Here is a 72,089-nt window from a genome sequence, read left to right on the forward strand (position 1 = left end):
ACTACACAATGATTATCCATTACCAGGAAAACATAAGACTTGTTCAATTATGAAGGATAACCAGTTTAAGCATGAACAGTACGTTATAAGGGACACAACGATCACAAGTGTAGGACTCACTTGCAAGCTATGACCCAACAACAACGCATAGATATCGTCACCACACCTATACGTCGTACTCAATCAACTAAACACGTAGCAAATAGGACAACAACACCTAATCCCTCAAGCTAAGGTTAACCATAACACTTTCCTCGATTCCACGGCTAAAATCAAGCCTCAATTACCGCTTTACCTCTCGGTTCCACCTGCAATCCACTTGTATCTAGTCATAATTAAATTAATAAAATCAATAAATACTAAAGAACTCAATTCCCATGCTTAATTATTGGTTTTCCAACATTTTCACCAAAAAGTCAAAAACCGACCCCGGGCCCGCATGGTCAAAACTCGAAGTTCGGATCAAAACCCGATTGCCCATTCACCCCGAGCCTGGATATGCAATTGGTTTTAGAATCCGACCTCAATTTGAGGTTGAAATTCCCAAATTTCACCCAAAAAACCCAATGTCCCATGAAAATCCTTAGATTTGGTGATGAAATCTTGTAAAAAGATGAAATAGATTGAAAGAACTGAGTTAGAAATTGTTTACCTGTGATTTGGGGAAGAACTACTCTTTAAAAAATTGCCTCTTGAAGATTAGGGTTTGAAAATTTAAGAAATGAATTGAAAATCATGTCTAAGTCCCTTTTTGCACAGCTGTAGATGTCGCATTTGTGACAGGATGCGAAGCTCACAAATGCGAGACAGGCGTCACAAATGCGAACCTGCCGCATCTCTGCTACTGTCGCATATGCCAACCCTTGATCGCATTTGCGATAATCCCACTCCCCCTGAATACTTCGCATTTGCAAAGGGTTGTTCACAATTGCGAACATGAACTGTCCTAGATTCCTTCTCATTTGCGATGGAAGCCTCGTAAATGCGACATTGACAGTGATAACAAATGCGAAATGCAACACAAGTGGAGCATACCAGCTATTTTTCCAAGTTCCAAATCAATCTATAGCCTATTTAAAACTCACCCGAGCCTTCGAGGATCTTAACAAACTATGCACACAAGTCTTACCACATTATACGAACATGCTCGTGAGATCAAATTGCCATAATAACACCTATAACTATGAATTCAACACCAAAACACATGAAATTTTTAAGATAGTTTCAAACTTCCTATTTCCTCAACCAAAGGTCTGAATCACGTCAAATCACTTCTGTTTTTCACCAAATTTCACAGATAAGGTTTAAATATTATAGCGGACTTGTACGGGGCTCCAAAACCAAAATACGGGCTCGATACCAATAAGTTCACACATTATTCAATTTCCATAAACTATTATATTTCCAGTTGAAACATTTTCTTTGAAAATTCATTTCTTGTGCTAGGGACCTCGGAATTCAATTTTGGGCATACGCCCAAGTCCTATATTTTATTACAGACCTTCCGGTACCGTCTGATCACAGGTCCGGGTCCATTTACTCAAAAAGGTAACCAAAGTTAACTTAAATCAATTTTAACGGCAAAAGTCAATATTTTTCTCAAATTTTCATTTAAGGCTTTTCAGAAGCACGCCTGAACTGTGTACACAAATCGAGGAGAAAGAAAATGAGGTTTTCAAGGCTTCGGAACACAGAATCGGATTCTAAAATGAATGATGACCCTTTGGGTCATTCTCCACCTTTAAAATAACCGTTCGTCCTCGAACGGACATAAAAAAGTACATGAGTCGGTGAAAAGATGGGGATATCTACTCCTCATATCAGACTCGGACTACCAAGTAGCTGCCTCAACTGGATGACCTTTCCACTATACACAAACCGAAGAGTAACTCTTAAATCTCAACTGACGAACATGTCGGTCTAGAATGGCCACCAGCTCCTCCTCGTAAGTCAAATCCTTGTCCAACTGGACAGTGCTAAAATTTAATATGTGGGAAGGATCGCTCTGATACTTCTGAAGCATGGACACATGAAACACTAGATGCATAGCTGATAAACCTGGCGGCAATGCAAGCCTATATACCACCTCCCCCACACGATCGAGGATCTCAAAAGGTCCGATGAACCTAGGGCTTAACTTGCCCTTATTCCCAAATCTCATCACGCCCTTCATGGGCGACACCCGAAGCAACACTCTCTCTCTGACCATGAATACCACATCACTAACCTTACGGTCAGCATAACTCTTTTGCATGGACGTGCTATACGGAGTCTATCCTAAATGATCTTAACCTTATCTAAGGCATTCTAAACTAAATCTGTACCCAACAACCGAAGCTCTCCCAACTTAAACCATCCAACCGCTGACCGACACTGTCTACCATACAATGCCTCATAGAGAGCCATCTGGATGCTCGACTGATAACTGTTATTGTAGTAAAACTCAGCTAATGGCAAGAACTGATCCAAAGAACCTCCAAAGTCAATAATACATGCTTGGAGCATATCCTCCAAAATCTGAATAGTACACTCGAACTATCCTTCCGTTTGTGGATGAAATGATGGGCTCACCTCGACACACGTACCTAACTCATACTGTACTGCCCTCCAGAAATGTGAGGAAAACTGTGTACCTCGGTCAGAAATGATAGACACTGGTACATCATGGAGACAAATAATCTCACGGATATAAATCTCTACCAACCGCTCAGAAAAATAGGAAACTACCACAGGGATGAAATGTGCTGACTTTGTCAGCCTATCCATAATAACCCATATTGTGTCGAACTTTCTCTAAGTCCGTGGGAGTCCAACAATGAAGTCCATAGTAATACGCTCCCACTTCCACTCAGGAATCTCAATCTGCTAAAGAAAACCACCATGTCTCTGATGCTCGTACATTACCTGCTGACAATTCAAATATCAAGCTACATATGCAACAATATCCTTCTTCATCCTCCTCCACCAATAATGTTGCCGCAAGTCTTGATAATCTGGTGGTGCCCGGATAAATAGAGTACCAGGAACTATAGGCCTTGTCTAGAATAAACTCACGAAGTCCATCCACATTAGGCACACAGACTCGAACCGGCATCCTCAAAACTCTATCATCTCCAAATGTAACCTACTTAATACTACTGTGCCACACTGTGTCCCTAAGGACAAGTAAATAAGGGTCATCATATTGTCGATCTCTGATATGCTCAAATAATGAAGATCGAGCGACCGTACAAACTAGAACATGCCTGGATCAAAAACATCCAACCTCACGAACTGATTGGCCAAGTACTAAACATCCAAAGAAAGCAATCTCTCACTGACTGGAATGTATACAAGCCTTCCCATACTAGCCGACTTCCTACTCAAAGCATCGGCCACTACATTGGCCTTCCCGAGATGATACAAGTTTGTGATATCATAGTCATTCAGTAGCTCCAACGACCACCGCTGCCTCAAATTGAGCTCCTTCTGCTTGAACAAGTATTGCAAATTCTTGTGATTCATGAACACCTCACACGACACGCCATATAGATAATGCCTCCAATTCTTCAGCGCGTGGACAATGGCTGCTAGTTCCAAATTATGAACTGGATAATTCTTCTTGTGAATCTTCAACTGCCACGAAGCATATGCAATAACCTTGCCATTTTGTATCAACACCGCACCAAGCCTAATACGAGATTCATCACAATACACTGTATATGGCCCTGAACCCGTGGGCAACACCAATACCGATGCGTAGTTAAAGTTGTCTTGAGCTTCTGAAAGCTCGCCTCATACTCGCCCGACCACCTAAACAGGTCACCATTCTAGGTCAATCTAGTCATCGGCGCTGTTATGGATAAAAACCCCTCCACAAACCGACAGTAGTAGCCTGCCAAACCCAAGAAACTCCAGATCTCTATAGCTAATGCAGGTCTAGGTCAGTCCTTGACTGCTTCAATCTTCTTAGGATCCACCTAAATACCCTCTACTAATACAACGTGACCCAAGAATGCAACTGAACTCAACCAAAATTCACACTTCGAAAACTTAGTGTATAACTAGTTGTCTCTTAGAGTCTAAAGAATGACTCGAAGATGCTGCTCATGCTCCTCTCGACTGCGAGAGTAGATCAAGATAACATCAATGAATACAATCACAAATGAATCCAGATAGGGCTTGAACACTAGGTTTATCATACCATGAAGGCTTCTGGGGTATTTGTCAACCCAAATGACATCATTAGAAACTCATAGTTCTCGTACCGAGTACGAAAAGCGGTCTTAGGGACATAGGATGCCCTAATCCTCAACTGATGGTAGCCAGACCTCAAATCAATCTTCGAAAACACCTTGGCACCCTGAAGCTGATCAAATAAATCATCAATCCTCGGTAATGGATACTTGTTCTTGATGATGACTTTGTTCAACTGCCGATAGTCTATGCACATCCTCATTGACCCATCCTTCCTCTTAACAAACAACACCGGCGCACCCCAGGGCAAGACACTAGGTCTAATGAAGCCCTTATCAAGAAAATTTTGCAACTGATCCTTCAATTCTTTCAACTCTGGTGGGGCCACGCGGTATGGCAGAATGGAAATGGGCTGAGTGCCTGAGGCCACATCAATGCAAAAGTCAATATCCCTATCGGGTGGCATCCCCAGCAAGTTTGTAGGAAATAGCTCTGGAAACTCACGAATAACTGGTATGGAATCCATGAAAAGAACCTCTGTCGCGCCCCTTTTTTCCTCGTAGAGTCCGAGTTTCGACATTCATTGGGAACAACTCGTTTCCTTTTGGGAATTGGGTATTTGAAGAGTCGTCGCCTAACGGATTAAGGTGCTTTAGGGCACCTAGAGAAATTGACTCATATAACTAGTTGGCATTACTAGATATTAGGGTAAGGGCTCGAAATAACCTTGAGGGAAAGGTGTTAGGCACCCCTCGCGGTCCACAACGGTGGTTCACGAAATAACTCAATTATGTAAATTATTCATATAACAAATAAGCAATCTAAGCACACATTGGAAAATAAAGGAAGTTTAATAGATAGGCAACCTTATCACGCATATGTAAATAAAGGAAGTTTAACAGATAGGCAGTCTAAGCACACATATGTAAATAAGGTGAAGGAAGTCCTAGGTTTATTAGCCTATAGGATCACATCTATACAATACCCGTTAAGCCTTCCTCAAATAGAGGGGTTACATGTGGCATTAGCGCACAGACCATCATATCCTCTACTGCCAATTACCCTCCCCTTAGTCATAACCTAAAGCGTTCTAGCAATCTTAAGATGTATCCTATGCGTGAACTACCCGTCCCTTTACTTATATAGTATGAAGGTATTTGGGTCTTCTAGTTAAGGTGGGCCTAGACTCTCCTACCACAATTAAAAGGAGAAACTCTAGGCGATATACAAAAAATATAAGACTAGACCAATGATAGAACAATTAAAAGGCTCACATTTTACCTCCACAAATAGAGCAAGCTAGTGCACGTCTCAAATAACAGATTTCAGATATTTGAAAAAAAGCCTTAGAACAGGATATCTAGGTGAGCATGACAAGAAGAGAATATGCAATGTTGAGTTAAAGGCAAATGTGTTGAAGACCTATTTAGTTGCCTACTGAATTTTAGAACCTGTTAGATCTGGGCAGTCACAATAAGCAAAGCAGTTTCACAGTTTATTAAACCTTGATTACCCATTGGTTTGCCTTGGCGTAGATTAGTAATAACATGTCATCTAGACATGAACTAAAGACCATAATTCTGAATCAGTAATTGATAGACAAATTTTTATTTGAACCTATATGTTTTCTAGGTGCTGAAGAATGACCACATTCATTACAGAATTGGTTTCACACTTTCATCTCTAAGAGTATGATGTCTAAGTGTTGAGATTGTTTTTATGCGTATTCCTTATAGGATAGGCTACGACTGATTTTTAAGTATTCAAATTATAGGCATGGTTTTAAGCAAATGCAGTAAAAATCCTAGAAACATGGTCTCTAATGCACATAGAGCAGTTGTTAAACGTGATTGTTAAGGAATAATTAATAAATGCCTTAAGAACCAGATTATTTGATGCAAGTAAGAGAATGCAGAATGGAATTTTAGAACAGATAGTGTAGTGATACTATAAACATGTTTTCTAATGCACATAACAATCTGGTATGCATGGCTTCTAACTCATACAAATAATCATAACAGTCATATGATCATGGTTTCCAATGCATGTAAACAATCATACCGATCCTATGAGCATGGTTTCTACCTGATTCCCACTTAAGATATATAAAAGTCCCTCCCTTTTACTAATCTCCCCAATACCTGTTTACAAGAAATTATTATTACAGACCAATAGTGAATGAATCACATAAATAAATATAAACTATCTATAAGGAGCCCGAATTAGGCCCAAAGTAAACTTGGGGATTCCAAGCCTTTAGAACAGTCTCAAATGCCAAAAGTCTGAGAGCCAATAGTGTGTCCTGGTGTGTCAAAGTTCCCTAAGGACCTTAAGGATCCCGGGCTGTGCTCACACCAAGACTCTTTCTTAAAATAGAGAACTTGTTATGTGCACTGTGGAAGGGCCAGCCCTGGTGTGCTAGAGTTCAGAGGAATCTGAAGGATTCCTAGGCAGTAGACACACTAGAGGGGCAAAACTTAATAGTCTAAGAGTAAAGTGAGAGTGCTTGACATAGTTTAGATAAAACATAGTAAAATTGTGTAGAGATAACATTCAAGAGTAAAAAGATTTTCAACAATAGAAATAGTTTTGAGAAAACTACTAAGAGTGGAAATAGTTTTTTAAATCATTTCTGAGAAGAACGAATATTCAAACATACAATCACACAGACTTGGAATGCCCAGAATCACAACCATTTAACAAGCAACTTTACAAACAAGGGTCATGGGGGCAGGGAACATATAAAGCTTTCATCAGGGATATATGACCAGGGTACAAGGTGGAAGCAAATGCATAGAATAATTAAGAGACAAAAATTTAGAGACCTAATAGGGGTGCATTGAAAAGGATTAGCCATACAATTAGGGTCAATAAAGTACTTTAGGAGACTAAGTTACTAACATAATCACACCAATTGAGAGGAGTAATGAAGTATCTAACAAACAAGTGAGACCTAGACATGCTGAATAAAGCAGAAAACATGAAGACAAATTGAGTACATAGCGAATAGATTAATAGACATGGAAGACACAGAGTTAGAGTTTCATAATTGAACTACGGACATACCAGTTTAAAGAAGCAAAGTGCAGAATGTAAAGTAAGTATAATTTAACTGTCTATCCTTGGCTTTCAGCCAACTAGAACAATAGTTAGCACAAATAGTAGAGAAAAAAGAGAGAGTTTGAGAGAGTATGTATGTGAGTTTGTATGTATGTATTATGAACTGAGTGTTCTTGTGTTGAGAGGTAAAACAAGAGTGCATATATAGCAATTCAAGAGTAGAACAAAATAAGGTAAAAGAATCAACATTCAGTCAATTAAGGAAATCATAGGATCACAAAATCCAATCGCATAAAGGAGTTCAGAATAGACCCTTTAATTAGGGGTAATTGATCAATGGTAATAACAGAAGTCTAATTAAGGAAATAATCCCAATCATACCATGTAAAGGAATCAGTAAGAATCCCTGAATCATATGGATAGTTTACTAAGGCAAGCCAGGTAAATATTGTAAATAAGGTAAAAGAAGTAACCAAATAACCAATCAATCTTGATCGAGGATAGGAAATTAGGGAATTATACCATAAATAACTCTAATTGAATTTCAAATAAGGCAAGAAGTAGGTTTTAACAGCCAATTAGTGTTAGAACCCTTAAATGCATTAATCAGTTTCACAAATAAGGAAAAACGGGTAATCAGAGACTAATCAAAGGGTCAATCAACCCATAGATAGAGAAGAGATGTCAATGAAGAACTCAGTATTAAGGAGAACAATCAGAGATCAATAAATTAGTTTAGTAAACAAAGGAAACCCTAGATAATTGGGCTAATCAATCAATTATTCAAATAATAACGGACAAGATGTTGAAATCAAATAATGAATAGTCAAATAATCGAACCAGAAACATAACTATGCAAGAAATGGTTGAACACAAACATAGGACAATTCAGAAAAAATCTTTTTTGTGAAAACGGAGTGGAAATCCTGGATTTTAAAAAGATACTTAGGGTTGATTAGTAGCAGGAAGTTTAGGGGAGCTTCAACGAAATACCCATGGAAGCAAAAAGCACCTCAAACATACAAAGATCCTAATAATAGGCTAAATTGTTTAATATAGCCTATGTTTTAGCTCAACTTAAGGATGGTTTACTAATGTAAATGTTCAAATAATGCAAAAAATTGGCTCTAATCATGACTTTAATGTCTCACAGGAGTTCAATAAACAAATGAGGAATTATGATGGTAATCAAGTGAAAAATGGAGTCAAATGACGAAAAGTTGAGCAGCAACATCTTAACAAGAGAAAACCCCACTAGCGCGGGTCATGTGCTGGTCATGCGCTCCCGCGCTAGTTCAGTGATTTGGACAGAAAGAAACTCGATATGCGCGGGATGTGCGCTGGGAATGCGCTCCCGCGCTAGTCCAGTCCGGAAAATCAATTATTTGGGGGCAAAATGGGAAATCTGGGAGGATCCACTCAACTTACATAAAGTAAAGCTCCATTATTGAGAGGAGATCAAATTTTGAGGGAGAAAAAGCCATAGAAGAAGGAGGAGCTTCATCTTGGAGCTAAGAAAAGGAGAAGAAGAACAACATCTTGGAGCAAGGATTCAAAGAGTTCTTCTAAACTTTCTTCTATTTGTTTGTTAATATTATCTTTAAAACTTTTATTGTTGATTTTTGTATGATTATGAGTAGCTAAAAACACTAGTACTCTTGGGTCATGGATGTTAGATAATTATGTTATTTGAAGCTTAGATTGAAGATATTGAATTTATTGTTATGGGTTATTTATTTGATTCTGCTTCTAATTATTTTACAGCGTAGCTAACAGTGAAATATTATTTACGAATCTTGAGTTAAACTTGAAAAAGGAAATTCTTGGTTGCATATAGAATCAAATAGGGTAAGATCCGGATCCTGGGCATCGGGTGAAAGATTCGTAATTAAGATAGACATATACTTAATTGCCTTGTTTGGGAGAAAAATAGGAGTTGTAAATGCATTCTTGCTAATATTAATACTATAGACATATAGGTATTAGTTTGACTTGAATAGATGCATAATAACTCGAGAGATTCTTATGAATATTGTTAACCCTATAATCAATAACCCGGATAATTCAATAAATCAATTTTAAGCTAAAATAGTAGCATAATTTCTAGCAAGTCCATGACCCGGGAATATATTTATCCAAATTGTTATAAACATATTGTGAAATTGGTGTAGTAATTTTGTGTTGAATTATTGTGCAATTATTAAGTAAGTTGTAAATTGGTTCTTTAAATATTTTGTAATAATTTAGCTTGAATTGATAATTGTTTGAGTCTACATCAGTCGATAAGTTGATCACAATTCCTCGTGGGAACGATACTTTACTTACTACTATATTACTTGTCGATTGCGTACACTTGCGTGAGTGTTTTGGTCGCAACAAGTTTTTGGCGCCGTTGCCGGGGAATTAGACATTAACTATTCTTCTAGGTTAGACTTTTATTATTATATTTACAAGTTTATTTTCTTTTCTTTTTGTAAATATGTTATTTTTATAACTATTTGATTTTTCTCTTAGTATGTTTCTAGTTCTCTCAGGATGATATCTGAGGATGAAATATACAGAGGTAAGGTTAATGATGAAGACGCTTGGTTAATCAAAGATTTTTATGGCCCGTATTTTTTTGCTAGTCATGACCTCACCTCTTGGACATCTGAATTTGAATATGGGAGTAAGGGTTGGTATTGGGACGGATATTCTCGATTAGTGGATTCTGCGAAACGACGTTGTTTACTAACAACGGTGATGAAAGATTGGTCTAAGGAGAGAGATGAGCTTGCACAAAAAAGTGATAATTTTGGCTTGGTTGTGCATAAATTGGATTTAGATTTGAGTGAAAAGGTTGATGCGTGTAATTCCCAACAATTTAATGATGAGTTGTATGAAGTTGAAAAAAAATCTTCTAGACCAAATAGAGGAGCTAAAACAAGAATACCAATCATTAGATCATATTTTTCTTGAGGATGTCCATGTTAAGAAGAGTGCTCATGTGAAGAAGTAGATAATGTCATATTTGAAGATACTGCTCCTCATTCCATACATTTTTCAACATTGTGTTTGGATGATGACATGGAAATCGAGTCATCTGATCCTTTGGGGGAACCAATGTACGAGGATCTGGGTGCTTATATTCTGGAATTTATCATGCCAGAGAGACATAATTACATACCTCATTTGAAAGCCAAAAAGTGTAGAACACGATATTGGTTGCTCGACCATGTTAAATTTGTCTCACCACCCCTAGAGCATAGCAAAAAGCTTGAAGCCAAATTGGGGGCTCAATTTATAAGTTCAAGGTGGAGGAAAAAAGTGGTTCACGTCGTACCGTGATGTTAAATTAGGCGCTTGTTGGGAGGCAACCCAGCTTTACTGCTTTCTTTTATTTTTATTTATTTTAGTTTTCTATCTTTGTAGCATTTTTTGTAGGATTATGAGCATAGAAGAAAAGCCATTGAAAGTGTGCAAATACGAGCCAGCTGGTTGGAACTAGTGTGAGGTACCCGCACAAAGGACTATCCTTGGGAAAAGTCTGAGTACCCCGTGAGCTGCCAGTGCTTCGGTCTTTGGCCTTTCAGGGAGTTTCTTGTGCACCCTTGTTATTTTTGCTTTTATTTGTGCATTGGGGACATTGCACTCTTTTAAGTGTGGGGTGGGACAATTCCTTTGGATAATTAGTTTTTTAGTATTTTAGCTTCTTATTTCTTTTCTTCGTAGTTGTGTAGTATTTTAGAAGATTAATTTTTTTTTATATGTAAAAAAAAAATTCAAAATGGTAGAAAAATTAGACTTTTCCTTACGACGGATCTTTTAGACGAATTTTCTTGAGGGAACTGAGCTTATAGAAAACAACAAAAAGATTTTTGTTTTTATTTTTTATTTTTAGGTAGTATAACAAATCCCCCTTGGTTTTTCTTTAAGCCACGGTTCTTTTACAAGGGTTTATTTTGAACCGGGCATATTTAGTTTTTAATTTCTGTTTTCATTTTTTTTATTTATATATTAAATAAAGGGATGCAAGCTATAGAAGAGAAATCATAGCGTTGACACACCTGAACACATTAGACCCTAGAGTGTAACGCGCTTAGTCTTAATTGTTGAATCTCACTGAAAGTGCCTTAATTTGTATGTTTGTACTGAATTGAATGCTCGTAATGGAGTGTCTTGATGAGCTGATCTGGAATGAGTCATATGCCATGTGTGGTGAGTATTTGTGTAGTCCATGTATTGTACTTGTGTCTAGAACTTGCTTGGTATGTGAGTTGAAGCAAAATTTGAGGTGATGCTCTGTTTGAAAAATGATGTTAGGCTTTCTTTGACCTTTTTGAGCTTAATTGCTTATTAAAAATAAAATTTGTTCCTAGTTAACCCTTTTGAGCCTTCTGACTTTTTGTTTGGCACCCGCATTACAAGCCTATACCCTTTTATTCTTAATTGACATTGTTTTGATCCTTTTACCTCTTAAAGCACTTTAATTGTGAGAAGAGTGCTAAAAGAAGTAAGAAGGAAATAAGTGTGGGGTGGCTTTTGAGTGGAACCAATAAAAGGATGAAAGGGGCACTTATGTTGTAAATGGATACACCACTAGCAGAAATTGAGTGACAAGAAAAAAAGAAAGAAGAGATGATTACATTGTGTTTTGCTCTAGCTAGTGGGAATGAATTAATAGAGTGCTTAAAGAAGAAGGGGGTATTTCTCGGATGATATTGTGTATGTTTGAGAAGTGGGTTGAAGAATTTGCGCTGAAAATTGCTCGTGTGATGTGTTAAAGTGCGTAGGGGTTGAGTCATTATTCCTAAATGCATCATACTTATCCCTTAGCCCACATTACAACCATGAAAAAGTCCTAATTGATTTTGAGTCGAGCTAGCCTAAATTAGTAGAGATTTATATTACGGGCAAGCTTATGGTACCCATTGCATGCATGCGACTTCTATTGTGAGAGTGAGTGCTTTAATTGATTATTATAAGTATATGACTTGAATGTGCGGAGTAATTACCAAATATTTCTTAATGGCATTATGGTGAGGGCATATGACTTGTGACAGAAAAGCAAATCTTGACTTCTGTGAAGAGTAAGTTGAGGAAGTTTGAATATTGCATAGCACTTGAGAGACAACTTTAAGGCTAGGATTGTTCACTGCTAGGTGTTAAGTATGTACAATGTTCTAGGTGTAATGCGTGAGGGGAAATGGTTGAGTGAAGAATTCTCTAAAAAGAATATAGTGGATTGCTCGAGGACTAGCAATAAGCTAAGTGTGGGGTGTTGATAATAGGCTAAATTGTTTAATATAGCCTATGTTTTAGCTCAACTTAAGGATGGTTTACTATTGTAAATGTTCAAATAATGCAAAAAATTGGCTCTAATCATGACTTTAATGTCTCACAGGAGTTCAATAAACAAATGAGGAATTATGATGGTAATCAAGTGAAAAATGGAGTCAAATGACGAAAAGTTGAGCAGCAACATCTTAACAAGAGAAAACCCTACTAGCGCGGGTCATGCGCTGGTCATGCACTCCCGCGCTAGTTCAGTGATTTGGACAGAAAAAAACTCGATATGCGCGGGATGTGCACTGGGCATGCGCTGTCGCGCTAGTCCAGTCCGTGCAATCAATTATTTGGGGGCAAAATGGGAAATCTGGAAGGATCCACTCAACTTACATAAAGTAAAGTTCCATTATTGAGAGGAGATCAGATTTGAGGGAGAAAAAGCCATAGAAGAAGGAGGAGCTTCATCTTGGAGCTAAGAAAGGAGAAGAAGAACAACATCTTGGAGCAAGGATTCAAAGAGTTCTTCTAAACTTTCTTCTATTTGTTTGTTAATATTATGTTTAAAACTTTTATTGTTGATTTTTGTATGATTATGAGTAGCTAAAAACTCTAGTATTCTTGGGTCATGGATGTTAGATAATTATGTTATTTGAAGTTTAGATTGAAGATATTGAATTTATTGTTATGAGTTGTTTATTTGATTCTGCTTCTAATTATTTTACTGCGTAGCTAACAGTGAAATATTATTTACGAATCTTGAGTTAAACTTGACAAAGGAAATTCTTGGTTGCATATAGAATCAAATAGAACAAGTTTTGAATCTCGGGCATCGGGTGAAGAATTCGCAATTAAGATAGACATATACTTAATTGCCTTGTTTGGTTGAAAAATAGGAGTTGTAAATGCATTCTTGCTAATATTAATACCATAGACATATAGGTATTAGTTTAACTTGAATAGATGCATAAGAACTCGAAAGATTCTTATGAATATTATTAACCCTATAATCAATAACCCGGATAATTCAATAAATCCATTTTAAGCTAAAATAGTAGCATAATTTCTAGCAAGTCCATGACCCGGGAATATATTTATCCAAATTGTTATAAACATATTGTGAAATTGGTGTAGTAGTTTTGTGTTGAATTATTGTGCAATTACTAAGTAAGTTGTAAATTGGTTCTTTAAATATTTTGTAATAATTTAGCTTGAATTGATAATTGTTTGAGTCTACATCAGTCGATAAGTTGATCACAATTCCTCGTGGGAACGATACTTTACTTACTACTATATTACTTGTCGATCGCGTACACTTGCATGAGTGTTTTGGTCGAAACAGATCCGAACAGCAAAAATCAGAGAAATCAAAAACCTAAAGGATCATAGTTCTGAAAATCGGTTAGTAGTAAAGGAATAAGAGAAACTTAAAGAAAAATCACGAAAACTTGAAAACATTTTAAGTATGCAGAGATTCGAACAGCAGATAACAAAGAACCCAAAATATAAAGTAATATAGTGCTAAAAATCAGGCTACATAAAATTAGCATTATGAATTGAATCTTAAGTAGGGGGCTTAGCCCCCGCCTACCAATCAAAGAGGCTGAGAGTAAGCGTAAGCTCACCAGGAAGCTCGAAGAGGTAAATCAATAGGGAAAAAGGACAACATTAAAGAAACAATTGGTGACGAACTCGGAATCTCTCCAGATCTACAAAGATCTGGAAGGATCCATGTTTAAAATTAGGGTTTTGAAAAATGAATGAAAGGGTAAAGGGAAATCCAGTCCCAAACAAGAGATTTGGACCGTAAAAGTATCGTAATAGTAACACTCGAAACCATAGATGGACTCTCAGAGAGTCTTGAACCAAATCTGGTTAGATCTTTTCAAGATTTTTCTAGGAAATTATAAGAACGAGAAAGCAAGAGACATAAAAGATCGGCAAGGGTCTCAAACGCCGATGGAAATCCATGGATCGAGTGACGATCGGAGGGATTAGGGCTAGTTTTAGGTGGCAGCGACTAGGGTTAGGTTTAGGTCTTAGAAAGAGAACTGAAGAGATAAGAAGCAAGGGTGCTGGAGTATGGTAAGAAATGAACTAGGTTGGGGGGGCATTTGAGATTATTATGGTAAGAAAGAACAAGGGCTATTTGTCACGACCCAAATCGAAGGGTCACGACGGGTACCCGGTGCCTTACTTTACCGAGTACCAACATAATATATTTTTCTTACCATACTATCATTGGTAACTAGGCCAACATGGCCACAACTCGTAATGTATAACTGTATGTAGGAAAGCACTGTATCAATGAACCATCTTTCTAAAATCATGAATATATACGGGCCATCAAGGCCTCTAACATACTATACAAAATATTACTCTGTCTACAAAGCCTCTAAGAGTATTTGACATCAAATGGGATAGGGTACTGGCCTACCTATAAGTGTGTAACATAATTCTGACATGATTACTCATAGACTCGGATGCACTCCAATTGAGGTGGATAATGCTAACCTCGTCTACTATGAGGGCTCGTCAAACTGATTGTCTATACCTGCATGCATGTACGCAATGTCCCCAACAAAAAGACGTCAGTACGAATAATGTACTGAGTATGTAAGGCACATAAATAAGTATATAAAATATATTGAAAAAACATGGAGTAAATGACTTAACCTGTAAGTATGGATAACTCTATAAATCATAATATATTTATAAAATCATGATTATGTGTATAAATGTCATGTAATGCATATGTCTGTACGTACATAATGTTATCAAGCCGCTGAGGGCATCCAATCATATAATCTCGACCACTATGGGCAAATCATCAACGTATACCAGCTGATTAGGTGGTGGTACGTATATAACGCTATAACCTTTTCCCATATCCCATATACATATAATATACATATATACACGTATATAATGCCATCTGATCATGGGTCATTGTACATGTATAAATGCATGAAATGCATAAGAAATACATTAATGAGATTTTCTCGGAATGCCACAAAATCAATATGCCTTTCGGATAAACTTTATCAAATATGTATTTTTCTGAGACCCATGAACAGAAGATATAATAATAATTCACATGGGGAATCAAGAATATAGGCACCTCTAGTATTTTTAGGAGTAGAGTCATTTATCAAAGTTGCATATTTTGCTAGTTTCATTTGTATCGTATGGATCATGCAAAAAGAAAGAAGGGATAGCCTTAACATACTAGAACCGGTTCTCTTGAGAATCCCTCTAACATACGACAATCACGACCAAACACGTGAGCAAGATCGGAGTAGGGAAAAACCCGTATGATTTTCTTGGGAATGATTGTACCATGCTCCCTTAAAATTTTAACATCTCACGTTGTGATGCTAAGGATGCTTATATGCAAACTTTTGTCTTGAATTTGCTGAAGTGAATTAGAGATATTAAAGAGATATTCACATCTCTTTAAGTGAATTAGAGAAGGGGTTTTAAGGTCTTGGTGGTGTGGCCCCACTTTGGAGACTTGGCCACCAAAGTTCATCCCATTTTGCCACCTTGCATTGTGATTTAAGAGTCACCAATATGCTTTGATGTGCTTCCACTTGGGAGATGTAATTGTTATCCAAATATTTGGATTAATTATCCACTAATTACTTGATTAACTTGTTAATTCCTCCATTAACAAATAATCCTCATAATTAAGAATTATCTTAGATTACTTAAAATACTACTCGCTTTTAACATACCTTGTATACCTTACTATTATGGTCATATAGTACCTTGTATGGAACTAGTCCATAAATATCGGGTGTTAACGCTCGGCTCGTATTTTATCTCAATATGCAAAACTTGGACGAAAAATTTATTTTCTTTGACTTGATTCCCCTCTCACCTTCATGAATTTACTGATCATTTGTTTAAAAAAGCATAATCCTTACAATCGCCAAATAATCTTTTTCCTTGGACTAATGTCAATTACTTTTCGACAAGTTCAATATACAATACAACAGGGTGCAACATCATCTTAATTTAATACTAGGAAGTGTAACATCATCATAATATAATACTAGGGACATAATATTGACGTAATATTGTGGGGCGTAACATCATTCCCCCCCCTTGGAATATTCGTCCTTGAATGTTGACTGATGTTCTTATCATTGTCATAACCCATATGTCTTACAAATACTTTAGTACTCGTCTTGCCATCTAGGCGACTGTTATGTGAATGAATCCCAAAGGCCAGGGCATTTCCTCCTTTAAGCCTCTTTCTCACACCACGACTTGTAGTCGGAATCCTTCTAATCTCATAGTTGTTGCTACCTTCTATCATGTAGCCTTTAAGACTCTAACTTTGTATGTGCGCCTGACTCTTCTCTACTCTTTCAGCTTTTAGCCAATCTCTTGGCTTCACTTTGTGACATATACAAAATTATGCCAAGTTGTCCCTCTGGGAATCATTTTCTTTATACATCTAAGTAGGCCATACTATACCAAAATTCTTACTTCGATTTATCGTTACTGAGGTCTGTTATCGAACTCCATGTTACTCTCGTTGCTTATCCTATATGCATAAAGCTACATCCTTTGACCTTTCTTCATTACTGTTCAGCTTAAGACTGATGGCATTATCTCATCTGGTACTTTGCAACTTTTACCCATCCATTGTTGATTCACCTCAATGTTGATCTACAATCATCTATTGATAACTTGAAATATCTTATGTAATACCTTGCTACTAGGGCTTGTGTTGCATCGAGGAATACTTGAAGTGATTTTCCCGATCTACTTAGCAGCGATATTGTACTTCAATAAACATATTTTATAGCATCTCAATGTGATTCACTTACGTGGGTATTTTAATCTCGTACAATTCATAAAATCCCTTTCTTTCTTTTTTCGTCAGACCATTACTCAACTGAAGGCCCAAATGTCATCCTTTATCTATCATAATCACACCCCCATTCTACAACATTCCATCTATTCTAATGCTATTAGTCTTAGACTCCTTCGAGTTCATTCAGGCTACAACGAGCTTTGTATAACTTAGAGAAACCGTCTGCTCTTCTTGTTTTCATGGGCTTAATCCTAAGGACTTATCCATTTTCTATACCATTCTCACTCACCCTTTTTTATCCTTACTAATGTCTTCTAGAACCTTGTCACTTCACCATACAATAGCTTGCGACCTACACATATCTATTTATATGACTTACAACCTTTCAACTTGGTTGCATCATAGATTTTCTTATGTCTTTCTAGAATATCAAGCGAGACATCACATCATCTCTAAATTTTATTTATTCTCTAAATCAGTCTTCTCGATACCTAGACCATAGGCTGGAGGATATGCTACTGACAATGCTGTTATTATTCCTAGATCTTGAATCCCTGCACTTCTAGCCTTCTATCTGAAGTAAACACTATTCACCATCTTCTGTATTAGAGTATCCCGTACGTTGTCCACCTTTACCTTACTTATCTTGAAGTCTCACATCATATCTTTTATCTCTTTCATGACCTCCCTTTCACATAGGTTTAATCATATCCACAACTTGAAGCCCTCTTATAATACTTGCACCTCTTGTGCATACAAAATCTGGTGGTAGCTCCATACTAGTACTTTTCTAACTGGCTCTATCTACGAGCCGTTATAGAATATGGCTACTATACTCTTTCTCTTGTACCTCTAATATTTAGAGTGATTCTACAATGTTCTCAATCATGATATTTGTGACTTTCTGGGTCTAATAAGCAGATTCCTAATTTACTTAGTTGATGTAATTCTTTAGTTCCCTCTTTCTTAAGATTAGCCTTTATGTAGGTTCAAGCTATATTCCGATATGTGGCTCATGGCATTTAGTTATTACTTTAGCCTTTTATTGATTCTATGGAAACCCATGATATAGTCTTATAATGATTCAATCCTTTGTCGATGACCTGGACCCAATTCATTCTTTTAGATTATACCGGAGTCTTCTACGGCTGATCATTAATTAAATAATTCATTTCATTCCATTTCAGCTTTTTTCAAATGTAGGCAATTGCTTTTCCTGGTCTTTTTGCCCAATTTTGTGTGCATACCTAGATTACCTGGGTTCTCATACATGCCGAGGTTTTTATGCAACTCATATGATCTCGAATAATACTTTTGGTTTTACTCCCTGGTCATTATCCATGGTAGGTGAAACTTTCTTTAGGAGTGCATTCAATTTTGTAGTTAAATTGTTGTTACACAATCCTTTCCTCTTTAGGTCATTGTACCTTGGTTGAAGCCTTCTTCCTTATTTCCTCAACTAGTCTTTTATTGTGGTACTTAGGGAGAACCCTCTGACTCTTGTAAAGCTATGAGCTTATTACAAACCTTTTTTGTGTCCTTCCTTGCTTATAATTATCCATAGTTACTTACCTGCATGCCCTTGTGTTTGTAGTGTTGCTTCTGAACTGATATTTTGATTGTCTTCCCAGTGGCACTCTCTTTTATTCCTGTAACATTCATACGATACCTTTCACTACCCTGACTCCTATCTGAATATATCTCAAGTATTACAATGACATTATTGCGAGGCTGAATTCACTATATTGGGTTTTACTATGTTTATCTTGCTTGAAATGCTGATTCGTATGTGACCCCTTATCTAGCCATAACTACACTCTTCCTGAATCAACTGCTAACTACTTATTGGCCCATTATCATATCAATATTCCTTGTAATCTTTCTTGGGATATTTCCTTTGTCTAGCTTACCACTCGCACTGGCTCTTTATTTATCAATAACATTCTGGGCAGGAACCCTTATTTCCTTTCCTTGACATCGTGCTTGCATAATATTCTGGAATCATAGCATATCTGTAGGATTTAGATAAGTGCAACCTCATTCCTTTTTCATTTTAATGCATTCTTCCTTTATTATTCCGTAGTTACTAGAACCACTTAATTATGACTTAATGTCACATCACTCCATATTCCCCCCTTTATGGGAGTACTAAGAGGTAGAGCTACGATGACCTACCTATAGATGGTTTTTCTCTTCATCTTTGATGTCCTTTCACATCATCGATGACCCTTACTAGCCTTATGGTAATCCTTATATACCAAGGATAAAAAATTCCTTACTCGCGATGGTGACACTTAGTATATCTGGCACATATAGTCTCTTAATCTTAATTTTTCTCACATTGCTTACTTTAGGGAAGCGTCTTCCTGAATGACCATTCTCTGAATATCTCATGAATATTCTTCGGTTGTCCATTCTATTATTGCCAGTACAAAATCTGAAATTCTCATGATGTTGACCATTATCAAATCCCTAAATCCCTAATTCATGTTTACTTTATGTTGTTTACCAGCCCATGCTGATCTCTATTATTCTAGGGTCTAGCGTTTCCTATTGGTAATCATGTTAGAGTCACGAACTTACTTCTTAAAATGAGGATATGAATTCATGTCCTATACTCTTTTGTTGTCTTAAGAACTATCACCTCTCGTCTCTTTCTTCACCTGACTATGGACCCGGTAATACCATCATCTTTTTGATCTACTGTTGTCGTCCATGTATCACATCTTACACATAATTCTTTCTTATCTCTCTTCTCATTACTCTGCTAATATTTCTGCCTATCCCTTTCTTGTGAAAACTTTAGCAAGACATTCTTTTGTTTTTTCCTCCCCCTACTTCATCCATCGGCTCTTCGGGTTGCTCAAAGTCCTTGCTCTACTAGGGACGAGAGTCATACTAAGGTAATATTTATCCCTTCTAGGCTTTCGGTTCCTATCTTTTGAATTTTTCTTTTTTTTTGATCATGCTAGTATTCACATCTAATTCTAATATTCTAGAGTGCACCAACTGGGTATCTCACAAGAAGATCTATTAGCACATTTGTAATAAACTTCGAAAATGTCAACTAACACAAACAATCAATTAACCATTTTGGGTAACTCTAACCCTAGCCGGATCCTGATGTTCTGTCATTTATTAAACTACACCTGATAGCCCCATAGGGCATAACTGTTACGTCCCGCAATATTACGTCAATATTATGTCCTGCAGAATTATATTATGACAATGTTCTACAGTAATATGTTACGATGGTTTTACCCTCTCCAGTAATATGTTATGATGATGTTACGTCATGCAGTATTAAGTTACGACAGTGGTCTACCCAGTAGTATTACATTACAGAGATGTTACACTTCGTAGTGATAAGTTACAACAGTGCACCGTGTAATATTATATTACGGTGATGTTGCACTTTGTAGTAATAAGTTTCGATAGTGTTGCACCCTGCAATATATTACGTTGAATTTGTCGTAAGGTATTTGACATCAGTCCAAGGAAAAGATTATTTGGGGATTATAAGGATTATGCTATTTCACAAGTGATTAGTAAATTCATGAAGGTGAAAGGGGGAACAAGTCTAAGAAAATTAATTTTGTCAAAGTTTGACATTTTGGGATAAAATACGGCCCGAGCTAAAATACCCGGTATTTATGGACTAGCGCCATACAAGGTACTACATGGTCATGATAGTAAGGCGTATAAGGTGTGTCAAAAGTGAGTAGTATTTTAAATAATTTGAGATAATTCTTAATTGTGTGGGTAATTGATTAATTATTGGTTAAGGGGAGATTAAGTCCAAAGGAGGTAACGTGGCAGCCCCCAAATTTCAATATGATGACTCTTGAAATCATGCAATTATGTGGTAAATTTAAAGGATTTTGGTGGCCAAGTCACCCCAATAGTGGGGCCCGCAAGTCCTTAAGATAAGAACACATTATATGTATATAATTTGAGATGGAAAATTACAGAAGCTTGCTAGAATTAGCATTTAGAACCAAGTCTCACAAATATTTAATTAGAGACATCAAAATTTCCATAAAACTAAAGAGCATTGTCCTTATTCTTTCGATTCACTTTTATTTCACATTGTCAAATTTCTTTGTTATTCTGTAAATACTTTTTCATAACAAATATAATATAGAAAATAGGAAAACGTTATGGCACCATTGAGAGGAATCTTGGCTAAGCCATAAAAGTATCAAACTTCACAAGTATATGAGATGGAAAACGTGATTGCTTCAGCAAAGGAATTCACGTGAAGTTACACTGCGTAATCGTAACGGATTTTTTCCATACTTCAGGTATGCTAAGGCTATCCCTTCTTTCTTTTCGCATGATCCATACGATACGAACAAAACGTGCAAATGCACAAATTCCATGAATGGATCTATTCATAGAAGTATTGGAGATATCTATGTTCTTGAATTTTCGTGTGTCATAATATTTTATCATCTGTTCATAGGTCTCAAAAAAATACGAAAGTTGAAAAGAATTTTCTTTCTGATATTGCTCAAAGACAAAATGATCTTATGAAATTCCCAAAGATTTTATTAACGTACTTTTCATGAATTGCATTCATGTGCATTGACCCATGACCAGATGGTGTTATATACGCGTATATGTGTATGTATATATATGTATATGGGATATGAGAAAGGTTACGGCATTATATACGCACCACCACCTGATCAGCTGGTATATGATGATGATGTTGCCCACAGTGGCTGAAATATGATTCAAACGGCGTTATATATGCACATATATATACATGACCAGATGGCGTTATATATGGGATATGGAAAAGGTTACGGCGTTCTATACACACCACCACCTAATCAACTGGTATATGATGATGATGTTGCCCACAGTGGCTGAAATATGACTATATATATATATATATGTATATATATGTATATATATATATATATATATATATATATATATATATATATATATATATATGGGATACGGGAAAAGTTATGGCGTTATATATGCACCACCACCTGATCAGCTAGTATATGATAGTAATTTTGCCTACAGTGGCCGATATGGTTGCCCTTAGAGGATGATGATGTTATGAAACATGTAGCTATGCACGACAAGACATTCATATGTATACGCATGCCGCTAAAAGTAATTTATGATTTACAAAGTTATTCAGAGTTACAGGTCGAGTCATGTACTCTATATGTCTTCCATGTCTCTTATGTATTTATTTATGTGCCTTACATACTCGGTACATTATTTGTATTGACGTCCCTTTTGCCCGGGGATACTGCGTTTCATGCCCGCAGGTCCCGATGGACAGGTCGAGAGCCCTCCAAGTAGTCTATCAGCTCAGCATAAGATGTTGGTGCATTCCATTTGCTTCGTAGTTGCTCGTTTGGTTAGTATGATTTAGATGTGTATAGTTTGGTATGACATTTATGTACTCTTAGAGGCTTGTAGACATATGTCGTGTACGTGAAAGATTGTGCAGCCTTGTCGGCCTATGTTTCATATGTATAAAAGATCATGTTGGCCTATAAGGCCCATATGTCACGTGTATATGATGATGTAATAAGAACGATAGGTTACGTTGGTACTCGGTTGAGTAAGGTATCGGGTGCCCGTCACGGCCCATCAGTTTGGGTCGTGACAAAAGTGGTATCGGAGCAGTTCTATCCTAGGGAGTCTACAAGCCGTGTCTAGTAGAGTCTTGTTTATGGGTGTGTCGTGCACCACACTTATAAGTAGGAGGCTACAGGGCATTTAGGATTGTCACTCTTTTTTCTTACTCTAAATCGTGTGGTAGAGCTCACTTATAAGAATCCAAGTTCCGAAATTCTAATTTATTCGTAATAAGATGATGCCTATATCCGGAAAGAAGGTTGGAGAGAGAGATAGTTGTGGAAGAGCTGAGGCAGAGGAACATAAGCTTTTTTAGTTATATGCAATAGTAACAGAGGTATATACAATTGGTCGCACCCCTTCTAGATATGACCTATGAGGGTTAACAAAAGTAGTATAAAAAGATATGATGGGTGAATTGATTGTGTTAGTTGACATATCCGAAGGACATTGCAAGTGTGCTAGTAGATCTCCTCGTGAGACACCTAGATGGTGCACCCAAAAATATTAAAGCTAGATATGAGCACTGGAAGCCTTGAAGGAATAAATATCTCTTTAGTGTCGTCTCCCCCCCCCCCCCCGCAGTAAAATAAAGAATGTTAGACAATTAAAATAGCATGTGAATGGGGCAAAGGGGAGCTAAAAGCGAAAGAATGTCGTATTGATGTTTTCACACAAAATAGGGTATGCAGAAATATTAGCAGAATAATGAGAAGAGAGATAAGGAAGCATTATGAATAAGTTGTGATACATGGATGAAAAGGGTAAAGTCTTACATAACCTATAGTCAAATGAAGGAAGAGACTGTATATTCCAGTTACACTAAGTGTCACCCTCACGAGTAAGAGAATTTGTCATCCTTGGTATAGAAGGATTGTTGTGAGGCGAGTAAGGATCATTGATGTTAAGAAATTATGAGAAAGATGAAGAGGGAAAACATCTATCGGTAGATCCTCGTGGCTTCAGCTCTTAGTACTCCCCTAAAAGGGGGAAATATAAAGTAATGTGGCATTAAATCGGAATTAAATGGTTCTAGTGAATGGTAAAAGGAAGAATGCGATAAAAATAAAAAAAGGGATGAGATGGCATTTATCCAAATATCCTACAGATGCGCTATGATTCCGGAATATTGTGCAAGAACAACGTCAAGGAGAGGAAGTAAAGGTTCCTACCCGAGCTATTATTAATAAATAAGGAGCCAGTGTGAGATGTAAGTTAAGACAAAGGAATTAACCCAAGAAATATTATGCGGAATATTGATATGAGAATGGGCCAACGAGTAGTTAGTAATTGATCAGGAAGAGGCAAGTTATGGCTAAACGAGAGGTTACAGATGAGTCGGCAGATCGTGTAAGATAAACATAGTAAGACCCAACATAGAGAATTTAGCCTCATTGTAATGTCATTATAATACTTGAGATATATTCAAATAAGAGTCGGGGTAGTTAAAGGTACCTTATGAATGTTACAAGAATAAAAGAGAGTGCCACTGGGGAGACAGTCAAATATCAGTTCAGAAGCAACCCTACAAGAAAAAGGGTGAGGAGGTAAGTAACTACGGATAATTGTAGGAGAGGAAGGACATCATCAATTATTGGGTATAAGATGTAATAAGCTCACAACTTTACAAGAGTCAGAGGGTCCTCCCTAAGTACTACAATGAAAGACTAGCTGAGAAAATAAGGAAGAAGGCTGCAACCTAAGCAAAATAACTTAAAGAGGAAATGGTCGTGTAACAACAGTCTCACAACAACATTGTAAGTAGTCCGAAGGAAAGTGGCACCTACTGTGGCTAATGAATGGGAAGTAAAATTAAAAGTAGTATTCGAAATTAAATGAGTTGCATGAAACCTCCGGCATGCGTAAGAGCTAAGATAAGCTAAGTATGCACCCAACAAGGGGGAAGAAAGACCAGGAAAGGTAATGGCTTACGTTTAATAAAAATTGAGAAGGAATGAGAGAATCATTCGATTAATGATCCAAAGTTGGTTACGTTATGAATGTACTTAAGAGTTTGCAGTATTATCCATGCAGCATATATGTTGACAACCATATAGCTGTAGAAGATTCCAGTATAAGTTAAAGGAAAGAATTGAGCCCAGGTCATAGATAAAGGAATGAGTTCTTAGAAGATTGTATCGTGTATATTCCATAGCATCCATGGAGGCCTAAAGTAATAGTTAATACCATGAGCCGCAGATTGGAAGATAACTTAAGCCAACATAAAGGCCGATCAGAAAAAGGAGGAAACTAAAGAGTTACATAAATGAAGTAAATCGAGAATCTGATTATTGGACCCAGAAATTGTAGAAATCGTGATTGAGAACATTGCAGGATCACTCTTAATATCAGAGGAACAAGTGAGGAAGTACAACAACCATGTTCTATAACAGCCCTACGATAAAGCCAGGTCATATAGGCTACATGACAAGAGGCAACAGAAGTTGCAAGATTAGGAAGATTTCGACCACAGGTCATGATATGAGCAAAAAGACTAAAGAGGGAATACCCTAGACTTTAGATTTAGTCACAGAGCAACTGCTTAAATGGCAAGAAGAGTATTAAGGTATTCACAAGAGCTATAAGTTACGAAAATGATAAGAGCATCAGTCAACATTCGAGGACGAATGTTCCAAAGGGGGAAATGATGTTACGCCCAACAATATTACGTTAATATTACGTCCTACAGTATTATATTACGACAATGTTATGCTCTGCAGTAATATGTTTCGATGGTATTAACCTCTGTAGTAATATGTTACGATGATGTTATATCCTACAGTATTAAGTTACGACAGTGTACCCAACAGTATTACATTACAGAGATGTTACATTTTACAGTAATAAGTTACGGCAGTGCACCCTGTCGAATTAAATTACGGCAATGTTGCGCTTGCAATAATAAGTTACGACAGTGTTGAACCCTACAGTACTTTACGTTGAATTTGTCGTAAGGTAATTGACATCAGTCCAAGGAAAAGATTATTTGGGAATTTTAAGGATTATGCTATTTTTACAAATGATTAGTAAATTCATGAAGGTGAAAGGGGGAGCAAGTCTCAAAAAACGAATTTTGTCAAAGTTTGGCATTTTGGAATAAAATACGGCCCGAGCTAAAATACCAGATATTTATAGACTAGTGTCATACAAGGTACTACATGGCCATGATACTAAGGTGTATAAGGTGTGTCAAAATTGAGTAGTATTTTAAATAATTTGAGATAGTTCTTAAATATGTGGGTGACTGGTTAATTATTGGTTAATGGGAGATTAACTAATTGATTAAGAATTGAATGGGTGATTAAGGTCTTTTAGATAAAGACCAAAGGAAGTAATGTGGCAGCCCCCAAATTTCAATATGATGACTCTTGAATTCATGCAATTAGGTGGCACATTTAAGGGATTTTAATGGCCAAGTCACCGCAAAAGTGGGGCCCACAAGTCCTTAAGATAAGAGCTCATTATATTTATATAATTTGAGATGGAAAATTACAGAAGCTTGCTGGAATTATCATTTAGAACCAAGTCTCACAAATATTTAATTAGAGACATCAAGATTTCCATACAAACCAAAGACCATTGTTCTTATTCTTTCCAATCAGTTTAATTTCACACTCTCAAATTTCTTTGTCATTCCTTAAATACTTTTTCATAACAAATATATCTTAGAAAATAGAAAAAAGTTATGGCACCAAAGAGAGGAATCTTGGCTAAGCCATAAAAGTATCAAAATTCAGAAGTATATGAGATGGAAAACGTGATTGCTTCAGCAAAGGAATTCACGTGAAGTTACACTGTGTAATTGTAACGGATTTTTTTCTTACTCTAGGTATGTTAAGGCTATCCCTTATTTTTTTTGGCATGATCCATACGATACAAACGAAACGTGAAAATGCACAAATTTCATGAATGACTCTATTCATAGAAGTATTAGAGATATATATGTTTTTGAATTTCTGTGTATCATAATATTTTATCATCTGTTCATGGGTCTCAGAAAAATACGAAAGTTGAAAAGAGTATGCTTTATGATATTGCTAAAAGACAAAATAATCTTATGAAATTCCAAAAGATTTTATTAACGTACTTTTCATGCATTGCATTCATGTGCATTGACCCATGACCAGATGGCGTTATATACGCATATATATGCATGTATATATCATACTAACCAAATGAGCAACTCCGAAGAAAATGGAGGGCACCAACATCTTCCGTTGAGCTGATAGCCTACTAGGAGGGCTATCCACCTGTCAATCGGGACCTGCGGGCATGAAACGCAGCGTCCCCAGGCAAAAGAGATGTAAGTATGAATAATGTACCGAGTATGTAAGGCACATAAATAAATACATAAGTGACATAGAAGACATATAGAGTACATGACTCAACTTGTAAGTCTGAATAACTTTGTAAATAATAAATTACTTTTAGCGTCATGCGTATGCGTATGAATATCATGTCATGCATAGGTACATGTTTCATAACATCATCAGCCTTTGAGGGCAAAATCATCATCGTATACCAGCTAATCAGGTGGTGGTGCATATATAACGCCATAACCTTTTCCATATCCCATATACATATATATACATACATATATATGCGTATATAACGCTGTTAGAATCATATTTCAGTCATTGTGGGCAACATCATCATCATATACTAGCTGATCAGGTGGTGGTGCATATATAATGCTGTAACATTTTCTCATATCCCATATATATACGCGTATATAACGTCGTTTGAATCATAGTTCAGCCATTGTGGGCATCATCATCAACATCATCATATACCAGCTGATCAGGTGGTGGTGCGTATATAATGCCGTAATCTTTCCCATATCCCATATACATATTTACTCATCACTTGTTTGAAATAGCATAGTCCTTACAATATCCAAATAATCTTTTTCTTTGACTGATGTACACTACCTTAGGACAAATTCAACGTACAATACTAAAGGGTGCAACATCGTCGTAATTTAATACTGCAAAGCGCAACATCATTGTAGTGTAATACTTCAAGGCGTAACATCATCGACGTAATATTATGGGGCGTAACATCATTCCCCCTTTGAAACATTTGTCCTCGAACGTTGACTGATGATCTTATCATTTTCATAACTTATAGCTCATGTGAATACCTTAATACTCACCTTGCCATTTAGGCAGTTGTTCTGTGAATAAATCCAAAGGCCATAGCATTCCCCCTTTTAGGCCTCTTTCCCATACCATAACTTGTGATCGAATTCCTTCCAATCTCATAACTGTTGCTACCTCCTACCATGCAGCCTCTATGATGTTGACCTTGTCAGTGTGCCTATGTAACTCTTCTCTCCTTTTTCCTCCAGCTTTTAGCCAATCTCTAGGCCTTACTTTGTAAATATATACAAGTCTTAATATGATGTTTCTCTAGGCATTTATAGGTGTACTGAAGTTCTTCTCTCGATGCTTTGTAGAACTTGCGAATATGGCTATATCTTATTTCATTAACCTAATTATCCATCCGTATGACTTTACTGCATCTATATAGGTCATACTATACCATAATCCTTACTTTGATTTATCATTACTGAGGTCTACAACTAACTTTAGGTCACTCTCGTTGCTTATCCTTAAGACTAATGGTCTAATCTAATCTTATACTGTTGAACTTTTATCCATCTATTTTTGATTTACCTTAAGGTTGATCCATCATCTACCACTGATAACTTGATCTCTTATGTAATGCCGTTGTTGGGGCTCGTGTCTCATAGGGACATCCGGAGTAATTATATTGATCCACGTAGGGCTGATACTATACTTCTATAATCGTACTTTATAGAATCCCAACGTGACTCACCTTATATGGGTATTTTAGCCCCTTGCAATTCATGCAATCCTCTTCTAGTCATTACTCAATTGAAGGCCCAAACATCATCCTTTATTTATCATAACTATGCCCTTATTCTACTACCAGGGAAGCATTCCATTACTTTTAAATGCTACTAGTCTTAGACTCATTTGAGTTCATTTTAGCTATACTAAGCCTTCTATAACTTAGATAATCCATCAGCTCTCTTCTATTCATGAGCTTAATATCCCAAGAACTTATCCATTCTTGTCACTTTTTCACTCGCCTTTTTTTATCCCTACTCATATCTTCCTATAAACTTGTCGATCTACCATACTTTAGCTTGCGACCTATACATTTCTATTCATAATTGTTCGCAACCTTCCCTCAACTTGCTTGAACCATAGATTACCTTATGTTATTATGGAATATCAAGCGAGACATTACATCATCTCTAACTCTTCTTTTACTCTCTAATTAGACCTTTTGATAGTTAGAAACCATAGGCTGGAAGGCATGCCACTGACAATATCGCTATCATTCCTGGATATTGAATCTCCGTGCTTCTGGCCTTCTACCCAAAGTATAGACTATTCTCAACCTTCTACAATTGAGTATCTCGTACATTGTTTACCTTTGCCTTGAAATCTCGCATCATATCTTCTATTTCATTCATGACCTCCCTTCCACATAGGTAAAATTTACATCCACAACTTCAAGCTCTTATTATAACACTTGCACCTTTGGTGCATACACAATCCAGTGGGAGCTTCATACCGACTTTCTATAAGGCCGGTATTGTTCTAACTGGCTTTATCGTGGAGCCCTTATAGAATATGGTTGTTGTACTATCTGACTTGTACCTCTAATACAAGAGTGATCCTGTAGTGTTCTCAATCACTATGGCCATTATTTTTTGGGTTCAATAATCAAATTCTTGATTTACTTTATTGATGTAACTCTTTAGTTTCCTTCTCCTTTTAATCGGCCTTTATGCTTAAGCTATCTTCCTATTTGTGTCTCCTGGTTTTAGTTATTAATTTAGCCTTTCCTAAGCGCTGGGGGTATTCATGATATAATCCTTTAACATTCAATCATTTATCTATGACGTGGGCTCAATTTTTTCTTTTAAAATATATCAGAATCTTCTACGAATGTATATGTCGCAGGAATAAAACTCCAGACTCTTCATTATGTTCATAATTTCACCAACCCCGGATCATTGATTGAATAATTCCTTTCATTCCTTTTCAGCTTTCTTTAACATAAGCTATTACTTTTCCTGGTCTTTCTGCCCCCTTATTGCGTGCATACTTATCTTGTCTTAGTTCCCACGCATGCCGGAGGTTTCATGCAACTCATGTGATTTCGAATACTACTTTTAATTTTACTTCCCGTTCATTAGCCACGGTACGTGCCACTTTCCTTCGGAGTACTTACAATGTTGTTGTGACACTGTTGTTAAATGACCATTTCCTCTTTAGGTTATTTTGCTTAGGTTGCAGCCTTTTTCCTTATTAGCTCAGCTAGCCTTTCGTTGTAGTACTTAGGGAGAACCATGACTATTGTAAAGTTGTGAGCTTATTATAGACCTTTTGATGTTCTTCCTTGCCTATACTCATCCGTAGTTAATTACCTTCATGCCCTTGTGCTTGTAGGGTTTCTCCCAAACTGATATTTTGACTGTCTTTTCAGTGGCACTCTCTTTTATCCCCGTAACACTCATGTGGTACCTTTAAATAACCCGACTCCTATTTGAATATATCTCAAGCAATATAATGACATTACTGTGGGGCTGAATTCTCCATGTTGGGTTGTACTATGTTTATCTTACACGATCTGCTAACTCGTCTGTAACCTCCCGTTAAGCCATAACTAGGCTCTTCCTGATCAATTAGTAACTACTCGTTGGCCCATTCTCATATCAATATTCCGCGTAATCTTTCATAGGTTATTTCATTTATCTTAACTTACATATCGCACTGGATCCTTATTTATTAATAACAACTCGGGTATGAACCTTTACTTCCTCTCCTTGACGTCGTTCTTGCACAATATTCCAGAATCATAGCGTATCTGTAGGATTTTGGATAAATGCCATTTCATTCCTTTTTAATTTTTATCGCATTCTTCCTTTACCATTCACTAGGACCACTTAATTCTAATTTAATGACACATCACTCCATATTTCCCCATGTAGGGGAGTACTAGGAGCTGAAGCCACGAGGATCTACCTAGAGATGTTTTAGCTCTTCATCTTTAGCATCGTTTCACAACATTAATGATCCTTAGTCGCTTTGCGGTAATCCTTTTGTACCAAGGATAAAAAATTCCCTTACTCGCGATGATGACACTTATCGCAACTAGCACATGCAGTCCCTTAAGCTTAACTTTGCTCGCATTACTTGCTTTAGGGAACCGTCTTCCTGAATGACCTTTCTCTTAATTTCTTATGAATCTTCTTATGTTGTCTATTCTATTATGGCCGGAAAACAATATGAAATTCTCATGATGCCTACCATTATCAAGTCACTCAGTCATTAATTCATGTTTAGTTTACCTTATTCACCAGTCCATACTGATTTTTATTACTCTGAGGTCTAACTCTCCCTTCGGGTAGTCACGTTGGAGTCACGAACTTATTTCTTGAAATGAGGATATAACTTGATGGCCTATACTCTTTTGTTATCTCAAGGCCTGGCTCCTCTCATCTTTTCCTTCACTTAACTATATATCCTATAATATCGTCATTCATTTTTTTTCCGTTGTCATCCATGAATCACATCTTTCTCTAAATGCTTCATTAGCTATCTTCTCATTTTTGCTAACATTTCTGTCTAACACTTTATTGTGAAGAGCTCCACATGCCATGCCTTTGCTTTTAGCTCCCCTTGCTCCGTCTACTGACTCTTCAGGTTGCCTAACATTCTTTCTTTACTAAGGACGGGAGCCATACTAAGGTAAAATTTATCCTTTCAAGACTTCTAGTGCCTATTTTATAGTACTCATATCTAGTTGTATTATTTCAGAGTGTATCATTTGGGTGTCTCACCGGGAGATTTTGTTAGTACATTTACAATATCCTTCGGATATGTCTACTAACACAAATCCCACCATCATCTTGGGTTACTCTATCCCCAGCCGGATCCTGCTATCCTGTCCTTTTCTTAAACCATATCCGTTAACTCCCATAGGGCATGACTGAGATAGGTGTGGCTGATTGTACATACATCTATTGCTGTTGAAGGTAACTCAAAATGCTTATATCTCCCTTTCTGAATGGTAAATAGTGATAATATTTATTAACTGGATACCTCGTACCCTTCTTCACCTTGCTTCTTTTGCTTGCTGAAACTTGTGTCTTACTTCCGATTCCTATTTATCGTAATAGTAAATAAGTATCCTTTCCTAAAAGCTCCTTACAAATAACCTTACACCTTTTAGTACACGCATGATCTGTTGAAGACCTCACATTTACTAATCGTAAGCAAGATGCAAAATCGAGTTCCTCTAACTTAACACTTCCACAACTATATCTCTTATCGATCGTCTTTCTAAGTGTAGGCATCATCTTATTACGAATAGAAGTTTGGATTTGAATTCATAGAAGTGAGCTCTACCACACGATCTAGAGTAAGAAAAAAGAGTGACAGTCCTAAATGCCGTGTAGCCTCTTGCTTATAAGTGTCGTGCACAACACACCCATAAACACGATTCTACTAGACACGGCTTGTAGACTCCCTAGGACAGAACTTCTATAATACAACTTTTATCATGACCCAAACCGATGGGCCGCGACGGGCACCCGGTACCTTACTCAACCGAGTACCAACGTAACGTATCTTTCTTATTACATCATCATATTCACGTAACATACGGGCCTAATAGGCCAACATGATTATTTATAAACTCAAAACATAGGCCGACAATGCCGTACAATCTTTTACGTACATGATATATATCCCCAAGCCTATTAAAGTACATAAATGTCATAAAGGTCGGGACAAAGTTCCACCATACCAAAAAATACACGTCTAAATCATACTAACCAATCAAGCAACTCCGAAGCAAATGAAGTGCACCAACATCTTCCGCTGAGCTGATAGCCTATTTGAAGGGCTCTCGACCTGTCTATTAGGACTTGCGGGCATGAAACGCAGTGTCCCCATGCAAAAGGGATGTCAGTACGAAAAACATACTGAGTATGTAAGGCACATAAATAAGTACATAACAAACATGGAAAAAATATAGAGTAAATGACTCAACCTGTAAATTTGGATAACTCTATAAATCATGTAATTATAGTGTCATGCATATGCGTATGAATGTCATATCGTGCATTGGTACATGTGCTCATAACATCATAAAATCTTTGAGGGCATCCCATCATCATCTCGGCTACTGTGGGAAATATTATCAACGTGTACCAGCTGATTAGGTGATGGTACGTATATAACACCGTAACCTTTTCCCATATCACATACACACACACACACACATATATATATATATATATATACATACATATATATGCATAAATAATGTCGTTTGAGTCATGGATCAATGTACATGTATAAATGCATGAAATGCTTAAGAAATACGTTAATAAGATTTTCTCAGAATACCATAAAACTCAATATTCCCTTCGGATAAACATTATCAAATACGTATTTTTCTGAGACCCATGAACAGAAGATAATAATAATTCACATGGGGAATCAAGAATATAGATACCCCTAGTATTTCTAAGAATAGATTAATTTATGGAAACTGTGTGTTTGCTCGTTTCTTTTGTATAATTTGGATCATGCCAAAAAGAAAGAAAGGATGACCTTAACATACTCGGAGTAGGAAAAAATCCGTATGATATTCTTGGAAAATGTTGCACCGTACTCCTTTAGAACCACAAAAAATTTTACGTTGTTAATATTCTATTAATTCTCGTTGGATTTTTTGGTAGGAATTGGTGGCAAGAAGATTTTGTTGAAACTTATGATATTTGCTAAGATAGTAGGGTTTTTAAAAATGAACTTTGTTTAAAACTTAGGCGAAATAGCCTGCCGGCCACTTAAACTTGCTCTCATTTATAAAATCGATCCACAAACTTACACCGTTCCCATTTGAACACTCAAACTCAGGTATTTGGTAACTAATAAATCTATTTCACCATTGAACATGCACATGGGGCAGTGGCAGAGGTGATATGGACAAAGAGTATGCAAATCACATAAATTAGGCGCATGACTACAATTATTTTGATTTTAAAAAATCTAAACATAAAAATTGCAAATGAAAAAGAAAGAAAATAAGCCCCCACCCTACCTTACCCCACCCCAAATCAATAATACCATTATTCCTCTACCTTTTTTCCTCTTCCTGTTTCTTTTCCTATTTCCCCATTGTCGCTTGCCCCACACCTTCCCTTCTTTTCGTTCTCCCCCACTCCAATCTTTCCCCGCCTCTTCCTCTCTTTATTTCAAACCCAGTGCAGTGAAAAACAAAGAAAAATAATGAATTTTGTCAAAAATATTCTAACAATCCTTTCTCTCACATTAACTCCCCTTCTCTTTTTTGTAGCCATCTCAGACAAGAAGATAGATAGAGAAAAGAGAGAACATCGGAATATCGTCGAGTTTTAGTCGAAAAATCCTACTTACGGAGTCCGACTTCTTCTCTCTTTATGATTTCACCATTCATGTCCTTCTTGGACATAGTCTCGCCGGCTCTCTTGATGCCTTGACGGAATTTTAACAGGTGCCCCATCGACTCTTTGATGTGGGGTTTGAATTCTATGGATTTTATTAAAAGTGATAGATGAAATGAATTTTATGGAAGTTCATGGATGATTGAGGCATGTGGTCAGGTTATGGCTTAGATTTTTTTCTCGGACTGCAACACTAAAAGTTGTAGAAGAAAAAGTGAAGAAACAAAATAATAAAGAAATTTTGATAAATTAGTTTAAGGAAAATGGACCCACAAATGACACATATAAAATAATAAATGGTCTTAGAATTTGACGTGTTCTTCATGTCAGGCAATTGAGTTACATGCTCTGACGAAGGGGTTTATTTATACTCAGTTGGTTGAGTTGAGGTGTTAAAATGGAAAAATCAAAAGTTTAAAAATCGGCTTTAATATCCAGTACAAGTTTAAGTGGCCACGAAGCCATTTCGCCTAAAACTTATCAAAACTCACTTCTGATCATAAGAAATTGTAGGAATTTTGTTTATAAGGTCTTGTATTCAAGATATATATAAGAAAGAAGTGTTTTGTAGTATTTTACCACTTAACCAAGATGACTAAGAGACATTTTGTTAGGAATTGGATTGATGCCACGTTAAAGGTAAGGATATTCAAACTTATCAATTTTTTTTAATTAATTAGTAATTTATTAATCTCCTAGTAACCAATAATTAAATAATTACCCACGTAATTGAGAATTATCTCCACTTACTTAAAATACTACTCACTCTTAACATACCTTATACATCTTACTATCATGGCCATGTGGTACCTTGTATGCATTAGTTCATAAATATCGCGTATTAACGCTCGGCCTGTATTTTTTCCCAACATGCCAAACATGGATTAAAATTCATTTTCCTTGACTTGCTTCCCATCTCACCTTCACGAATTTACTCATCACTTGTTTGAAATAGCATAATCCTTATAATCTCCAAATAATCTTTTTATTGGACTGATGTACATTACCTTACGACAAATTCAACGTACAGTACTACAGGATGCAATATGGTCGTAATTTAATACTACAAAGCGCAAACATGATCGCAGTGTAATACTTCAAGGCGTAACATCACCGACGTAATATTGCAAGGCATAACAAAAACCAACACCGAAACCTATGAAATCAAATCCGATTGACCTGAAATATTGCATACAAGTCATAAATAAAACAATAGACCTATTCCATCTTCCGGAACTAGAGGCCAGTATCAATAAAGTCAACTCTCGTTCAAACTTCTCAACCTTTCAAACCTTCAACTTTTCAATTTTCGCCAATTAAAACCAAAACGACCTACATACCTCCAACTCAATATCCGGATATACTCCTAAATCCAAAATCACCATACAAATATATCGTAACCATCAAAACTCCATTTCGGAGTCATTTACATATAAGTCAACATTACAACTCTTTCAACTTAAGCTTCCAACCTTGGGACTAAGCGTCCTACTTTATTCTGAAACATCCCCGAAACCAAACCAACTACCCCATCAAGTCCCATCACCACAAATGAACTTAGAAAAATAAATGAGAGAGCGGGGCTACAATACTCAAATTGACCGGCCCGGTCATTACATTCTTCCCCTCTAAAACAAATATTCGTCCTCAAACGGGTCTAGAATCATACTTGGAGTCTCAAATAGGTGTGGATAGTGGCTCCACATCTCCTGCTCAGTCTCCCAAGTAGCCTCCTCAATTGGATGGCCACTATACTGAACTTTCACTGAATTTATATTATTTGATCTCAACATTCAAACCCGCAGATCAAAAATGGCCACCACCTCCACATCATAGGTCAAATCTCCATCTAACTAAACCGTGTTGAAGTCCAAAACATGAGACAGATCACCATAGTACTTGCAGAGCATGGAAACATGAAACACCAGGTGAACATTCGATAGACTATGTGGCAATGAAAGCTTGTAGGCCACCTCTCAAAAGGGCCAATATACTGAGGGCTTAACTTGTGCTTCTTCTCGAATCTCATCACACGCTTCATGGGCGAAACTCTGAGTAATACCTTCTCTCCCACCATATAAGCTACATCACGAACCTTCCGATCAGCGCAACTCTTTTGTTTGGATTGTGTTGTTGTCACACCTCGAACCTGGAGAGGCGTGGCTGGCACTCGGTGCCGAGCTGGCCCGAGCGAACCACTCTGTAAGTTATTTTTTCTTCTAACTATCATGGGCCAACATGGCCACCACTTGTTATGTATAACTATAAGTGGAAAAATACTGAATTAATGAACCGCCCTTTTTAAAACTTGAGTACATATGGGCAGTCAAGGCCTCTGACATACCATACAAAATAAACCTCTATATACAAAGCCTCTAAGATTATTTGTCATCGAATGGGACAGGGTACTGGCCTACCCATAAGTCTGTAGAAAACTTCTAATATGATGACTCGTAGACCCGGCTGCACTCCGGATGAGGTGGAGTCTTACCGATTATTCATTGAAGCCAATATCGTCTATTATGAGGGCTCGTCGATCTCATTATCTATACCTATAGGCATAAATGTAGCATCCCCATAAAAAGGACGTTAGTACAAATAATGTATTGTGTATGTAAGGTATGTAAATCAGTATATAAAGAACATGGGAGAAACATGGAGTAAAAGACTCAACTTGTAAGTCTGGATAGTTCTGTAAATTATGAAATACTTATAATATCATGCATATGCGTAGGCATGTCATGTACATAACATCATCAAGCCTTTGAGGGCATCTTTCACGACCCCAGTTCGCCCTCCGTGAACTGTTGTGATGACACCTAGTCTCTACGACTAGGTAAGCCTAAAAATATGGGAAATAAACAAAACTTGTGGAAGAAATAATTAAAAACCAAAAATATCAGAATTAAACAGTATTTAAAATGTCGTTCGACATATACAATACAACTTATCGAAACTAGCAAAATTTTTCAAAACTCGGAATCTCATGAAACCATAAGCCTTTGAATATTTACAAGTGTCTAACTCCAGAACATCTAACAATGGAAAGAAATACAGAAGGTCTTGTACTTAAAAAAGAGAATAGAAAGGGACTCCTCGGTCTGCGGATGCGACAGTTATACCTCAAAATCTCTGGGACAATCGCCTTGCCTCAAGGGGTAATAGGACTGAATAGAAGTACCTGGATCTGCACATGAAAAAACATGCGCAGAAAAGGGCATGAGTACACCACAGTGGTACTCAGTAAGTGTCAAGCCTAACTTCAGCTGGGTAGTGACGAGGAAGGTCAGGGCCCTACTGAGGTTAAATAAATTAGAAAATTTGATAATGTTGAACAGAGCAGTATAATAAGTACAACAGTAAAAGTAACACAGATAAAAAGGACAGCAACAACTACTACAGAGGCAAAGTAAACACCGAGAGAAAATACGGCTCAAAATAAAGATAACAACCGGGGATCTCCCAGGATACCATCCTATAGTCCCAAATATAAATATCCAGTGGATCTCCCGGGATACCGTCCTGTAGTCCAACTCATAATGCGAGGGGATCTCTCGAAATACCAATCCGTAGTCCAAAAATGTAAATACTCAGTACAGGGGGAATCTACCGGGTGCAGTCCCGTAGTTCCAATGTAAATGTGCAGGGGGATGTCCCGTAATATCGTTCCGTAGTCCCAAAGTAAACGTACAGGGGGATCTCCCGGGATACTGTCTCGTAGTCCCAAAGTAAACATAGAGCAACAAGAAGAAGAGTACACAGTTCAATTCAAGTTCCAAACCAAAGTAAAACAGGTATTTCTAACTTAGCATTCTGCACGTAATCCAAATAAGGCAGTTTGAGCAAGTAAGGCAATTAAGTCAATTAGACATGCTTTCCTATGCTAACAACATGCTTAAATTTGCATGTAATACAAACAGGAAAGGAAACATGCTAGTAATTACTTAATGATAAACTGGAAAAAATTAGCACAAGTACGCACTTGTCACCTTACATACAGGGCATATCAATTATCAAATATACCAAATCCTAAGAGGAAGGTCCCTCACACAAGGTTAGGCAGCCACTTACCTCGAACCAGCTCAAATCAACTCGAAACCACATTCTTGCCACGAGTACTCGACTCCAAATGGCCCAAATCTATTCAATTCAACTGCATAATGTAAATAACACTTCAAGTAACTAATTCTACAATTAAATTCTAAGCTAATACACAAAATTAGGTAAAATGACCAAAACACCCCTCGGGCCCACGTCTCGGAATCGGGTAAAATATATATTTTCAGAATCCTCAGACTCTCACAAGTTCATGCATACAAAAATTATCCAAATCTAAGGTCAAATTCCCAATTAAAATTCGAATTCTAGGTCTAAGGACTTTCTTCAAATTTTTCCCCAATTTTAATCTTCAATCCAAAATTAAATAATAAAACTTACTATAGATTGATGGAATATAACTAGAAAGGGTTAAGGAATTGTTACCCAATGATTTCCTCTTCAATTTTCTCTCAAAATCGCCCTCTCCCGAGCTCCAATTTGATTTCTCCAGGCATTGAACCAAACCCTAGAAATTTTATATTTCTGCCCAGTGATTACCGCATCTGTGGTCAAGGGAGCGCACCTGTAGTCCCACACCTATGGAAGAATGCATCGCAAGTGCGAAAAGTCACATAACGGGCTGGGTCCGCATCTGCAGTCGCTTGGCCGTATCTGCGGCACCGCATTTGCGAAAACCTAGTCGCACCTGCAGATCCTGGAGCTTTGGGCCAAACTCGCTTCTGTGGCACCGCACCTGCGGTCCCACACTCACAGGTGCGGTTATGACATGTTCAACAAATTCCAATTCTTCCTAAGTCCAATTCCACTTCCGTTTAATCACCCAAAACATACCCGAGGCCCCTGGGACCTTAACCAAATATACCAACTAGTCCTAAAACATCAAACGAACTTATTCCAACCCTCGAATCACATCAGACAATGCTAAAACCACAAATCACTCTTCAATCCATGCCTAAGGATTTCCAAAACTTCCAAATTATGCTTTCGATCAAAATGTCTATCAAACTTCGGCCAAATGACCGGAAATTATGCACACACGCCACATTCAACCCTACGGAGCTACTCCAACTTCCGAAATTCCATTCCGACCCTCGGATCAAAATCTCACTATCGAATCAGAAACTTCAAAAATTCGACTTTCGGCATTTCAAGCCTAAATTAGCTACGGATCACGCCCCTGAGCCTGAAATCACTAAATGGAGCTAACGGAACCGAAGAAATTCCATTCTGAGTCTATCTTCACACTGCTTTGACTATGGTCCAATTTCTAGAACTTAAACTCTCATTTAGGGACTAAGTGTCCAAAAACTCACCGAAACTCAAACCTGAACATCCCGGCAAATCAAAATAACAGAAATAAACATGGGGAAAGCAGTTAATAAGGGATCTTGGTGTAAATTCTTAAAACGACCAGACGAGTCATTACATCCTCAAACACTTAAATATTCGTTCGTCCTCGAACGAACATAGAGACATACCTAAAGTAGTGAAAAGATGAGGGTAACAGTTGCACATATCCTGCTCGGTCTCCTAGGTCGCCTCCTCGACCGACTGACCCCGCTACTGAACATTTACTGATGCAATGTTCTTTAACCTCAGTTTTCAAACCTTCCTGTCCAATATCGCCACTGGCTCCATAATATAAGATAGATCCTTTTCCGACTGGACTGAACTGAAATCCAACACGTGCGACAAATAACCGTGATACCTATGGAGCATCGAAACATGAAATACCGGATGGACTCCTACCAAGCTGGGAGGTAAGGCAAGCTCATAAGCAACCTCTCCAACACACCTCAATATCTCAAAAGGACCAATACACCTCGGACTCAACTTTCCCTTCTTCCCAAATCTCATAACGCCCTTTCATAGACAAAACCCGAAGCAGAACCCGCTCTCTAACCATATAGGAAACATCACGAACCTTCCGATCTGAGTAACTCTTCAGTCTGGACTAGGCTGTACGGAGTCTATCTTGAATCATCTTAACCTTTTCCAAAGCATCCTGAACCAAGTCTGTGCCCAATAATCTATCCTCACCCTGCTCAACCAACCCACCAGATATCTACACCACCTACCATATAAAGCCTTATACGGCGCTATCTGAATGGTGGATTGATAGATGTTGTTGTAAGCAAACTCTGCCAGTGGAAAAAATTGATCCCACGACCCTCCAAACTCAATCACACATGCTCGGAGCATATCCTCAAGAATCTAAATAGTGCACTCGGACTGTCCGTCCGTCTGAGGGTGAAATGTTGTGCTCAAATCCACTCGAGTACCCAACTCATGCTGAACAGACCTCCAGAACCGTGATGCGAACTGAGTACCTCTATCTGAAATGATAGAAACTGGAATACCATGAAGACGAACAATCTCATGGATATAAATCTCCGCCAACTGCTCCGAAGAATAAGTAGTACACATAGGATAAAGTGCGCGAACTTGGTCAGCTGATCCACAATCACCCAAATGGCATCGAACTTCTTCAATGTCCGTGGGAGTCCAACTACGAAGTCCATGGTGATCCTCTCCCACTTCCACTCCGGAATCTCTATCTGTTGAAGCAATTCACCCGGACTCTGGTGCTCATACTTTACCTGCTAACAATTGAGGCACCGAGCTACAAGTCCCAGTATATCTTTCTTCATCCACTTCCACCAATAGTGCTGACTCAATCCTAATACATCTTCGCGGTACCCGGATGAATGGAATACTGCAAACTGTGGCCTCCTCTAACATCAACTTCCAAAGCCCATCAACATTGGGTACACAAATCCGACCATACATCCTCAATACTCTGTTATCACCAATAGTCACATCTCTGGCATCACCGTGCTGAACCTTGTCCTTCAAGACAAGCAGTGAGGGTCATAAAACCGACACTCCCTGATACGATCAAATAAGGATGACCGAGAAACTACACAAGCTAGAACCCAATCGGGCTTTGAAAGATCAAATCTCACAAACTAGCTAGCTAAGGCTTGAACGTCCATTGCCATAGGCCTCTTTGATGCTGGTAAATAATCCAAACTCCCCAAAATATCTTCCCGGTGACTCAAGGAATCGGTCATCGCATTGGCCTTGCCCGGGTGATACAAAATAGTGATATCATAGTCCTTCAGCAACTCTAGCCACCTCCTCTGGCTCAAATTTAGATCCTTTTGCTTGAACAGGTGCTGCAAGCTCCGATGATCAGTATAAATCACACAAAACACACCATATAAATAATGATGCCAGATCTTCAAGGCGTGAACAATAACTGCTAACTCAAGATCATGGACAAGATAATTCTTCTCATGTACCTTCAACTGCCTGGACGCATGGGCAATCACCCTACAATCCTGCATCAATACCGCTCCAAGTCTAATCATCGAGGCATCACAATAGATAGTATAAGACCCCGAACCTATAGGCAATATCAAAACTGGGGATGTAGTCAAAGCTGTCTTAAGCTTCTGAAAGCTCGCCTCACACTCTTCCATCCACTGGAACGGAGCACCCTTCTGGGTCATCCTGGTCATAGGTGCTGCAATAGATGAAAACCCCTCAATAAATCGACGGTAATAACATGCCTAGCCAAGAAAAATGCAGATATCTATAGCCGAGGATAGTCTGGACCAACTCTGCACTGCCTCCACATTCTTCGGATCCACCCATATACCCTCACTCGATACTACGTGACCCAAGAAAGCCATGGAATCCAACCAAAACTCACATTTTGAGAACTTCGCATATAACATCTTTTCCCTAAAGTCTGAAGCACTATCCTCAGGTACTGCTCATGATCGTCTCAGCTCCGGGAGTATACAAGAATATCATCAATAAAGACAATGACGAACAAGTCAAGATATGGCCAGAACACACTGTGCATCAAATGCATAAAGGTTGTTGGGGCATTGGTCAGCCCAAATGACATAACAAAGAACTCATAATGACCATATAGAGTCCTGAAGGCAGTCTTCGAGATATCTGGCTCCCGAATCTTTAACTGATGGTAACTTGAACACAAGCCAGTCTTAGAAAACACATTTGTGCCCTGAAGCTGGTCAAACAGATCATCAATACGAGGCAAATGATAATGGTTCTTCACTGTAACTTTGTTCAACTGGCGATAATCAATGCATATACACATAGAACCATCATTTTTCTTCAAAAACAAGATATGAGCATCCTAAGGTGATACAATAGGCCAAATAAAACCCTTAACAAGCAATTTATGTAACTTATCATTCAACGTTTTCAACTCAGGAGGAGCCATATGATACGGAGGAATAGAAATGGGTTAAGTGCCCCACAACAGATCAATGCCAAAATCAATATCTCTATAAGGTGGCATACCCAGAAGATCAGCTGGAAACACATCAGGAAAATCACGTACTACTAGGACTTAATCAATTGAAGGGGTATTAATACTGATATCTCTCACATAAGCTAGATACGTGTCACACCTCTTCTCAACCATACACTAAGCCTTAAGGAAAGAAATAACTCTACTGGGAGTGTGATCTAAAGCACCCCTCCACTCAACACGCGGTACACCTATCATAGCCAGCATCACAGTTTTGGCGTGACAATCAAGAATAGTATAATGGGTCAAAAACCAGTCCATGCCCAAGATAATATCAAAATCAACCATGCTGAGTAACAATAAGTCGGATCTGGTCTCAAAACCACTAAGAACTACCAAACACGACCGATAAACGCGGTTTACAACAAGAGAATCTCCCAGAGGAGTAGAAACATAAATAGGGGAACTCAAATAATCCTGAGATACACCCAAATGCGAAGCAAAATAAGAAGACACATAAGAATAAGTGGAGCCTAGATCGAATAGAATCGATGCATCTCTATGACAAACTAGTATAATACCTATGATGACAAAATCGGAGGCAACAACATCGGTACGGGTAGGAAAGGCATAGTATCGGGACTGGCCTCCCCCTCTAGGGCTACCTTTACCTCCCCAACCTCTACCTCTAGCTAGCTGAGCATGTGGGGTAGAAACAAGAGTTGTAACAATAGCTTGAGAACTCTGCAGGGCACGCTGTGGCTGAGAAGTCTGCAGAGGTGCACCCCTCCCAAGTATGGGGCAATCCCTCACCATATGGCATGTGTCACCACACTCAAAATATGCTCTGGGAGGACGTGGTGGCTATAACTAGCTCATGCCAGGTCTGCTTATCTGACCTCTGAAAGCACCCCACGTAGGACGCACGCTAGATACCGAAGGTGCATAATAAGGCTCCTAAGGTCTATGAGGAGCTGGAATGCCACTGATTGCTGGAAGAGCTGAATGAATAGGGCTACTCATATAACCCCTACCATGATGACCTGATGCTGGGGTACGGGCACAAGAGAAATGGCTCGACTCTCGAGACCTCTTGGCCTCCCTCTCCTCTCTCTCCCTAGCATGCATACCCTCAATCCTCCTAGCAATGCTCACCACCTGCTATTAAGAAATCCTGGAGCTTTGGGCCAAACTCGCTTGGCCACTTCTGATATCACTATAAAATATGATATAAGTATGTTAGAAATACTTCTACTACTATTACTTAACCATGAAACAAACTTTATCAACTTACATATTTTCTGAAACCCATGAATAGACGATAGAATAATAAGACATATGGGAGTTCAAGAACATAGGCATTTCTAATACTTCTAAGAATAGTCATTTATGGAAGTTGTGCATTTTCTCATCTCGTTTGTATTGTATGGATCATGGCAAAAGAAAGAAAGGATAACCTTAACATACCTGTATGCTTTCATCTGTGTTGGTGTCTCTATCATTGAGACAATATTTTTTAAGTAAGAATGAGTGGACTTTCTTTGTGATTGGTACATATATCATATGAAAGTACTCTGTTTTGTTCTGATACTATTCATTTGTAAGGTATGATGGTGTGTTTATATATGAAGCTTTTGCAAAATTCTGTTGCTGGATTGATGTTGTCCTATTGAACTTAAGGAGGATAAGAAAAAATAAAGAAGTTGGCTTTGGATGTTTAATTCCCTCCTTTCATTAGTTAATGTCTCGATTAAGCAGGGGAAATTACAAGCACATTTTAAGAAATGAAAGAAGTAGAAGTTGGGATGATTGTAATGTATTGATATCTTGGCGGTGGAGAAAGAAGAAGCTGAAATAGAAGCCCAGCACATCCCACCCAAACCACCAGACATCATTCTACAAACACTAACACCACAACTACAAGCCTTCAAACATCCTTCAAAGAAAAATTACTGGCATCAGAATATATGATGAACATCGATATGCTGAAAAACGAACATGCAAGGGAAGAACAAAATAAAACAGAAGATCCCATGCTTTTAACATCAAATGAATTGCACGAAGGCATAAGAACAATCCAACTATCAGAGGAGGACAAAAATAGAATGTATCTACCATGGAAACACTCTGTGATCATTAAGATACTAGATAAACGAATACAACACGAATATTTAAAAAAGAAAATACAAGAAATGTGGAAACCATCGAAGAATTTCCCACTGATATATCTGGGCTCTGATTACTTTATTGTCAAATTTAGCAAGGAGTAAAATATGATCAGCGCCCTCCAAAATGGCCCATGGTTTATCAATGGCTTCTTCCTATCCATCAAGAAATGGGAACCAAACTTCATAGCAAGCAATGCCACCCAGGAAAGGTCAGCCATTTGGATACGACTTCCCCAGCTGCCCAATGAGTTCTACCATGCTATTATACTAAGGAAAATAGGCAACACCATAGGGAAACTTCTGAAAATTGATATATGTACAAGTGCAGCACTGCGAGGAAGATATGCACGCCTCTGTATTGAGATACAACTTGAAGAACCAGTTCAACCTTGCATACTGATAGGCAACTACAAGCAACAAATCATCTATGAAGGCGAGCACATCCTCTGCAAAGCTTGCGGAAGACTAGGACATACAACCTAACACTGTTCTTACACCAAACTTACACCAATATCTCCAGATGTAGAGCACAACATGGTCACTTCCACCACCTCCACAAACCACTGGCAAACGGTAGCATTCCATAAGAAGAGAAAAACATAGGCAAGTATACCACGACCAAGAGCAATAAGGAATAGCAAAGCACAACCAATACCGCACCATCAAGGCACCCAAAGCGGATACACAGGTATTAACGTCAAAATTTTTGAAGCAGCTACAGATAAGTACCTCCACACTCAAAAACTATCATATAGATCTAAAGATACTGACGAATACTAACCCCCAAATACAACGCTAATATACTCACCCAAAAAACAAACAATCATGAACTCAACTAGGAAAATGGACCCTAATATTTCTAACCAACCCCAGCTTCCCCTTCCTCACACAAAGACTCTTCGATACAAACAAGAAACAAGGCCACAACACAAATACCACGTGTATAAAATGTGACTACCACCAATGAGCATGCTCAACACTTGCATGGCAAGTTGCTGCCAAATCTAGAAGCTAATAACAGCTACAACTTAGACGCTAATCACCCCCTGCATGCACTCAACACTCAATCTCCAAACGACAAGTCAGACTCCATGCAACACACATGCAGACACTTGTCAGCGGATATTGTCCAAATGGACACACCTATGGACACCTCTAACCTAACAACTATTATATACTTTTACACGCCAATTTCAACCAATCACACTCAATTTGAATCAACCACAAAAGATACACAATCATTCTCCCTACCTTTATTCCATTCCTCCAAAAAATTAAAAATAAATACTTCACAACAACAAAATGCCAAACCTACTATTACCTCTAAACAAAAGATCACGTTTGGCAATACTAACTCACGAAGTACCCAGGAACTCATTTCGACCTCCCACAATGAACTTCAACAAACCAAACAACCCCATGCACATTCCAAACATAGTCTGTGCAACCCAACCACATCATCCAATCCACCAACCTACCTCATGGATCGAACAGGGTCTCCAAGGCCAAGGTCTATTATTCGCAATGTTGATAGAGGGACATGAAGTCATGGTGATTATCTAAAATTCAAACTTCTTAGCACAAGTGGTGGCGGAGGGGATGAGATTGGCCATGGACAATTACATGAACCATATGTGGATGGCAAACATTCTCGATTACCTAGCCTCAGCAGTAGCCCCTGCCCTTCACCACACAATGCACAACCATTGAAACCTTCCACAACACTTCAATCCTCTCATGAACATGAACCAAATATTCGAACTACCCTTCTTTTCATCACAAGAGGTGATAGAAATGAACCCTCTATTATTCCCTTAGACACCTCAACAAGCCCAACCCCATCCTCATGTGGCCCCTCCGATGGAACAAGGTCCAAATCTGGACCAGGAAGTGCAAGAGGCAGAAGAGGTGGTGATCCCCCACCCTCCGGGAAGAAGCTCATTCATAGAAATCTCAACCATAAGAGATATATACCTTATGCTATTCCCGGAGAGGGAGGACAAGAAATACATACTACGATGCCCAGTGGCACTTCAAAGGTGCCCAATAGAGATAACTCCATCGATCAACACTGCAACAGCAAAGTATGCAGTGCTAGTGAACCCCACTCTGAGGGACAGGCCCTTCATGAAGGGAATTAACCGTGCAACTACTCTCCAAAACCACTTTCCTATCATGAATACACCCACCAGCATAATTATTCTGAACGTTTTAGGCCCCAATAATGCAAACTTCAGATATAACTTTAGGGAGCTCATTAATAATCACAACCCATGCTTGGTGGCACTACTGGAAACAAAAATGGACAACCATGCAACTCTTAAGGCAAATTTCAATTTCTCGGATTCAATAGAAATACCAGTGGTTGGCAAAGCTGGTGGTATGGTCATCATGTGGGTTGACACAATGGTAGCAGTGGGACGTGTTAGGCAGACTGATCAGGAATTTTGTGCTCTAGTCCAGGTATTACCAAATCACAACCCTTGGCTCTTTAGTTCAATTTACTCTAGTAACTCATTATCAAGTAGGATAGATTTATGGAATAGCCTAAAAAATATTTTTGACAATTACAAAGGCCCATGGCTAATAGGTAGTGACTTTAATGATGTCCTAAATCAATATGAGAAATGGGGAGGCAGGAATATTAATAAGAATAGATCCTCCAGGTTTTGGTCTTGTATAAACTACTGCAACCTAATTGAACTAGGGTTCGAAGGTTGCCGTTACATGTGGTCCAACCATAGAAATAGGAGGCAAGGTCTCATACTAGAAAGACTTGATCGATGCCTTGCAAATGAATCATGGCTGGAACAATACCCCTTAGTGTTAGTTACTCACCTTCCAAAGACATACTCCGACCATAATCCTTTACTACCCAGACATAATAATACTAGGACAAATTCTAACAAACCATTTAGACTCAAATATTATTGGCTAAGCCACCCTGAGTTTAGTAAAGTCGTTGAGAAAAGATGGAATAATAAAAACTTCAATGATGCCCAAATTTGCTTCAAGACAAATGTAAGTGAATGGAGTGCTCAAAATTTTGGTAATATCTTTGACAATAATAAAAGGATACTAGCTAGTATTAAGGGAATCCAAAACTCACCAAACTATACCTATAGCACTTTCCTTAGAAATTTAGAGCACACTCTAATTAATGATTATAACAACATTCTTCAACTAGAGGAAGATCGTTGAATAATTAGATCACGCATAAATTGGCTTAATGAGGGCGATGCAAATACTAATTGTTTTCACATATCTCTCCGAAATAGGCAAAGGCGTAACAATATCTCCTTTTTTAAAGATAACGCTGGTAATTGTATTACGGATCGCCAAAAAATCATTGAACACACACACCACTATTTCCAATATATATTCACTACCAATAATACACTATCGAAGTGGAATACTATTAAAAGTGCCTACACAAATTTCTCCAATATAGATCTCTCCTCTTTAGATAGACCACTAGCTACCAAAGAAATCATTTCTGCAGTATATTTCTTTAATTGATTCAAGCCCCAGGACCTGATGGTATGCACTCAATATTCTATCAACGTCACTGGAAAATTATGGGACCCTCTGTCATATGGCTATGCAAAGAAATCTTCTCACTATCTAGAAACCCTGAGGAAATGAATCAAACCTTACTATGCCTCATTCCCAAATTCAAACATGCAAATAACCTTAATAATGTCCGACCAATAGGGGTCTGCAACACCACATAAAAAATAATCACCAAAATAATTGTTAACAGGATCAAATCTTTACTTCCTGAATTAATCAGCCCATGCCAGGCCAGATTCTTAAAAGGCAAATAAGCATGTGATAATGCCATCATTATACAAGAAGTTATAAACCAGTTCAAAAAAAGAAAAGGGATGAATGGTCAACTGATAATTAAAACCGACCTCGAAAATGCCTTTGGCAAACTAGAATGGTCGTTTGTCTACAAGGCCCTCGCCTTCTTCAAATTCCCCCCAAAAATCACCTCCCTGATCATGAACTGCATAACCACAAGCAAAATAGTAGTCTTAGTAAATGGTGCTCAAACTAAGTTCTTTGAACCCTCGAGGGGGATCAGACAATGGGACCCCCTATCCCCTTACATATTCATCCTAACCATGGAATTGCTTTCTATATACATACATCACCAAGTGGATCTTACTCTGTGGAAGACCATTAGAATTGGGCCAAAATGATCTCATGTATTACATATCTTTTACGCAGATGACTTGACATTCATGGCCCAAACAAATAAAAAATCTATCAATGCCATTCACCACTCCTTAGCAACCTTTTGTTCCCTATCAGGCCACAAAATTAACAACACCAAGTCCAAAATTCTCTTCTCCGGTAATTGCTCAAGTGCCATAAAAGACTATGCAATAGACCTTTTTAACATTGACCCAACTAGCCAATTTGGCAAGTATTTGGATTTCCCCATTATCAATAACAAGCCCAAACCATCTGACTTCCAATTTGTAATTGACAATATGAGGAACAAGATTTCTAATTGGAAAATAAATTTCCTCACTCTTGCGGGACGAGCAACCCTTGCAAAAGCTGCCCTGAATGCCATCTCTAACCATAATATGTTGTACATATCCCTCCTAAAAAATCCTTCACCAAATTGATAAAATCTAGTGAGATTTATTTGGGGGACAACCACTATTAAAAAAAAAAGATACACTACATCTCGTGGGATATTGTAACCTTTCCAAAGGAATTAGGTGGCCTAGGGATACCCAAGTCATGGAACAAAACCCAATTCTAGCGGGACTTGCATGGAGACTATTCACCAATCAATCAACCATATGAGCAGATACTCTAATTCAAAGAAACAACAATAAGCCTAATGCTAAGACCACCTCCTTCATTTGGCAAAATGTCCTAAAGGGATGGGAAAGCATCAACAAAGGATTGACTTGGGATATTGGCAATGGTAAATCCATAAACTTCGACTATGGATGTTGGACCCCAAACAAAACAAACATCCACTCAATCATTCAGGTCCTCTTAACAAGAATGATAGCAACTTGACCCTTGATTAGGTTTGGCTAAACAATCAGTGGAACTAGTCCAAAATATCACTCGATCTACCCAGAAATATTACTACTGACATCACCCCCATCTCCATCTCAAAAAACCCCCTTGCAGTAGACACACCCATTTGGATTCTCAACACAAATGGAACCTTCACAACCCACTCAGTTTACAAATTACTTCACCAACACATCCAAAAGACCACTGACTATAATTGGATTTGGAAACTGCATACCCTAAACAAAATTAAATTTTTCCCGTGGCAATGTTTTAAAAATAGATTACCCACTAACTCCTACCTTCACCAAATTGGTGTCTCAATTGACAATACTTATATGATTTGTAGGATAGCAGAAGAAACCATAACTCATATCTTCCTGAAATGCACTGTAGCACGCTCATTTTGGGACAACACAGGCATTGACATCAATACCATCCTCCATAACAAACACTGGCTATTAGCTATTAAAGATCTTCAAGTATCGGTTACTCACAACTCCATAACTTGGGAGGATGTTTTTCCTTTTGCAATATGGAACCTTTGGCTAAATAGAAATAACAACTACTTCCACAATTACTCAAACAACTTAAATTACCATATGGTTAACACACGAGCCATTGAGTTTAAATTACTAGCCTCCAATTACAAATGCACAATGCACAACATTCCGGTACACATTAAATGGTACCCACCACCACCTCATAACTACAAATTAAACATAGATGCTTCCTTGGGTAACCAAAACAAGCGAGGCATTGGGGGCATAATAAAAAATAGTCGAGAAGACATGATTGTAGGATTTACTAACAAAATTAAAGCCTACAACTCTACTCATGCAAAATTACAAGTACTTCATGCAGGTTTAAAATTGGCGCATGACAAAGGACTAGAACCACTGGAGATTGACACTGACTCGACGGACATAATCCAACTGCTTCAAGACAATATCTTTCCATCTTATAGTAACACTATCTTGTAATACAGGTACATGCTGAAGAAATTGGGGAATCCAATGGTCGGGAATAGCTTCTGTGAAGGCAACAAAGTGGTGCACTTTTTGTGTAAAATGGGTTCCAAGCAACAACACCTAAGCTCTACTACAACTATTTTGCACTCACCTCCGAATACAGTAAAGAGGGTGATCCAAGATGACAAAAATAAAGCATCTAATACTAGAGTAGTATCTAGCTCTATATGTAATATGCTAGCAATGTTTGAAAACCTTAGTATCATCCCTACTATTACCAAGAGTGATGTAATGCCTTCGTAACTGTTATTAATGGAATTACCTCTTTTTCCAAAAAAAAAAAGATATCTTGGCGGTGAACTGTCATGGGCCTACATTAAGGATATCCATATGGAGAATTTTGGTATATATAATTGATGGTTATGTCTATATTGTGGATGGCTCATCGAACTTCGTTTTTGGAGTCCATGTAGTCTTGCCGCTTTACCCCTTGCTACATGAGTCACTTAATGTATTTCTATGTAGCTGCCACGTGGGAGTGGGGATAAATTTTAATCTTTATCGATTTATTAGGTAATTAGGTAGTGTCCAGTTATCCGATAATTAATCAATTGCCCGCATAGTTAAGAATTGCCTTATATTACTTAAAATTCTACTTTTTTTATTCTTTATACATCATACTATTACGGTCATGTAGTACCCTATTAAATAAATTAACAAACTATTATTTCATTAAAACATCCATGTAAAAATACATATATTTTATCAACTTCTAATTTTTCTAATTTCATATCAAGAGTACAAATTTTTCGTACGCTTAATTCTTAAAATGGTAAAAAAATAACCTTCTTTTCTTGTGGGAAAAAAATTCTATTTTTAAAATAAAGAAAATCTAATTTATAAACTTTCTCATATTATATGTATAATTTAAAGCCTATTCGAAAGTAGTAATATTAATAACTATATAAAATCATATATTTTTTTTCCAAACTATTTTACAAGAATATTTCACACAAAATATATATATATATATATATATATATATCACGATATCCGGATTGTTAAACTTACGGGGTGTAATAGTTGTGCGAAGCTAATCCTAAAACAAATTGACATTCTCCAAGGCATCTTGAACCAGAACCATGCCTAGTAAACTAGCCTCCCCCATCTCAAACCAACCAACTGGAGATCGACACCGCCTCCCATATAGGGCCTCAATAGGAGCCATCTGAATACTCGATTGGTAGATGTTGTTTTAGGCAAACTCAGCAAGCAGTAGAAACTGATCCCAAGAACCCCCGAAATCCATAACAGAAGTGCGTAACATATCCTCCAATATTTGAATGGTGCGCTCAGATTGTTCACCCGTCTAAGGGTAGAATGTTATATTCAACTTAACTCGCATGCACAATTCTCCCTGCACGTCTATCTAAAACTATGATGTGTACTGCATGACCTGATAAAAAATAATGGACACGGACACACCGTGAAGACGATTAATCTCATGGATATAGATATCATCCAACTACTCGAAAGAATAGTTAGTCACAATTGGAATGAAATGTCCGGACTTAGTCAGCCGGTCCACAATCACCCAAATAGCATCGAATTTCTTCAATGTCCATGGGAGCCCAATAATGAAGTCCATGGTAATACGCTCCCATTTCAACTTAGGAATATCACATCTCTGAAGCAAATCGCTCGGCCTGTGATGCTCATACTTCACCTATAGACAGTTCATGCAGCGAGCCACATATTCCACTATAACTTTCTTCATTATCCTCTACCAATAGTATTGTCTCAAGTCCTGATACATCTTCGTGACACCCGAATGAATGAAATAATGCAAGTTGTGGGCCTCCTAGAGAATTAACCGACGTAACCTATCCACACTGGGCAGACAAATCTGACCCTACATCGATAACACCCCATCATCTCCAATAGAAAGCTCCATCACATCACAGTGTGGCACCATGTCCTTAAGGACAAGCAATGAGGGTTGTCATATTGACCCTATTTGATGCGCTCATATAATGATAACCGAGAAACCACGCAAGCAAGAACCCGAATAGGCTCCAAAACATTTAACCTCACGAACTGATTGGCCAAGGCGTGAACATCTGATGATAGTAGTTTCTCACCAACTGGAATATATGCAAGGCTACCCATAGTCACAACCTTTCTACTCAAGGCATCGAAACTTCCCGAAATTATACAAAATGGTGATATCATAATCTTTTACTAGCTCTAACCATCTCTGCTGCCTAAAATTTAGATCATTTCTTTTAAACAATTGTTGTAGATTCCGATGATCTGTAAATATCTTACAAGACATGCCGTAGAGATAATGCCTCCAAATCTTCAATGCATGAACAATGGATACCAAGTATAAGTCATGAGCGGGGTAGTTCTTCTCATGGGGCTTCAACTGGCATGAAGTAGAAGCAATCATCCTACTCTCCTGCATCAAGACACATCCAATACCAATTTGAGAAGCATCACAATACACCATATATGAACCCGATGTTGAAGGTAAAACTAGAACTTGAGTTGTGGTCAATGTAGTATTACTATTTTGAAATCTCTAACGCACTCATCAGACCACCTGAATGGAGTTTGCTTCTAGATCAATCTAGTCAAAGGTGAAGCAATGGATGAGAAACCCTCCACAAAATGGTGATAATATCTATCCAAGCAAAGAAAACTTCGAATCTCAGTAGCTAAAGGCAGTCTGGGCTAATTCTGAAATGCCTCAATCTTCTTGGGATTTACCTTGATCCCCTCACTGGACACCACGTTCCCCAAGAACACCACAGAATCAAGCCAAAACTCACACTTGGAGAATTTAGCATAAAGCTTCTTCTCCCTCAATATCTGAAGTAAATCCTCAGATGTTACTCATGCTCATCCTAGCTATGTGAGTATGCCAGTATATCATCAATGAATATCTCAAAAGAATTAAGATATGGTGGGAATACACTGTTTATCAGAGCATAAATGTTGCTAGGGAATTAGTTAGCCCAAAATACATCACAAGAAACACGTAGTGACCATAGCAAGTCCTGATTATCGTCTTCAGAATATAATATGCTCTAATTTTCAACCGGTGGTACCCAGTCCTCCAATAAATCTTAGAGAACACTCTAGTACCCTGAAGCTGGTCAAATAAGTCATCAATGTGTGGCAAAGGGTACTTATTCTAAATTTTAACTTTATTGAACTGCCTATAATCAATGCACATCCATATATAACAATCATTCTTCTTCTTCACAAATAGAACTAATTCACCCAAAGGCAACACACTAGGCCTAATAAACCCCATATCAAGAAGCTCCTGAAGCTTTTCTTTCAATTCCTTCAACTCTGCCGGTGCCATACGATGCGGAGGAATAGAGATTGGTTAAGTTCTTAACACCAAGTTAATGCCAAAATCAATGTCTATGTCGAGTGGCATGCTTGTTAAGCCTGCAGGAATCACATCCATAAAGTCTCTGACTATTAGAACGGACTCAATGGTAGGAGTATAAACATCAACATCCCTTACAAAGGCCAAATATGCCAAACATCCCTTCTCAACTATATGTTGAGCCGTCAAGTATGAAATAAATATACTAGGAACATAATCTAGGGAACCTCTCCACTTAATCATAGGCAATTCCAGTATCGCCAATGTCATGATCTTAGCGTGACAATCCAGTATAGCGTGACATAGTGGCGATTAATCCAGGCCCAAAATCACGTCAAAATTAATCATGCTAAGCAGTAAGAGATCAACAATCATCTCCAATCCCCAAATAGTCACCATATACGCCTGATATACATTGTCCACGATAATAGAATCACACGTCGACATAGATAAATGAATTTACATAACTAATGGATCACATGGCATATATAGATAATGAGAAAAGTATGATGACACATATGAATAAGTGGAACCAAGGTTAAATAATATGGAAGCATCCCTGTGGCATACTAAAACAATACTTGTGCACATTACGTCTAAAGCAACTGCCTCACGCCTGGCGGGAAAAGCATATCATCGGGCCTGACCACCATCTGATTGACCTCCCGTTCTAGGGCGACCTCAAACTTCCTGAGTCTCACCCCGAGCTGGCTGAGCGGGTGGTGATATAATTGGTGAAAATCTTATACCCAGACCCCTCTGCTGAATTGGACCTCCTATAAGACGGGAACAATACCTCCTCACATGCCCCAACTCTCCACACTCGAAGAAACCTTGATCCGACAATGGAGGAGGAGACTAAATCAACCCCCGAGAACTAGAATAACCATTAGAGGAACTTGGCACAAACAAACGTTGAACTGATGGAGCATGGGATGAACTCTGACCTAGGAGAGCACCGAAAGATAACTCACTCGGACAAGTGTTGTATGAACCATGGCTAGTTTGTGCACCATGATGAACCAGACAAGAAATCTAAGCCAAGTTATAAGGACAACCCCTTATATGATGGGATTGCCCTCCAAATGAGGCACAATTGAAACCACTTGAACTACAAGGCATCCTAGCCTCCCTTTACTCATGCTCCTCATTGCGAACCAGCTCTAGGTGTTTAACAATATTAACCACCTCATTAAACCATACGTCTGTCGCCATCTCCCCAGTCATGATGAAATGTAGTCCATAGATGATTCCATAAATGAGCCTCCTAATCCTCTCCTTCTCAGTGAGAACCAACCATACTACATGATGAGCCAACTCTAAAAATCTCATCTCATACCGAGTCACTCACATAACCTCCTCACGTAGCTGCTGAAACTTCCTACACAAGTCTGCTCTACAAGTCTATGGAACAAACTTTTCTAACAAGAACTGGGAACCCATGCCACGTAAGAGGCGCAGTGCTGATAAGTTGCTCAACTCATAAGCCTCCATCATCTGCAGGCTACCCCTGTAAGCTGTAAAGTAGTAAATGAAACTCCACTGGTCTCCAAAATATGCGTTATGTGAAGGATCCACTAGAACCTATCTATAAAATCCTAAGCATCTTTTGACTCAGCCCCACTGAAATCTAGAGGCTTAAACCTTTCAAACAGCTCCAGTCTATTATTCTCCTCATCACTCATAGGTGGGCCAACCTAAGCCTCGTAGCTACGATCAGCTGGGCTGGTAGTACTCTTAGTGTATAGAGTCTTCGAGCTACCTGTTCTGTCATACGGGCGATAAGAGTCTAAGCACCTCCTGCGGCCTGAGAAGTGGATGGTGTAGCGGGAATTGAGACTACCTGAAATAGGCTCGTGCACATGGTCAAAATCTTTGCTAAGGCCTCCTGAAGGCCTGGGATCACAATGGACATAGTTGGTGCCTGAATTAGTCCCATCGGATCAACAACATCTTGTATCAGCTCCTTAGCTACAACTGTTGGTGGCTTCACAGGTGCTGCTCTAGCTGTAGTACGAGCCATACCTCGGCGTCTACCATGTCCTCGATCACTCGTAGCCCTAGCTAGTGGTAGTGGTGGCCTTCCACCTGGTTTGGTCATACGTGTCCTCACCATCTGTGAGAGAATAGAAAAATAGAAATTAAGATTTTGGAATTAACATATACGCACCACTATACTGATTTGCAAGGCTACATTAAACCTTCTCATGACTCGTGAGACCTAAGTACCCTAGGACTCTAAAACCAACTTTTCGCGACCCAAAATCCCAACATGTCGGGATGCCACCTAACACCGCTTCTAGGCAAGCCAAAATCACATACAAGCAAAATAATTTAATGGAGCATGCTTTAATAACTCAATAGTGGATAAATCTCATAAATACATTATAAAAGCAACTAAAACCTCTACTACAACCATCCAAACACTTGGTGTCATCTAGTACACGAGCAATACAATGTCTCAACATAAAACAAACTCTAGTACAACTGTCTGAATAATAGAACAGTACTGAAAAGCATGAAAGGAAGGAGATTCAAGGTCTGTGGACGTCATACCAGCTACCTTGAAGTCTCCAATCAAATCCTTGCAACGATCCAGCAATTATCGTGTCCTGATATACCTGGAGTTGCACAAGAAGTGCAGAGTGTAGTATGAGTACAACCATCCCAATGTACTTAATAAGTAACAGAACTAACCTTGGGCTGAAAGTAGTTACAATCATATAAGGATACAGTATGAACCCGATATAATGACAACACAAATATAATAATGATAATGACAGTAATAACTCAGAGAAATTTTCGTATTCAGCTCTAACTAGTGCGCCTGGTACCGAGACCCTCGGTAATCTATTATAGGGCGCACAAGGCCCTTAGTCTTACCTCATGTAGTTTATGCTTTCTTGTTGGCTTGGCGGTGCTTTTCTTCCTATGTGGAGAGAAGATAGAAATGGATGGTCGGGGAGTGTCTCGATGCTTAATGTATAAAGTTAGCATTTCAAAGGTTTTAGAATTTTCTAAGTTTGATTTGGGGTTGATTCTGGTATCATCGATGTCCATTTAGGATTCTGAACCTTGTAATAGGTTTGTAATGTGATTTATGACTTGTACGTAAAATTCAGCGTAATTCTGGAAAGTTTAAGTTTGATTCGAATGCGTTCGCCGATATTTGAATGTTTGAAAGTTGAAAGAAGAATTTTGATCGTTGATTCATGACTTTGATGTTATTTATGGAATTTTAAGCCTTTGAATAAGGTATTACGATTGGTTGGTATGATTGGGCGGGGTGTCATGACCCAAAACACAACATGTCATGATAGAGCATGTCATGATACTAGGCAAGCCGACAAATCACATGTACCATCATTTTTAAATCCAAAATATATTAAAACAGGTTTAAGTAAGTAAAAAATCTCATAAAACATGATTACAACGTCACAACTCCATATATAATTTCCCAAAAACCCTGGTGTCACTGAGTACACGAGCATTTACTGTCACGTCCCAAAAGCCGAGGGGCGCGACCGGCGCTCGACCGGGTAGCCCCCAGGCAAGCGGACCTTGTTGTCTTTCCTATTCCACATGATAACCTGCGTTTCCATTACCCATTAGCCATGTGAAATAGCCATTTATAAATTTAAACATATTCTTACGAGATTTACATAACATACATAGTTACTTAGCGTGGTTTACAAGTTATACTGCCCAAAATACATAAGTACATAAACGACATTTCCTGTCTACGGAACCTCTAGAGATACAGAAGAGTGTTACAATACTTGCCGGTAACAAGGCTCAGGCTATACCTTACGTAAATACCAAAATAAAATTTTCGGGAGGATAAGCGGCATGAGCCACGCAGGGCCTCGAGAGGAAAGGGGCTCACCAATTCAGCTGACGGGAGGTAAAGGAGTGCTACTGTCGGTGAGTTGGAGTACCTGTAATGGAACCACCTACAATCATAACACGAATGTAGCCCCCCCGGCAAAAGGGACGTCAGTACATTTGAATTGTACTGGTATGTATGAACAAACTTTACCCCAAGTAAAATCAAGAAATACATAGATAACAAACAGTAATAGAATCAACAATCAAATGCACATGAATGGAACAAACAAAGCCAAACAAACTCCACAATGTCTCCTTTTCCCCTTTCAACATTATTTCATCACATCAATGATTTCACAACTTTCATATATTTTTATTTCAATAGTGATTTCGATCACTTTTCCACCCTTATTACCTCGGCCACCCTTATCACCATAACCCACACCTTATAACTTCGTGTTGCAACGCGCAACCCGATCCCACTGGACAATCACATTTCACACGACAACAACAACAATTCACAATGAATTTTCATAAACATCAATACCATTTCCATCATATGCAACAGCCCGTATACAACTTAAGTCACAATGATAATTGCCCGCGACAAGTCACGTATGATATTACCACAGTTGTTTCAATTGCATCAATTACGATTTCTTTCCATCATTTGTTACACAACTCTTACCACATAAACACATTCACACACACACTTGGTTTGTTGCCATTTACTTACACCCTTATATCGGGAGACTTAACCAACAACATTCAAGGCATATTAATCACAAGAATTCGCAAATAGTCCACATAAGTAACACATACCAATTACTCGTACACCAAACAAGGTGACTTTACAAAGGTTAAAATTAGCAAAACATACCTGGAGTCGAATTCCCCCCTTTTGTTTTCTTCTATTTCCAATTCATCAACAACCTAGTACCGTCAATCTAGTTCACAAGTTAACACATATAACTTAGAATTGAATTTCACAAACTTAGCCCGAACTTACTTAGGTTATCAACCCCTCTTTTGCAAATCTTTAGTTCTACCCAATTCCTCTTACTAGAGTCTAGGTTTTAAAGGACATGCATGTGCATCTCAACTTCCATTTTCAAGAATTAACACATGAGAATCCCCCTTTTTGTTTAAATCTGAAAACAATGAAAAAGGGTTGGGGATTTTACCTGCAAGAGCGGAGATGAAGACAATTACTTGAAATTTTCTGGCCCGAGTGACTTTGAAGAATCAAATTGATGAAGGTAGGACTTTATCTCACAAGAATTCTCTCTTCCCTCTCTCTAGTTTTGTTCAGAAAATATGTTAAAATAAAGGGTTGGGGTGTTTTATTGAAGAAGGGGTCGGATTTAAAATTTAGAAAAATAGGAGCCCGAGTTAGGTATGCGATCGCACTTTGCGATCGCATAGTGGAAATGTGGTCCGCAGAATGGACCGCAAAAGTGGCCCCAAAATCTAAACACACTACCTGGGTATGTGGCAGAAATGCGGTCCGCATACCCATTATGCGGTCGTATAGTGCACCGCGGAACTGCCCCTCACAAAATCCCAAGGGAAATATGCAACGAGTATGCAGTCCGCATATCCGTTATGCGATCGCATATTTAACCTCCAATTCGACCAACACACTGACTCACTTTGTGGCGATTATGCGGTCCGCATATCTGTTATGCGACCGCATTCTAGACCGCAGAATTGCATTTTCTTGGAAAATAGTATTTCTTGACTTTTTATAACATGGATCAGTACCAAAAGGGTCCGAACCGCGGCTCGCTTGATTTTACACATTCCTAACATATATTCAGGACTTGGCACCACGAGCTACCCAGTTTTGAGTACAAGTTTTCGCGGGGCCTTACATTTACACAAAAATATATTCTGATACATTATCTAAGAAACTAGAACTGTATAAGTAAAACTGTGAGATAGGGAAAAGGAGAGTCAAGATCTGTGGACGCCAAGGCAGCCACCTTGATAAACTCCAAATGGCTAAAACTCCAAGATCAGCAACTGCCGTGCTCAGAATGACCTGGATTTGCACACGAACTACAGGGTGTAGCGTGAGTACAACCAACACAATATATAATAAGTCTAAAATTTGGATTGAAAGTAGTGATCATCGTGAACTTTACAACCTATAATGAGAATTAACAGTATGGAAATTTACAAAAAATATGACAATAATATCTTAGAGAATTCATAATCCATGGGTAACATTACATGAATGTAGACATGCTTCTAGGTTTAACAGTTAAGATCAATACATGTAAAATATGTCAACTCTGAATTATATGAGGAATATGACATCTCTATATCTACATGCCAACATGCATGTTGTATGTGGGGCAACACAATGAACGCGTCACGTACTCACACTCTCAGAGTACTCAACGTGATTGTCTCAATTCTCACTCATCACACTCAATCACTCAGTACTGTACAAGGCAGATCCAGTCCAAACACTAATAAATCCAGCCAAAATGTTATAATAAGCTAATCATGGCATGAACCAATAAAGCTTGTTTCGGTGTGTAGCCATCCCTGAAATATTACTCATAAATAGGTCTTTGGCCTCACTCGTATATCTACCTCTCTAGTCTCTCGGGCTCACAACACTCATGCTAAATAACCCAAATCAATTATACATGATGTGCAATGTATGATAACTGAGACTGAGATATGATATGTAATGATGAATACGACTGAGTACATAACTATAATTAAGCAAATAACTCAACAGTAAAGAACGACCGCAGTGGGTCCTAATAGCACTAGCACATAGTGTAAACATGATTTATGAAATAAATCACAACTCGAGCGCTCTAACACATATCGTGCGGTAATAATAATCAAATAAGATAGTTATACAGTTCTACGGAATTAACTGACTCACAATTACTACGGAGCACGCCCACACGCCCGTCACCTGGCATGCATGACACCTCAACACCAATTACATAGCACGTAATTTCAGGGATTCATACCCTCAGAACCAAGTTTAGAAGTGTTAGTTACCTCTAACTGTTCAAATCTCAATTCCAACAAGCCTTTGCCTCGCGCATCGACCTCCGAATGCCTCGAATCTGGCCACAAACAATTCGGTACAACCAACTAAAGCTATAGAGATCAGTTCCATATAAAAATTCTAAGTTCTTAATCAAAAGTTAAAAAGTCAACCCACAAGCCTATGTCCCGGAACCCGATAAAAGTTACAAATTTCGAGCACCCATTCAACAACAAGTCCAACCATTCCAAAATTACTCAAATCCGAAATCAAAATCCCGCTCAAATGCACAAAATTTGGCCTAGGAAGTTTTCTCCATTTTCCCAAAATTTTCAACCCAAATCACTAATTAAGTGATGAAATCAAGGATATATTCATGTAATTTAACCAAAACCGAATTAGAATCACTTACCCCAATCACTCCCTTAAAACTCCTTCCACGAAATGCCTCAAACCGGGCTCCCAAAATCAAATTATAAAATAAACTCAAACCCTCGTTTTTGAGATTCAATATTCTGCAAAGAAGTCCTTAATCGCTATTGCTAAAAATGCCTCACGATCGCAAAGCACAAACTAAGCTGCCTAAAACATTACTCTACGCGAACGCATAAACACCCATGTGAACACGATGCAAAGGTTTCCCAAACCTACGCGATTGCGGACAGCCCCTGCGATTTCATAGAGAAACGCGTGAAATCCCCAACCTTGCCTTTTCCTCTACGCGAATGAACCCTCACTCACGTGTTCGCAATTCACTGCCTCATTAACCTACGCGATCGTAGAACTCCACACGCGAACACGTAGAACAAAATCTCATCACCCTAAATAAGCCTATGTGAGTGCGAACCTCGCGTATAAGAAAACCAGACCTAAACACCAGAAAACTTCAGAAGACTTCAACCATTTCTCCAAGTCAAATTCCACTCCGCTAACCCTCTGAAATCCACACGCGGACCCCGAGACCTCAACCGAACATACCAAAAAGTCCTAAATCATTATACAAACTAAGTCAAGGCCTTAAATTACATCAAACAACATAAATACACAAATCGCATCCCAATTCAAGCCTAATGAACTTATGAACTTATAACTTGTACATTCAATGCCGAAACCTATTAAAGCAACTCCGATTGACCTCAATTTTTTAACCCAAGTCATAAATCACACAACGGACCTATTCCAACTTCCAAAACCAAAATCTGAGCCTGGTAACCACAAAGTCAACTCTCGATCAAACTTCTCAATTTCCAAAACTTCTAATTTTCTAACTTTTGCCATTTCAAGCCATAATCTACGGACCACCATATCACTATTTGGACACACTCTAAGTGGAAAATCTCCATACGGATCTATCAGAACCATCAAAACTCCATTTTGGAGCAATTTACACATAAGTCAATATCCGGTCAATTGTTTCAACTTAAGCTTCCAACCTTGAGACTAAGTGTCTCAATTCATTCCGAAAGATCCCCGGACCCAAACAAATTACTCCAACAAGTAACATAACAACAATTAAGCATAGAATAAGTAGAAAATAGGCAAATAGGGCTACAACACTCAGAACGGCTGGCCGAGTAGTTATATCCTCCCCCTCTTAAACAGACATTCATCCTCGAACGAGTCTAGAAACATACTTGGAGTCTCAAATAGGTGTAGATATCTACTTTGCATCTCCCTGCTCGATCTCCCAAGTTTTGTTCTTTGGCCTCAACTTTCAAACATACCGATCCAAAATGGCAACCGACTCCACATTATAAGTCAAATCACCATCCAAATGAACCGTGCTGATGTCCAAAACATGAGATAGTCGACATACTTCCGAAGCATCAAAACATGAAACACTGGATGAACAATCAACAGACTAGGCGGCAATGTTTGTAAGCCACCTCTCCAATCCTCTCTAGCATAACAAAAGTCCCAATATACCGAGGGCTCAACTTTCCCTTCTTCTAGAACCTCATAATACTTTTCATGGGTGAAACTTTGAGCACTACCTTCTCCCGCACCATGTAAGATACATCATAAACTTTCCAATCAGCATAACTCTTCTGTCTAGACTGCATCATGTGAAGCCGATCCTGACTAACTCAACCTTGTCCAAAGCATCCTAAACTAAGTCAGCACCCAAAATCCTAGCCTCACCCAGCTGAAACTAACCCATTGGAGACCTAAACTGTCTCCCATACAAAGCCTTATACGGAGCCATCTGAATGCTTGATTTGTAGCTGTTGTTGTGGGCAACACTGAACGTGGCAGAAACTAATCCAATGCACTACCAAAGTCTATGTGACAAGCACGTAGCATATCCTCAAATATCTGAATAGTACGCTCGGACTGTCCGTCCGTCTGAGGGTGAAATGTTTTACTCAATTCAACTTCGGTGCCCAACTCTCGTTGTACTACTCTCCAAACCTGCAATGTAAACTATGTGCAACTATCTAAAGTGATAGACAACGTCATACCATGAAGGCGAAAAATCTCGCGGGTGTACATCTTAGCCAATCGCTCCGAAGAATAAGTAGTCCCAGCTATAATGAAATGCACGTACTTGGTCAACCAATCCATAATCACCCAAATAGCATCAAACTTCCGCGAAGTGTGTGGGTGCCCAACTAAAGAATCCATGGTGATAAGCTCACATTTCCACTCTGGAATCTCAAGCCTCTGAAGAAATCTTCTCGGTATCTGATGCTTATACTTAACCTGCTAATATTTAGTTACCGGGCTACAAACCCACTATGTCTTTCTTCATTCTCCTCCACCAATAGTGATGCCTCAAGTCCTAGTACATCTTTGTAGCACCCGGATGAATGGAATACTGCAAACTGTGGGCCTCCTCAAGAATCAATTCACGTAGCCCATCTAAATTAGGTACATAAATTCGACCCTACATCCTCAACACCACATCATCCCCGATAGTAACCTCCATATCATCATCGTGCTAAACCGTGTCCTTAAGGACATGAATTGGGTATCATCATATTAGCGCTCTCTAATGTGATCCTATAAGGAAGACCGAGAAACCACACAAGCTAGAACCTAGCTGGGCTCCGAAACATCTAATGTCACAAACTGATCGACAAAGTCCTAAACATCTAATGCAAGAAGTCTCTCACCAACAGGAATAAAAGCAAGATTAGCCATATTCACCGCCTTCCTACTCAAAGCTTTGGTCACCATATTAGCCTTCCCGGGATGATACAAAATGGTGATATCATATTCCTTTAGTAGCTGCAACAATCTCCGTTGCCTCAAATTTAGATCCTTTTGTTTGAACAAGTGTTGGAGACTCCGATGAACTATAAATACCTCACAAGACACACCCTAGAGATAATGCCTCCAAATCTTCAATGCATGAATGATGGCTGCCAACTCTAAAAAATGGATAGGATAGTTGTTCTCATGGGGCTTCAACTAACGTGAAGTATAGGCAATCATTGTACCCTCATGCATCAAGAGACACCCAATATCAATCTAAGAAGCATCATAATACACTGCATAAGAGCCTAACTCTGAAGGTAAAAGTAGAACTGGAGCTATGGTCAAGGCAATCTTGAGCTTCAGGAAGTTCTCCTCACATTCATCAAACAACCCGAATGGAGCACCTTTCTAGGTTAATTTGGTCGAAGGCGCTATGATGGATGAGAAACCCTCCACAAAGCAATGATAATATCTGGCCAGGCCGAGAAAGCTCCAAATCTCAGTAATTCTAGACTCTTTGGCCAACTCTTAAATGCCTCTATCTTCTTTCGATCAACCTTAATACCTTCACTGGACACCACGTGTCCCAAGAACGCCACCGAACTAAGAAAAAACTCACACTTTAAGAAATTGGCATAAAGCTTCTCCTCCCTCAGCCACTGTAGTACAATCCTCAAATGATGGGCCTGCTTCTCCTGGCTATATGAGTAAACCGGGATATCATCAATGAATACTATGAAAAACGAATCAAGATATGATTGAAATACACTATTCATCAGATGTATGAATTTTGCTGGGGCACTGGTCAGCCCAAAAGACATTACAAGGAACTTATAGTGACCATACCAAGTCCTAAATGCCATCTTTAGAATATCTGAGTCCTGAATCTTCAGTTGGTGATACCCAGACCTCAAATCAATCTTTGAGAACACCCCCGCTCCCTGAAGTTGTTCATATAGATCATCAATATGCGGAAAAGGATACTTGTTCTTGATTGTAACTTTGTTCAACTGTCTATAGTCGATGTTAATCCGCATAATACCATCTTTCTTCTTCACAAATAGTCAGTGCACCCCAAGGCTACACATTAGGACTAATAAACCCCTTATAAATAAGCTTTTGAAACTGCTCATTCAATTCCTTCAATTCTAATGGTGTCATATGATACGAAGGAATATAAATGGGCTAAGTGCCCGGAAACAAGTCAATACCAAAATCAATTTCTCTATTGGGTGGCATGCCCGGCAGGTCTACAGGGAACATATCTGAACAGTTTCGCACCACCGGAATAGAATGAATAGTAGGAGTATCTTCACCAACATCTCTCACAAAGTCCAAGTATGATAAACATCCCTTCCCAACCATCTGTGGGCCTTCAGATAAGAAATCACCCTATTGGAAACAAAATCTAGAGAACCTCTACACTCGATCCTCGGCAACTCTAGTATCGCCAATGTCATAGTCTTAGTGTGACAATCCAGAATAGCATGACATGGAGACAACCAATCCATGTGCAAAATCACATCGAATCATACTTAGTAAGCAATAAAAAATCAACTCTAGTCTCCAATCCACCAATAGTCACCACACACAACTGATATACACGATCCATAACAATAGTATCGCCAACCAGCGTAGATACATGAGCAGCTGAAACTAAGGACTCACATGCCATATCTAGATAACAAGCAAAATATGATGATACGTATGAATAAGTTAAACCAGGGTCAAATAATATAGAAGCATCCATGTGGCATACTAATACAATACATGTGATCAATATGTTTGAAACAACAGCCTCAGACCTGGAAGGAATAACGTAGAATCAAGCATGAACACCACCTAATCGGCTTCACCATCTAGGGGGACCTCTAGCTGCTTCAGTCCCACCCCGAGCTAGCTGAGCGGGTGGTGAAGTAACTGGTATGGAAGTCGTAGCCTAACTCCTCTGCTGAACTGAACCTCCCAAAAAGCGGGTACAATGCCATTTCACATGACCCAACTCTCTATAGTCAAAACAACTTTTCTCAAAAAATAGTGGCAAGTACTGAAGCGGACCCCGAGAATCATAATAACTACCAGAGGAACCTAGTGCAGATGAACCCTAAAATGAAAGTGGACTAGATGAAATCTAATTTAGGAGTGCACTAAGAGATGACTGACCTAACCAAGCACTGTATGAATTGGACAAGCCATCTGAGCGGGCCTATAAAGACGACCCCTGTTATGGTAGGACTACCCCCAAAAGGAGCATCACTGAAACCACCCGAACCATGAGGCCTCCTGGCCTCTCTCTACTCACACTCCTGACTGCAGACTAACTCTATCCACTGAACAATATCAACCACCTCATCAAACCTAGCACTTGCTACATTCTCTAGAGTTATAATAAAATGCAACTGATAGTTGAGGCTATCAATGAACTTCCTAATCCTCTCCCTCTCTGTGGGGACCAACTAAACTACATGATAAGCCAACTATGAAAACCTCATCTCATACTGGGTCACAAATATGCCCTCCTAACGTAGTTTCTCGAACTGCTTGCACAACTCCTCCTTACGGGTCTGTTGCACAAACTTCACCAAGAAGAGAACGGAGAACTCATGCCATTAAATTGGTGCCGCGGCGACTAGCCATCCCCCACCATAGGCACCGACCCTCTAAAGGCAACCTTTGATAGCTGAAACATAGTAAATGAGACTCCACTAGCATCCAAAATACTCGTCGTACGAAGAATCTACTGGCACCTATCCAATAAGTCCTGAGCATCCTCCGACTCATCCCCACTGAATGATGGAGGCTAGATCCTCCCAAATCTCTTTAGTCTCTTCTGCTCTTCATCACTCATAACGGGACCCACTTGGGCTTGAGGAATTTCAATCCGTTGGGCTGGTAGTATCACCGGTGTCTGAAGTCCCTGCACTACCTACTATGGAATACGAGCAGTGTGAGTCTGAGTACCTCGCCCGACCTAAGAAGTGGCTGGTGTGGTCTGAACAGAAACCGCCTGAGAAAGGCAGTTCAAATAGTCAATATCTGAGCCAAAGCCTCCTGAAGGCCTGGAATCATAACAGGCACAGTTGGTGCTTGAGTTGGTCCATCGGGCTCAGCCACATCTGTAACCTGCTCCTAAGCTGGAGCAACTGTTAGGTCTACAAGTGCTACCCTTGTTGTTGTACAAGCTACACCTCGGCCTTGACCGCGGTCTCAACATCTCGTGGCCTTAGCTGTGGTACTGGTGGCCGTCCTCCTGATCCAGTAGCACATGTCCTCACCATCTATGAGAGAATAGAGTAACCGAATTTTAGTTCTCGGAATCAACAAATTCGCACGACAAGAATATAAGTATTTGGTGTCGTCCTAAAGTGTTTGCAGCCTTTGAAAAATAAGTATAGACGTCTCTGTACAGATCCGCAATAATCTACTAAACATGCTCATGACTCGTGAGAACTATATAACCTAGGCTCTAATACCAACTTATCGTGACCCAAAACACAATATGTCATGATGGTACCTATCATGATACTGAGCAAGCCGACAACTCAAATGTTCCAACATTTTTAAATACAAAATATACTGAAATAGGTTTAAGTAAAAATCTCATACAAACATAATGAAAACATCAAAACTCAATATTTCCCAGAAACCAGGTGTCACTGCGTACATGAACATCAGTACAATAACATAGTCATATATATTATCTAAGAAAGTAGAACTTTATATGTAAAAATGAAAGATAGGGGAAGGAGAGTTAAGGTCTGCGGACACCAAGGTAGCTACCTCGATAATCTCCGAATGGCTGAAACTCCAAGATCAGCAACCACCGGGCCTGGAATCATATAGATTTGCACACAAAGTATAGGGCGTAGCGTGAGTACGAAAGTTTATGAAAAATATGACAATAATATCTCTGAGAATTCATAATTTACGGGTAACAGTAAGAGAATGTAGACATGCTTCCAAGTTTAACAGTTAAGCTCAATACAAGTAAAATATGTCAAGTCTGAATGATATGAGGAATATGTCATCTTTATATATACATGAAAATATGCATGACGTATGTGATGCAATACAATAAAGTCCTTGCGTACTCACATTCTCAGAGTACTCGACCTAACTGTCTCGTTCTCACTTATCACACACAATCACACAATAATGTACCGGGTAGATCTAGCCCAAACGCTAATAAATCCTACTGTAGCGCGCAACTCGATCCCATCGTGAATTAATAGAAACTACGCTTAATGTAGGTGTGCAGACTCCAGAGGGGCAAATCCAGCCCAAGCACTGTAATAAGCCAGTCATGGCATGAATCAATAAAGCATGCTGCGATGTGTAGCTCGATCCCATAAATGTCACTCACAAACAGTCCCTTGGCCTCACTCAGTCATCAATCTCTCCAGTCTCTCGGGCTCACAACATTAATAGTAAGCAGCCCGAATCTAATGTAATGACCCGACCAGTCGTTCTAAGTAATTTCACTTTGCACGGTATTTTTTGGGCATGAGTAGCTCCGTATAATGTATTATGACTTATGTGAATCACCGGTTTTGGTTTTCAGGTTATTCAGAATTAATTTGGAAGAATGATTCTCAAATAGAAGCCTTAAATTTGAAAGGTTTGACCAAGTTTGACTTTTTAGTATTTAATCTCGTATTGGATTTTTGATGGTTCCATTAGCTCCATTGGGTGATTTTAGACTTAAGAGCGCGTCCGAATTGTGATTTGGAGGTCCGTAGTTGTAACGACCCAACCGGTTGTTTCATGAGTTATCGCTCTGTTTCCATTTCTACTTATTATTGCCTTGTTCAGGTGTATTATGTGTTATCAGGTTGGTTGGCTCGGGTTCGGAGAGGATTTGGTAAGTTTTGAGCCACTTAGTCTCGTTTTAGTATGCTTAAGTTTGAAAAGTCAACTAGATGTTGACTTATGTGGTAAAGGGCTCGGATGTGAGTGTAGATGGCTTGGATAGCTTCGGGAGGTGATTTGGCACATAGGAGCGTGATCGGAGTGTGTTTTGGAGGTACGGAGTAAATTTAGGCTTGAATTGGCGAAATTGGAATTTTGGAGTTTTCCGGTTGATAGGTGAGATTTTGATATAGGGGTTAGAATAGAATTTCGGGAGTTGCAGTAGGTCCATTGTGTCATTTGAGATTTTTGTGCAAAATGTTAGGTCATTCGGACGTGGTTTGATAGACTTATTGATCGGAAGTGGAATTTGGAAGTTTTTGGAATTCTTAAGCTTGAAACTGATGCAAATTTGGTGTTTTGATGTTGTTTTGAGTGTTTTGAAGGTTGGAACAAGTTTAAATGATGTTATGAGATATGTTGGCATGTATGGTTGAGGTATCGAGGGCCTCGGGTGAGTTTCAGGTGGTTAAATGGACCATTTCAAGGTGAAAAAATTGTAGAAAAATCTGTTGTTGATGTTGCAGATAGTTGTGCTTCACGTTCACGAGTCGACCGTCGCATTCGCGAAGGGTTAGGATGAGAGGCTGGAGGTTTTTCCTTCGCATTGTTGATGGAGGTCCCGCGTTCGCGAAGGGTTGGGGCTAGTGAGTTATGCATTCGTGAGAGGGAAGCAGCGTTCGCGATGGGTTGTGAAGCTGAGTCTTCGCGTTCGCGTAGAGGGCGTCGCGTTCGCGAAGAAGGAATAAGCAGCTAATGCCCAGTTGTGTTTCGCGACGCGAGGCATTGACCACGTTCGCAATGAAAGATTTTATGTGCTCGGCAAGATGTTTAAAAGATCCATTTCCGCGATTTTTGGTCTAAGTTCCTCCATTTTGCATGATTTTGAATCTTTTTGAAGAGGATTGAAGAGGGAATCAATGGGGAACACTTGGAGGTAAGATTTATGGACTTAATACTCAATCCTAATGTATTTTCTACCTAATTAATCATGGAATTTATAGAATTTAAGCCTAAATATTGAAGAACTAGGGCTTGTAATTGGAGACCTAAAATTAGGGATTTGAGGGATCATTTGTGGTTGGATTTTGGTGCTTTTGATATAAATGAACTCGGGGAGTGATAAGGAGTGTATTGATGTAATTTTTATCGGATTTCAAGATGTAGGCCCGGGGGTCGGGTTTGGCTAATTTCGGGATTCGTATTGTAATTTGATTTCTTCCTAGTGGGCTTTGTTCCCTTAGCATATTTTGATAGTTTTGTACTGATTTTGGGAAGATTTAGAGCATCCGGAGGCCGATTCGTGAGGCAAAGGCATCGTGGGCTAGAGTTTGGACCGGATAGAGGTGAGTAATGATTGTAAATATTGTCCTGATGGTATGAAACATTGGATTTCACATTGTTGTGCTATTTTGAGGTGACTCACACGCTAGATGACGAGCGTGGGGTCGTGCACTATTGGAGATTGTGAATTAGTCCGTCCCGAATGACTGTTTTACTACGTATTTGATTCAAAACTGTTTGCTATCACCATGTTTTCGGTTGAATGCCATACTTGGGCCTTGTGCCAACTATTTTAGACCTTTAGGGGATTTTTACTACTATTCCTCACTGTTTTGACTTTATACTTGTACTCAGTCATGTTATATTCTACTATTTTCATAACTCAACCATGTTTACTCTGTTTTGACATCTTAAATGATATTTTGAGTTGAGCATCATGTTTTTTACTGTGCCCGAGTGGCTTTTAGAGATCTCAGACTGAGTAGTGACAAGGGCCTGTGTTGTGAGGATTATTATGGGATCGGGCTACACGCCACAGCAATGTTGTACTGGTTATAATTATGAGGCCGAGGGCCTGAGTTGTACGCCATAAGGTGGCTTGATATGAGGCCGAGAGTGTATTTGATTTTGCCACGAGATGGCTTGATATTGCGCTTGGGCCGTAAGGAGCCCCTCCCGGAGTTTGTACACTCCTAGTGTGCGCGGGTACCCAGTGTCATATATGATATAGCCCAGGGGCTGAGGTTGTTCCATTTTATTGCCCGATGGGCTGATTCTGTTAATATTGTGCCCGAGGGGCTGATTTTATGTGTTTATCTTTTCTCATTGCTTTTCATTCACTTGTTTAATTGTTAAGAGATGTTTTAAAGAGGTTTTACTGAACTAAGATGTTTTCATAAGTTTTTCACTATTCTATTGCTTTGTATTGATTTTATACTACCTCTTCGTAGCATGTTGCTGTGTTTTACGTGTTTTCTTATCGCTCAGCTGCCTTTACTTTTATTGCTCACTGAGTTGGGCGTACTCATATTACTTTCTGCACCTTGTACACAGATTCAGGAGCCTCGAGTCCTACTAGTGAGGGTTGATTGCTTCCAGCAGGCTATTCAGCGTTCCCAACCCAGCGTTTCTCCCTCTTATCTTTATTTTCCCCTTGTACTGGATTTTGTAATAGATTGTGTAGTTCTTGTTTCCATACTCTTAGACTTATGTTAGATGCTCATGACTGGTGATACCCCGATGTCAGGCTGTGTTTATTTCCTCATTGTTCTATTTCACTTATTTTAGGATTTATCATCTGTTAATCTTTTAAATTGAATTATTATAACTATTAAAAATGAATTGGGAGTTTGTGTCGACTGGCCTTGTTTCTCGATAGGCGCCATCACAATCGGGTCCGGGTTTAGGGTCGTGATAGTAGTAGAATT

Source organism: Nicotiana sylvestris, chromosome 3 (genome assembly GCF_000393655.2).
Source record: "Nicotiana sylvestris chromosome 3, ASM39365v2, whole genome shotgun sequence".
In the NCBI taxonomy this organism is placed as follows: Eukaryota; Viridiplantae; Streptophyta; class Magnoliopsida; order Solanales; family Solanaceae; genus Nicotiana; species Nicotiana sylvestris.